The sequence below is a fragment of the Bidens hawaiensis genome, unplaced genomic scaffold (genome assembly GCF_021521415.1).
Source record: "Bidens hawaiensis isolate Kalapana, Puna unplaced genomic scaffold, B.hawaiensis_p1.1 tig00034820_1, whole genome shotgun sequence".
Taxonomy (NCBI): Eukaryota; Viridiplantae; Streptophyta; class Magnoliopsida; order Asterales; family Asteraceae; genus Bidens; species Bidens hawaiensis.
Window position 1 is genome coordinate 29,690 of NW_027496054.1, and position 72,089 is coordinate 101,778.

Sequence of the window (72,089 nt, forward strand, 5' to 3'; positions counted from 1 at the left end):
CTACTTCATGTTAAACTTTTAAAAAAACTATAAATAGTAATCACGTTTTTATATGTTTTCTATTCAACTTATTTTTAAATTAACATTTATTCAAAAATTCACGATAAATTTTGATTGTTGAAATAAAAATTGAATGGCTTTAGCAAAATAACAATGAAACTTAAAGATTCAACAATTTATGAAACATCAGTTTTAACTTTTGTAAGCATTATGAAATTCATTTAATTTCTTGTGTTTTTAATGAGGTTTTAATTTCTTGTGTTTTAGACTTTTAGGTACCAAACTATAATTTCCAAATAAATGAAAATATGTTGCCGTTGAAAAATAAATAAACAATTACAGATACCACAGTCACATAATTATTGATGCCTTTTGTTATTATTGGTTGGACAAGATTTGAGATCTATAATATTCACAGCAAACTCGTGAACAGCAGTAGCTAAATAACTAAGCACGGTTAAAATCTCTTCGTAAAAAAGTAAATAAAAAGAAAAACACAAGTTACTTACCAGAGAAGGCGACGACGCACGTCTGAATAACCGTATTCTCCTGTCTGGTAAACGGCTGCTTCAACAGAGAAACTTAGTCCAAGTTTTGACGAAGAAGAACCCCAGCAGACCGGCGGAGACGTTCAACGACGGAATGATTCCGGTTGTAAGGTTAAGCTTCATGACAATGAACGTGAACAGAATCCCCAGAATAAAGCTCACGACGAATGCACGGAGAGTAAGCTGGTGGAACCTTCTTGCTCTCGAATATTCGCTCCACGGAGTCGTAGTCAGTTGTTTTCCCTCCGCTTCCGTTCTGCAGATCATCTTCTTGTTGTTCAATGGTTCGATCCATGAGTCTGCAAGTGAATGGGATTGGTTTGGGGGTAATTTAAGGGCAGGAAGGAGTGTGTCGTTGTCTTGACCTGGATGTCATAAATTTAATAAAATGGTTGAGGGTTCGGGTGGAATTGGAATTGGAATTGGAATTGGAATTGGAATGGAATCTGGATACAATGATTCAATGGGAGTAGGAACGTGATGGGTCGTAATGTGTGAATCCGTTGAATGTGGAGGAGATATTTGTGTTTTATTGGGGAAAACTACTAATTATTATTATTATTATTATTATTATTTCTAATTTGGATAGGGCCATAGGGGATAGTGGAGGTTTGAGTTATGCTTGGGTAATGTTTTTAAAACTCGACTAGAAAGAGAGATTTAGCCGGTTACCAGTTTATCATTCAGACCGATATGTTGGTAATTAACCGAGCTAGACTTATTAAGTATCGGCCTGATAATTTTATTATGGTGTATAGGGTTAGATATAAATGTATGTCGGTTATAGGGTAGTTAGCAATAAGTTTTGTGGTTGGACATAAATGTCAAGTAATAGGACATAAATAAACGTAATTTGTAAGTTTGCTAACTAGTATGTATGTGCATCTTCCAAGTTATGGTTAGTGGTTAGATATCACCAAAGTTAGTGTACTCAGTTTTAAGTTGTATTTTCTGGTTATAATAAAAGACAGTTATTGTTTGTTAATTATCATTTATCAATCTTGAACTAGTATCAGTGCTTTGTTCAAGAAATACGATAATTAATGAATCACTCAACAAAGAATGAGAGAAACCGAGTTGTTGTTGCTTCAGTTGAACGAGTTAGAGTTGATCTATCTACTATTGTAATCTCTGATAGAATAACTAAAGTAGAGTAAGCCAGCAGACTTTACCTAATGAGTCAGAGATTGTTCCAATGAGCTTGCAGACTTTGCCTAGTGAGCCAGATATTGTTATAGCGAGCTAGCAGAGTGAACCAGCAGGCTTTGCCTAGTGAGCCAGATATTGTTCTAGCGAGCCAACAGAAAATGCCTAGTAAGCCGGCAGAGTGAGTCAGAGATTGTTCAAACAAGTTGGGTTTGATCAGTCATGGTGACTCAACTACACCACTACCGCCAAAGGGAAAAAAGAACGGTCCTTCATTCGTTTAATGTCCCATGTTAACTTCAACGAACTATATTGTGTTGGCCATGAAGATGAAAATATGCATAAGAGATCACAAAGTTTGGGACACCACCAACCCGGGTGTCATCAATCCAGATAAAAACAACGGGGCTACGGCCTTGTTAATTCAATACGCACACGAAACTATGATTATGTAGACTAAAGATTAAGAAAATGCTAAAAGTATGTGGTATTTGATTAAAACCCGACACTTAGGTGCCAAACGGGTTAGGGAAGCACATCTCCAAACCTTGTGAATGGATTTGACAATATAAAGATGAACGAGTTTAGATTACATAGATAAGTTTGCGGGCAAGGTTTCAAGCATTGCCTCGAAATCCCTCGCTCTCGGCATAGTTATAGATGAAGCGACGTTGGTAAAGAAGTTTCTTGAAAGTCACCCGAGATCAAAGTTTATTCAGATAGTTGCTTCGCTTGAGCAAGTGTTGGATCTCAATAACACGAGATTTGAAGATGTTGTAGGCCGACTCCGAGACTATGAGGAGCGAATCCGAGAAGAAGAAATACAAGGGGCTAACCAAGGTAAATTTTATTCGGTAAATATGATTCATCAAGCCATAGAAGTTTTGAATCTAATAGGGGACGAGCATAAGGAGGTTGATGTCGCGATCGAGGCCGATTTAACGGCCAAGACCGAACCCCTAGTACCGATTGACTCGGGGAAAAGAAAGGTGAAAAAAGACTAGTATAAAAATATTCTATGGTACAAATGTGATAAGTTAGGTCACTTTGCATCTGGTTTCTGAGACCGAGTTCATGAGAGTCAAGAAGCAAACAAAACCGAAGTCATTGAAAATATTGATGATGCAACATATATGCATCAGGTTGTGTTCTTAAATGAACAAACCTAATACCGAAGAAATACAAGACCGTGTCGGTTGAGGATGATGTATGGTATTTGGATAAGGGGACGAGTAATCATATGACGGGAAGATGGTCATATTTTTTTGGAACTAAATGAAAATATAACTAGGAGGGTTAAGTTCAGATATGAGTCGTACGTTCAAATTAAGGGAAATGGTCGATTATTTTCCAAGGAAAATCGGGTGAACCAGATTTGCTAACTGAGATTTATTACATTTCGGAGTTAAAAAATAAAATAATAAGTCTCGGTCAAGTAAAGGAGTCCAAATGCGACGTTCGGGTGAAACACGATCTTTTGACCATGCACGATGAAAAAGGAGGTTGGTCATGAAGGTCATGAGATCCACAAATCGGCTCTATAAAATATAAATGAAAATTGGAGTTCATGTATGTTTGCACTCAACAATCGAAGATGATGCATGGCGTTGACATGCAAGACTCGCCCACATGAATTTCAAGTTAATGAAATCAATGTTTAAAAAGGATCTAGTACGAGGTTTACCACATGTTAAACACGAAAATTAATTGTGTGAATCATGTTTGATGGGTAAACAAATGTGGCGTTTGTTTCCAGGCGTTGCCTCGTTTAGAGCAACCCGACCCTTGGATTTGGTTCATGGCGGTTTATGCGGTCCAATATCCCCATACGCTATCTCCGGTAATAAGTATGTCTTTGTTAATATAGATGATAATATATGTGGATGTTTTTATTGAAAGAAAAAAAGTGAAGCTTTTGAAAGTTTTAAGAGGTTTAAAGCCCTAATCGAGATGGAGGCGGGTTTACCAATGAAAACTTTCCGAACCGATAGGGGAGGAGAATTCACTACACATGATTTTAATCGATTCTACGATGAAATTGGAATTATTCGGCATTTAACTACCTCATACACGCCACTACAAAATGGCTTGGTAGAAAGACAAAAACGAACTTTATAAGTATGGTGCGGAGTATGCTAAAGGAAGTGCGGGGTACCAAATTATATGTGGGGAGAAGTGGTCCAACACTCGACATTCTTAATTAAGCGGGTCCCAACTCGGGCGTTGGCTGATCAAATTCTGCATGAATGCTTCAAGAAAAAAAAAACGATTATTGAACATGTTCGAGTATTTGAGTGCATGGCGTATGCTAAGGTTGATAGTGTGCATTTAAAGAAACTTGATGACGGTTCGAGACAACCTGTTTATCTTGAGTCGGGTACATGTTCAAAATAATACCGTCTTTTCAATTCGAACACCCGGTAAATTGTTGTTAGCCGGGATGTGGTGTTTAAAGAGAATAAAGGATTAAATTAGGTAAAGAAAATTAAGACGAATGACTACGAGCCACGTATGTTTACAATAGTTTGAGTGGCCCGATTGGCAAGGAACTTGTCAAATCGAACCCACTATTAAAAACACGTCCAGAAGTGACCCGGGTAGCCCAAACTCCGAACATGCATCATCAGTTCAACCCAAGTCTAGTTGTTCAGTTGAACCGAGTCATAACAGGCCTCATTCTTCAGCCCACTGCAAGTTCAGTCGACGATTGATGGGTCACAGATCCATTCGGGTGAAAACGAGGCCCAGACGTGTCTAAGGCGCTTAACCCGAGACTTGGTTTACCAAGAAGATTGAAAGAAGAATATGTACTACATTTTAACTCCGACTATGAGCAATTACTTCTAATAATAAGTGGCGAACTGAGCAGTTATTATGAGGCTAAGTTAAACCAAGAATGGGATGTGCTATGAATACCAAGATCAATTCGACAAACAAGAATGAAACGTGGAAGTTAGTCGAACTTCCAAAGTGTGCTAAATGTATTGGGTTGAAATTCAAAACTAAACAAAATGCGAATGGAATGATAAAAAAGGACAAAGCTTGGTTGGTTGCAAAGAGTTACGTGCAACATCCTGGGATTGATTTTGATGATGTTTCTTCTCTGGTAGCCCGAATTGAGACCATTCGGCCACTAATCTCATTAGCCACATCTAATGGGTGGGAAATCTACCATCTTGAAGTAAAAAACGGCCTTTCTACATGGTGAACTGAAAGAAGTTGTGTTCATTTCACAACCCGAATGATACGATAAAAGGGGCAATGAGGCAAAAGTGTGCAAGTTGTCAAAGGCCAGCTTGTACTGGTAAGACAAGCTCTAAGACAAGCTCCCCAAGCTTGGAACTCAAAGCTCGATAACATCATATGAGACATGAAGTTTCAAAAATGTTCTAAGGAAAAATCGGTTTACCAAAAGACGAGTGGGAAACATTTTTTTATCGTGGCCTCGTATGTGGATGATTTGTTTGCAACAATACAAGCTCAAGCATAATTCTGATTTCAAGCACAGTATGGCAACCAAGTTTGAGTTGTCGGATATCGGGAAGTTAACCTACTATCTTGGAATCGAAGTATTCCAAAGAGAAGATAGGATCGTACTTACACAAGAAGGATACGCCAAATGAATTTTGAAAGAGACCATATACTGTAATCTGTCTCAAATCCCGATGGATCATGATGTGAAATATTCAAAGCCTGAGAATGAAACCAAACTCGACGCAACCGAGTATCGTAAGGTGGTGGGTTGCTTACACCTTACGGTATCGGTTACACACCCGACCCGATATGGAGTACTTTGTGGGTGTTGCTATCAATACATGCAAAGCCCTTGTGAATCTCATGGTATGGCAAACGAAATCTATTGAGATATTTGAAGCAAACGGCGAGTTACGAGATCAAGTATGGAAAGAACGAGCCCAAACAACTTGTCAGGTACAATGATAATAGTCATAATATATACTAGGATAACGTAGAAGTACCACAAAACACGTGTTTTATTACAAGCAATCTCTAATTACATGGTGCTCACAAAAGAAAGCGACAATTTCACTCTCATTTGCGAAGCCAAGTATGTCAATGGCTTCGAGAGTTGTTGACCGAGTTGACCGGATAAGCGTTGTGGAAAGTTGTATTGAAGGTTGACAACATGTCCGCAATACCCTTGTGAAAAAAAAACCCCGGTTTTTCATAATCGAACAAAGCGCATAAAGTCCTGTTTTCATTTTATCCAAGATTGCTACAACTACGACGAGGTTGATGTTGAGCACATTGACTAGAAAGAGCAGTAGATCGATATTTTCACCAAAGCACTTGCAAGAATCAAGTTCATTGAGACGCGTGAGTTACTTGAAGTTGAAGACCTCCCAAAATCCGACTCAAAAATTAAGGGGTGAATTTTGTAGCTAACCAAGACGGGCCTATTGGCCCCAACCCTAAGTATCTTATTATGGTGTATGGGATTACGGGGCTATAGCCTATAGGGTAGTTGGCCATAAGTTTGGTGGTTGGACATAAATGTCAAGTAACTAGACATAAAGGAATGTAATTGGTATATATGCATCTACCAATTTAAGGTTAGATATCACCAAAGTTTGTGTAATCAGTTTTTACTTATATTTTTAGGTTATAATTAAAGGCGGTTATTCATATATTGTTTGTTAATTATCGTTTATCAATCTTGAAAATAACCAACTAGTTTTGAATCAGGAGCAGACAAATATGTTTAACCGACTAGCTCCATGCCCGGTATCTGATCCAACGCCCTGTCGAGTTAGGAGTGAAAACAATGTGTTTATGTTACGAGTGTAAACGAGCAGCTAGGTTGAGCTCCAGTTCGAAGTTAAGACATCCAACTCAGCTCCGTTCATTTACTTTATCCTTCATATTGGTATTTTTAAATACTGGATGAGATGTAATGATGTTTTTGTTAAATTTTAAAGATAAAGCGAGAGGCATTAGATGGAATGTGAGTGCTTCATTATGTGTGACCCAAGTGGTTTATGTGTTTTAATCCATAATGCATCATTTGTGAAGTCGATTCTTTAAGCCATACTCATTTGGCAATAGGTTGGGGGTGCCTAAATTATGTAAAAAGAAACGCATCTAAGTCAAATTTGGCAACTATGGAATATAATTCATACTCTAGTAATTTTTGTAGTTAACAATTCTATCATACGTCACATATTCGTGCATCAAAAAAAAGGAGGAGGTTATTTGTGTATACATCGTCACATATTGTAAATGCACTCCTTGGTTGATGACAACATAACTACGAGTATGCAATATATATGCTAAATACTATTATTCATATTATCATATCTTATATTCCCCAACCACAAGAAAGGATTTACAAAAGATCAACCAATCGAGCAAGTTAATCAAGAAACTAGACATAGCATCATGCTCGACGCCACAAGTGAACCATGCATCTACGGTCCAATGGGGACACAAATACGTGACCAAGTGCTAAACAAAACAATATACGATCCACAATCAATGGGACAATCGGCTTGTTGGTCAACCGTAGTGTGCTTGGGAATTTAATCATCAACAAAGTCAAGTCCGAGAATGATAAAATATCAAGTTTTGAGATACAAGAGTTATGGAGATTTTTATAATCAACAAAGTCAAGATTTAAGAGTAATACAAAATCAAAAGATGAATTACATTATAACAGTATCAATCAATAAATGTGAAGTGGTAAATCTTACTCCTATAATAAATTAAAATAACGAAAATTATGTGTCAAACCCATATTAAATTCTAATTTAATTTTCTCTCCTGATCTTCCGTAGATGCATGGTTCATTAGTATCAGCGAGCATGATGCTATTGTCAAGTTTCTTAATTAACTTGCTCGATTGGTTGATCTTTTGTACATCCTTTCTTGTTCCATTCCCTCTAAAACATCTAAATTTCATTCCATCCATGCCCCATGTTTTTTTTCATTACATTCCCTCTTTCACCCTACATCACCTCCACCACCCTTCCACCACCTTCAACACCCACCACCAACCACCACCATCGCCGCCACCAACCGCCACCATTGTCGTCCGCCGCCATTACCACCACCACCGCTGTCACTAACCATCGCCATCAGTGCCAGCCACCCACCACCATCAACCGTCGTCTCCACCCCTGACCACCACCACCCGTCGCCCGCTGTCCACCACCGCCACGGCCACCACCGCCTGCCATCTCCACCATTAACGCCACCACCCTCCCCAGCCACCACCACCCACCTCCAACCACCTTATCTCCCGTCGCCCACCACCACCCGCCACCATCACCGCCCACCAATGCCACGAACGTCACCTACCTCCCACCACCACCGCCAATCACTACCATTTTAATTTTATTTTTTCTTTTTTTTCCAACCTACAAAACAACGTAAAGTAATCATTCATTTCATTCCCATATGATAACCAAACATCTCATTGGAATGGTAATAACTCATTATATTCCTTTGTCCATTCCATTACCACGTTTATTCTATTCCGTTGCTCATTCCATTACCTCATACCAAACAGACCTTTAGGGTATGTTTGGTATGGGGTAATGAAATGAATAAGGGAATGAAATTGACGTGGTAATGGAATGGACAAAAGAATGAAATGGATCATTACATTCCATTGTCATGTTTGTTTATCATGTAGGAATGAAATGATTCTTCACTTTATTATTATTATTATTATTATTATTATTAGTAAATATTATTCTCGTTAATAATAATATTATTATTTACTACTAATAATAAACTGATAATATTTATAATTATTATTATTTACTAATAATAATAATATAATACGAATATTCATAATAATTAGTTTTTAAAAGCCGCGCGTTACAACGAGATTATTTAATTGAATAAAAATAATCGTAAAACGTTAAATGACGCATGCACGCTATGAAATTTTAACTAACCGAATTTAAATATAATAATAATTCTAATATAATAGTTACATTATAATATATAAATCAATAATGATAATAGTAATAATAATATACTATAATAATATTGAAAATATGACAATAATTATAATATAATAATAATAACAATTATTTATTTATTTATTATTATTATTATGGGTCATTTCATTCCTTGAATGAATGAAAAAAAAAACACCCTTTTTAAAGGAATGAAAATCCTATAATTGGAAGGAGTTTCATTCCTTAAGGAATAGCTCATTCAATTACCACATGACAACCAAACATGTTATTCACTCCATTAAAATAATTCATTCAATTACATCCTTTATTATTTCATACCAAACACTACCCTAATCTCTAATCTCATTCATCCTAGTTATTCATGGGTCATGAGCCAAAATCATTTTGACCACTGGGTTATAAAATAGTCAATTTTCCCTCGTAATTTCTAATTTTCCATCTCATTCATTTTAGGTATCCATGGGCCATGGGTTAAAACATTTTGGCAATTGGGTTATATTATAAAATAGTCAATTTCCTTCTTAATCTTCTAATCTCTTTTCTCATTCAACCTATCTATCACGGGTCATAGGTTGAAACCATTTTGTCATTTGGGTTATAAAACAATCAGGAAATTAAAAGAAAAATATTGATTAAAGATCAAACAAGTAGAAATATGAAAGTTAAACAAGTTTATAATTGTCAATAACTATATTTTTTTAGAGTTGGTTTGTTCCTTCGATGCCCAGGTTTTCCCAATGAACAATATATGTTGTATTATCCAGAGTAATTAGCAAACATGGCCTAAATTGTTAATATCTGATGATGATGAAAATACTTGTGATAAAATAACAAATGTTATATATATAGAGATTTTCTCAAATTTATAAATTTGAGATTCTAAACTTCTTATTGTTTGTACTATATATTCATTTCTTTTTTACTATTAATTTTATTATCTTATTTCAAATGGCAGATCTTATTTATTTTTATAATTTTACAAATATCGTGTAATACACGAGTTGAAAAGATAGTGATAATAATATAAGAACATAACATTTTTATAAGTTTAAACTAAGATTACAAAATCAAATTGCTAAACAAGGTATGTAGATGAAATCTTATGAAAAAATCACAAAATTTATTTAAAACTTTTAACATGTTTATAAAATTAAAATATTTACAAATCGAAAATAAGGCTTTTGAATATTTTTATAAACCAAGTTAAAGTTTTCATAACGTAGTCGCACCTAAAGACTTCAATTTAATGAGGGTCTTGGGTTCAAGTCTCACTTGCGACAAAAAAGAAAATAAGAGGTTTAAGTTGGGCCAGGGGGTTTCTCACAAAAAAGTGGGCTTTCTCTTGATAGTGAGATAAAAATGATCGGGTGAGTTAATGATCTGCTAATGACGCAAATTGACTTTTCAAAATAAATAAATAAATCTTGGTGGAAGGAATATTTTTAGGGTCTGTTTGTTATGAGGTAATGGAATGGACGAAGTAATGGAATGAACGTGGTAATGGAATGGACAAAGGAATGGAATGGGCTATTACCATTCCAATGAGATGTTTGGTTACCACATGGGAATGAAATTAATGATGACTTTGTGTTGTTTAGGTAGGAGAAAAAAAGAAAAATAAAATTAAAATGGTAATGAGTGGCAGTGGGAGGTACGTGGCAGTCGTGACGTTGGTGGGCGGTGATGCTAGTTGGTGGTGGCGGATGGTGGTGGGTGACGGGAGATAATGGTAGTTGGAGGTGGGTGGTGGTGGTGGTTTGGGGGTGGGTGGTGGCGGTAACGGTGGAGGTGGCAGGTGGTGGTGGGCGACGGTGGTGGGCAGCGGTGACGATGGGTAGTGGGTGGCGGGTGGTGTTGGTGAGGGGCGGGGGCGACAGTTGATGGTGGCGGCGGGCGGGTGGCGATGGTGGACGCTTGGCACTGATGGCGATGGTGGCGGTAACGACGGTGGTGGAAGGCAATGGTGGTGGTTGATGGCGGCGGCGATGGTGGTTGGTAGTGGTGGTGGTGGTGGGTGTTGATGGTGGTGGAAGGGCAGTGAAGGTGATGTAGAGTGAAAGAGGGAATGGAATGAAATAAAAAACAAGGGGTATGGATGGAATGAAATTGTGGTGTTTTAGAGGGAATGGAATGGACTAGGTAATGAGTTATTCCATTCCTTTGGTCAACCAAACACACTTTTCTCCATTCCCTTACAATGGATCATTCCATTCCGCCCTCCATTCCTACGTACCAAACGCTACCTTATAGTAGAAGTGAATCAAATCAAAATTAAGTCTAGAAGAGATGGCCATGTTGTAGGAATTGGTTTTTGTTTGTAGCGTAATGACAATACCATGTATATTATATAACTATTATGATGATATGATATGTTTATTATTAGTATGGTCGAATATAAGGATGGTGGGAGTGGGTTTACCATCATTCCTCTTCAGTCCCAATTCATCTAAAGTGGTGTTAATGATCAGGATGGTTTTAATTCTTTCTTCCATCTTGAGATATTTTCCCGCGTCATTCAATTTCTTCTTTGATCTTTAGGGTGAATGGAGTGTTATCCTGCACGGGATGATTTTACCTCGGGCCCAAGGCGACACCAAGCCTACCTTATGAGGCTACGAGCACTCTGTCCCTGCTAATTGTACAAAGGATAGTCTTACACGTATTGCCATAAATTATTACAATAAATGACACATTTCTGTTTTGCCCAAATTCAAGATTATATTCATTTCTGTTATGGGCTTATTGGTGCTTCTCGTTATCTAATTCAGTGAATTTATTTTGGCTTCTGGAACTGGCCCATGTCTTTGTTTGAGTCCAATAGTATGTCAGTATGTTTGTTTTTCTTAGTTATCTATTTTCAGTTATGAATTTGTACGAGTCTTTATGTTGACCTAGTTTGTAGGAGAACATGGAGATTAGTGGTAGAAGTTGTGAGTTAGTGGAGTATGTTATCTTTTGTATTGCTATTTAATAACTTTGATGTTGAATTAATGAAGCACCAGAAATTATGAGTCTATTGTATGATACCTCTTTACAAGTGGTATCAGAGCGCAAACACTGGGAGAGAGAGATAGAGAGAGAGCATAGTGAAAGACAAGAGAATCCGCCTCCATGGCTGAAGAGAAGACAATTTTTCAAGCCCCAACGGTTCCAAAATTTGATGGTGACTATGACCATTGGAGCATGGTGATGGAAATGTTGCTGAGATCAAAAGAGTACTAGACGGTGATTGAACCGGGTTTGAGGAACCTGAAGAAGGAGAACAAATCAATGCGGCGCAACGCACACAACTAGAGGCGATGAGATTGAAAGATTTGAAGGCTAAGAATTACTTGTTTCAATCAATTGACAAGCAAATTCTAAAGACAATGACTAAAAAGGAGACCGCAAAACAGATTTGGGATGCCATGAAAGGTAAATATCAAGGGAGCGCTAGGGTTAAACGGGCTCAACTGCAGAGACTACGTAAGGTGTTCGAGACACTCGAGATGAGGGAAGGAGAAGGTGTTACCGAATACCTTGGTTGTGTGATGACCACAGCCAACGAAATGAAGAATTTTGGGGAAGATATGACGGATGTGAAGATAGTGGAAAATGTATTGAGGTCCCTCACTGAAAGCTATAACTTTGTTGTTTGTTCAATAGAAGAATCAAGGGACATTGACAATCTTTCCTTAGACAAACTGCAAAGCTCCCTCCTCGTCCATGAATAAAAACTGTCACAAAAAACTCCCGATGATCAAGTGCAAAAAACAGATCTTGATTCATTCGGTGGACGTGGACGTGGACGTGGAAGTGGACGAAGGAGGAACTACTTCAACAGAGGATGGGGACGTGGCCGTGGTAGATCAAGACCGGAGTATGATAAGACATCGGTGGAGTGTTATCGTTGCCATCAGTTAGGACACTTCGCCTACGCATGTACTAAAGATGAGAAAGTAGTCAATTATGCCGAGTTTGACGAAGGAGAAGACTTATTATTAATGACCAATGTTGTTGTACGTGAAGAGCAGAGATCCAGAATTTGGTTTCTCGACTCGGCGTGCTCCAATCATATGACTGGAGCCCGTGAATGGTTTGTGAGGCTGGATGAGAACTTCTCTCACACCATGAAGTTAGGAAATGACCAACGTCTTAATGTGAAGGGAATTGGTGATGTAAAGTTGGAAGTTTATAGAATTACCCAAGTTATCACTAAGGTATACTATGTTCCATAGCTCACTTCAAGTCTTATCAGCCTTGGTCAACTACAAGAGAAGGATGTTACTGTGGTCATAAAACGAGGTGAATGCAAACTCTACCATCCTCAAAAGGGTACGATTATCACTTCAAAAATGACGAAAAATAGAATGTTAAGCAACCTTAAAGCTAGATGTGGAGAGATGTTTCAGAACAGAAAAGGAGAATCTAGAGCAACTTTGGCACAGGAGGTTAGGCCATGTGAATAACAAGAGTTTAAGGATGATGCAATTCAATCATATGGTAGACGGAATGCCCTCGATCTCCGAATCAAGCAAAGTTTGTGAAGTATGTAGCCTGGGAAAACAGAAAAGAGAAGATATACCAAAGAAAAGCTCGTGGAGGGCCTCTCAAAGACTTGAACTTATTCACATTGTTCTGTGTGGACCCATTCATCCAATCTATCCAAGTGGGAAAAGGTATGTTATGGTTCTTATAGATGATTTTTCAAGAAAGGGTTGGGTGTACTTCCTTGAAAAGAAAAATGAAAGTTTGGAACATTTTAATAAATTCAAGCTAATGGTTGAAAATGAAACTGAGCAAAAGATAAAATGTTTGAGGAGTGACCGTGGGGGAGAATTCACCTCGAAACAATTTCATGATTTTTGTGAATCTCATGGGATAAAAAGGCCTCACATCCGCATACACACCCCAACAAAATGGGGTGGCAGAACGTCGTGACCGAACCTTAATGGATATGGTTAGGTGTTTGTTAATTGAGAAGAGTATGGCTAGCTATCTTTGGACTGAGGCCACTTGTTGGGCATGCCACATCTTAAATAGATGTGCTACTACTTCTCTTATTAACATTGTCCCTGAAGAGAGGTGGTCAGGGAGAAAACCCAATGTTAATTACTTGAAAATTTTTGGGTGTATTGGTTATGTGAAAATTCCCTCTCAATTGAGGACCAAGTTGGATAATAAGAGCGTAAAGTGTGTTTTCTTGGGAATTAGTAAAGAATCAAAAGCTTTTCGTATGTATGATCCAAAAGACAAGAAAATCATAGTGAGCAAGGATGTTATTTTCGAAGAAAGTGGAAGCTGGAATTGGGGGGTTGAAGTGACTGGTCAACATGACTTTATTGTCCATGATGGTGATGGGTCAGATGACAAAGAAAGTGTGCATGAAGAGGTACAAAGTAATGGGACTGATCATACTTTACACAATAGTCCCATCTCTCAAAATAATAATATAAATGGCAACACAAATGAAGAAACTGAAGAAGTTGGCTGGGATATAGCCCAACCGAATACTCCACAACCCTCTGATTATCAAAATAACACTATAATCCAAGGTGAAATGGCAGAAACTTCAAGAAGAAATACCAAAGCGCCTGGGTGGATGAATGATTGCGTGAGTGGGGAAGGAATGTTCGAAGATGAAGTGGACCTTGCCATGTTCAGTTCACTCGAAGACCCCTCTGAGTTCGAAGAAGCTGTGAAAGAAAGAAAATGGGTGGCTGCCATGGAAACTGAAATGAAATCTATAATGAAAAATGAAACGTGGGAGCTGGTGGATCCTCCCAAAGGAGTGAAGGCTATCGGGGTAAAGCGGGTATACAAAACCAAGTTAAATGAGAAAGGTGAGGTGGATAAACACAAAGCTAGGTTAGTTGTGAAGGGATATTCTTAAAAGAAAGGTGTTGATTACGACGAAATCTATGCTCCGGTGGCTCGTTGGGATACTGTAAGAAGTATCTTAGCATTGACAGCACAGAAAAGTTAGGTCATCTATCCGTTAGATGTTAAGTGTGCCTTCCTAACTGGTGAATTGAAGGAAACCGTTTACTATCACACCCCAACCTAAGGCGGAAATGCTGGGGTGTGATCCGATTGCTCACAGCTCGAAGATACTATCATAATATAAAAGTGACAATATCTAATTAATTATTTTAATTCAAACACACACACACATTTACAAACATTACAAAACAACTTAAATAAATGTATACAATCATTTAAAATCAAGTTTGTCTTCAATATAACCATAAGGTCTTTCTAAGTCTCCATCCTTCAACTTCAAGCAACCTGCATATGCGTAGAAAATGGAGTTTTGTCAACAAACATGTTGAGTGAGTTTATCACCAAGTTTTGGCCAAAAATAATGTTAATATAATAAATAAGCAAACGTAATAAATGCGGTAATGAAATCAAACCATGAGCAACTAAGTTGTCGATTTAAACCATTGCCAAGCGAATCGGGCGCCGTTAAATCAACTATGAGCTAATAAATAGAGTAAGACCGTTGCCAAGCGAATCGGGCGGTGGTCAATAGAATGAGAACCCAATACATGGGGATATGCGGGACCTCTTCGAGCACAAATGCGCACATAAACAAGTAAGCACATAACAAGTAGATTTGATTAATCACACACAATTACACGTTTGCTATTTTTATATATATATGTATAGAAATGTATATATATAGTATGATATACGCATATGTCCCCAAAACGTTTTAGAAAACTGAGTAAAATAGGGGAATGATAAAACTCACCTTAGATTAAAGGCAAGTGAATATAATTAAGAATAAACGAGTCAACGGATAAGTGAGTCGTCCAATACGCATCAAACGATATGAAACTAGAAATAAAAACGAACTTAATGTCGCTAGAATCAATCCAAACGGATGAGTAGAATTCTAGTTATGTTGAATTAAACGTTTAAGCGAGCTGGTACTGACCAGAATCCGAACAGCGAGTGGAAAGTCGGGTTTTGTTCAGTAGCCTTAAATTTCGTTTTGAGAATAAAAGTCTTCTTGACTGAACGTTGAATATGACCAGAAGTATGAGAAAACGTAAAGTCAAACTTGTTGACTGTTTTACCATTTATTGGGTTTTAAAGCAATTGACCAGTCAACGCCCTTCAATCGCCGAAATTGATTGAAGGTTATTGACTAGGGAATATGTATGAACGATTTTACAGTTTACAACTTACCCGAAAAGTGTCACACCCGGCCCTGAGCGGCGGAAACAGCCGGGCGCGCACGAGTGGGGATTGATAATTAAGCACGGGCCATTGCAAAATATTCAAAGATTTTTATTGCGCATGAGGAGTTTAGTACAAACACATTACATTGTTCAAAGATTACAAAAAGAAACATCCAAGTATAAAACTGAAGATTTCCTCGCTATATCCCCTTGCGCGGCGGGTAACCGTGCGCATCGAGGGGATAAAACCAAAATCTTCCAAAAAGCTTGTTTTAGATGTTCAGCGTGTGGTGCTCTAAGTGTGACTCCATGCGCTACCTAGTTATCTCCTGAAAGACACGTAAAAACATTTGAATCAGTATAAACTGAGTGAGTTCACAAGTTTTAGTAACTTGATAAAATCATTCTGAAACATTTCTGGCAACATCATTAACATCTGCTTGGTAAAATCGTATTAACACATAATTCTGACAATATTCTGATAAAAATCGTTCTGCGGGTTACGCGTGAACAAATTCTGGATACGGTGCTCGTCTATGTAAGTGGCGCAGCCACTACGAGCTAAAATAACGTAAAACCGTCCCGCGAGTTACGCGCAGACGTTTCTGGAAAACTATGCTCGTCTATGCAAAGAGGCATTGCCCCTACGAGCTAAGGATACTGTCCCGCGGGTTACGCGCGAACAATTCTGAGAAACTGTGCTCGTCCATGTAAAGAGGCATTGCCCCTACGAGCTAAGGATACCGTCCCGCGGGTTACGCGCAGACGTTGTGCCGGAAAACAAGGCGCTCGTCCATGCAAAGAGGCGCGACCCCTACGAGCGGGCTCAACCCCATAGTACTGCCCCATGCCAGGCACTCGTCCATGCAAAGAGGTGCGACCCCTACGAGTGGGCGGATCAAACCAGCAGTCCCTACCCTTAGAGTTCCAATGGTAAAGTGATCACTTGCTCGAGTTCTAGCGCACATACATTGAAAACCTTAGATAACCGTTTGCATTGCTCATCATGAAACATAACTTAAACACATAATCGCTTTCATAGCTTGTAAGTATACCATGATAAAACATTATTTAAGTACGTGTCCCTCGCCCCGAAAGCAGTTTAAAACAGTGAAAACAGTGGAAATAGGGGCTGTGAGACTCACCTGTGGTTCTTGTTAAGGGATTAATCGAGATTCGGGTTTTCTTGGTGTTGGCCTCGGAATCGAAGGTCTAGAATACGATTAAATAACAAGTATATATATTAAGATCAAGAAATAGGAGAATATAAGGGTTGGATAGTAGGTCTCAAGGTTATATTCTTGGCTTACCTAGTAACAGGATCGGAGCTGGAAACAACGGATGCTTGGGAAAGGATTAGTGCAAGTTTGTAGTTCTTTGAAGTGTGTTTTGGGTGATAATTTAGGCTACAAATTTATAGGCAAACTCAAGGGAACACAATCCCTTGCTTTAGGGGATTGAAATCTTTTCATATCTAAATGTAATGATGATAAAGTATAGAAGTTATTATTATTTACTTAAGAGTGGAGTGGTGGATAAAAGATTTTGATTTGATTTGGACAGAACATGCAGATCTGGGGTTGGTGAGAATAGGGTGGCTGACAGTTGACTTTTCATGTTACAGTGTGCTTTTTCAGGTACTTTTGTCAGTGTACAGTAAAAAGTGGAAAATCTCTGAAACACGCTACTGTTTCCTTTCGGGCGGGAGTAATCTCCTTAACTGGAGAATAGACCAAGTGTTCTGCGCGTATAACTTGGTGCGCATAGCTTTCTGCGTATAGGACATGTCTTTGCTGCGGGTAGGTGCGTAACCTTCTCGCAGTTAGGGACTTTTGAGTTTCATTTGTAGATTCTCCAGGTGGTCTTGGTATTTCAACATAGTGATCAGTCATGTTGAAGTCAATTCCATCTTGGAGCTTCAGACAAACTAGCTCTCAACGTTCCCGCCATGCGGGTAGGTTAGTTCCCTTCCGCACGCGCATAAACGATGTAGGATGCACCCGCCTTAGCATCATGCGGGATGGTCAACCCATAGACAACATAACGTTGAAGTTACATGAAAACATAACGCCAAATTATTCACGCATGGCGCATATAACATATGCTCACGCTGGTTCTTAACATGGCGCGCTCGCGCAGTTTGCACATAACAACTGCACGCGCTGACTAACATGGCGCGCTCGCGCAGGGCGCACATAACAAATGCACGCGCTTATCATTTACAATCACCTAATTATTAGGTTGATTACTTAGCTTATAGGTTTGGGAAATTTACCGGTTGTCACATTCTCCCCTCGTTAAACGAATTTCGTCCCGAAATTTAGGAGACGTTGCTGGCAGAAGCCATGTTCTGAAAGAGGTGTGGGTATTTTGTGCGCATCTGGTCTTCTCTTTCCCAAGTGAATTCAGGCCCACGCCTCGAGTTCCACTGAACCTTTACTAACTTGATTTTGCTTCTGCGTAACTTTTGTTCTTTCCAATCGGTTACTGCTATGGGTTCTTCTACGAAGTGCAGCTGTTTGTCAATATGAATTTCTTCCAACGGTAAAATCAACGTTTCGTCAGATAAACACTTCTTGAGGTTGGATACGTGAAACGTATCATGAACTCCACTGAGTTCGGCGGGTAGACGGAGTTTATAAGCAACTGGACCGATCCTCTCCAGGATCTCAAATGGTCCAATGTAGCGCGGATTTAGCTTTCCTCGCTTACCGAAACGTGGGACTCCCTTCCATGGAGAGACTTTCAAAAGTACTTTATCCCCTACTTGAAACTCCAACGGTTTCCTTCTCATATCAGCATAACTTTTCTGTCTGTCGCGTGCTGCCTTAAGGCGATCCCGTATCTGAAAAATCTTGTCTGTTGTTTCTTGGATCACTTCTGGACCAGTCATTTGCTTGTCGCCCACTTCAGCCCAACACAGTGGGGATCTACACTTGCGCCCATATAACGCTTCAAACGGCGCTGCCTTGAGGCTTGTGTGATAACTGTTATTGTAAGAAAATTCAACCAACGGAAGGTGGGTATCCCAACTACCTCCAAAATCGATCGCGCATGCGCGCAGCATATCTTCCAATGTCTGGATCGTTCGTTCGCTTTGTCCATCCGTTTGGGGGTGATAAGCCGTACTCATGTCCAGTCGAGTACCTAACCCCTCTTGTAATGATCTCCAAAACCTTGAGGTGAACCGACTATCTCTATCCGAAATGATGGACACTGGGACTCCATGTTTTGAAACTACTTCTCGAATATATAGTCGGGCTAACTTTTTCATTTTATCAGTTTCTTTAATCGGCAGGAAGTGCGCTGACTTAGTTAGCCGATCTACAATAACCCATATCGTGTCGTAACCCCCAGGTGTCCTTGGTAGTTTGGTGATGAAATCCATGGAGATTTGTTCCCACTTCCACATGGGAATTTCTGGCTGTTGAAGTAATCCCGACGGCTTCTGGTATTCAGCCTTTACCTTTGAACACGTCAGGCACTTACTGACATGTGTCGCGATGGCGCCTTTAAGATTGGGCCACCAATACAACATTTTAACATCTTGGTACATCTTGTCTGCGCCAGGATGTACGGAATACCGCGTCTTGTGAGCTTCGTTTAATACCTGCTCGCGCAGTCCTCCCTTGAGAGGGACCCATATGCGGTTGGCAAAATATCGAGTGTTCCCTTTAAGTTCCAAATTCTTAATCATACCCCCAAGGGATTCAGTTTTAACAAACTCTGGTTTCAAGGCTTCTTGCTGAGCGTCTCGGATGCGCGTAGAGAGCTCTGCGTGAATTGTTAGCTTTAGGGCCTTGACCCGTAGTGTTTTTATTCGCTCCTTTCTGCTTAGCGCGTCTGCCACCACATTCGCTTTCCCCGGATGATACTTGATCTCGCAATCATAATCATTCAACAATTCAACCCATCTTCGTTGCCTCATGTTTAAATCCTTCTGATTGAATATATGTTGGAGGCTCTTATGATCCGTAAAGATTACACATTTCGTACCGTAGAGGTAATGGCGCCAAATCTTTAGCGCGAAGACAACCGCTCCAAGTTCTAAATCATGCGTTGTGTAGTTCTTTTCATTGGTCTTGAGTTGGCGCGAGGCATACGCTATAACTTTGTCTCGCTGCATAAGGACACATCCGAGTCCCTGGTGTGAAGCGTCGCAGTAAACGACGATGTCATCCGTCCCCTCTGGTAAAGATAAAATTGGCGCACTACATAACTTCTGTTTCAACATTTGAAATGCCGCTTCCTGATTCTCGCCCCAAATAAACACCTTGTCTTTCTGAGTTAGCGCGGTCAGAGGTAGAGCTATCTTGGAGAAGTTCTCAATGAAGCGTCGATAGTAGCCAGCTAGTCCAAGGAATTGCCTCACCTCAGTTGGGGTTTTTGGCGCTTCCCAGTTTTCGATGGCTTTAACCTTAGAAGGATCGACGTGTATTCCTTTCTCGTTTACAACGTGACCGAGAAAGTGAACCTCTCTAAGCCAAAACTCACATTTAGAAAACTTTGCATACAACCTTTCTTTCCTTAACAATTCCAAAATCATCCTCAAGTGTTGCTCATGCTCGGCCTTGGTTCGAGAGTAAATTAGAATATCATCTATAAACACAATCACAAACTTGTCCAAGTATGGTTTGCACACACGGTTCATCAGATCCATGAATATAGCCGGCGCATTAGTTAGCCCGAAAGGCATCACTAAGAACTCATAATGGCCATATCTGGTTCGGAAGGCTGTCTTTGGCGCGTCTTCCTCATGGACCCTAAGTTGGTGGTATCCTGACCGTAGATCTATCTTCGAATAATAACTGGATCCCTGCAACTGGTCAAATAAGTCGTCAATCCTCGGTAAGGGGTACCGATTTTTGACTGTCAGCTTATTCAGCTCCCTGTAGTCAATACACATCCGGAACGAACCATCCTTCTTCTTAACAAACAGTACTGGAGCTCCCCAAGGTGAAAAGCTTGGGCGTATGAAACCCTTATCCAAAAGTTCCTGTAACTGATTGGATAGCTCTTGCATCTCAGATGGAGCTAATCGATAAGGCGCTCGGGCTACTGGCGCAGCTCCTGGGACCAAATCAATTCGAAACTCGATTTGTCGCGGTGGCGGCAATCCGGGCAGATCTTTAGGAAAAACTTCTGGAAATTCGCGCACTACAGGTAAGTCTTCAATTCTTCGCTCATCTCCCTTCTCTATTACATGCGCCAGGAAGGCGTAGTACCCTTTCCTTAGGCACTTGCGCGCCTTTAGGCACGAAATCAGTTTCGTTGCAACTCCCTTTCTTTCCCCTTGAATCATCAAAGTTTCTCCGTTCAACAGTGGAATCCGAACCTGCTTCTCATGACAAACAATCTCCGCGAGATTCTCGACCAACCAATCCATACCTACCACAATATCGAAACTTCCCAAATCTATTGGCAACAAGTTTATATTGAACTCATGACCTCCCATGACTAATACACATTGCTCAGTCCTTTCATTCGCGCATAACTGCCTACCATTGGCTAGTTCTATAGTATAAGGTTTGTCTAGCCTACTGGTCGCTAAGCCCAGGGAGTTTTTAAACTCATGGGATATAAAACTTAGGTCAGCGCCAGTATCAAATAAGACAGATGCATAATGACCGTTAAGCAAAAACGTACCGGTTACCACATTCGGCTCTTCCTTTGCTTCACCCGCGCCGATCACAAAAGCTCTCCCGCGAGCTTGGTTTCCTTTCTGTGGGCAATCCCGACTGAAGTGTCCAGGCTTCCCGCATGCGTAGCAGCTGTCGCTCGATCCAGCTTCTCTGATGCGACAATTCATCGCCTTGTGTCCTGGTCTGCCACATTTGGCGCATTCGATTTTTGCGCATTCACCCTCGTGGTGATACTTGCATTTGCTGCACCATGGGCGAGGCCCGCTGTATCCTTTCCTTGATGGTTCCGCGGCTTGAATCGCGTAAACCCTTGTGCTTTCCTGCTTCTTGGGCGGTGGCTGCTTGAAGTCTGACCCTCGGTGGGAGTTCCATTTCCTCTTGGAGTCAGAGGTTCGCTGCTCGTTCAAGCGGGTGGTCAACATACCCGCACGAACCGTATCCCTTGTAAGGGTGATGGCTCGCGCAACCGCCTCGTCAAAGGTCGGAGGTGCGGCGGCGTTGAGCGGGACTCTAACGACAGGAGGTAACCCAAAGATGTACCTCTCGATTTTCTTTTCTTCTGTGTTTGCCATGTCTGGCACCAGCTGGCAAAGCTCGTTGAAACGATTGTAGGCATCGATATCCGTTCCTACCATGGTGTGGTTCCAGAATTCTTGTTGCAAGCTCTGAATTTCTGCGCGTGAGCAGAACTTTCTCATCATCATTTCTTTCAATTCTTCCCAGGTCTTGTGAAGAGCAACTTCTCGCCCCAACGTCTTTACTTGGAGCTTCCACCAAGACGAAGCTGCTTCTTGGAACATGCAGGTCGCGTAAAGGACCTTCTGGTTTTCACTACATCCGCTGATGGAGAGAACGGTCTCCATCTTGTCAATCCAATTGTAGAGCCCAATGGCTCCTTCGGTGCCTTTGAACGGCCAAGGCCTACAGGCCATGAATGTTTTATAGGAGCATCCTTTGTTCAAGGCTCCTGATTCGGGTTCTGGGGTCTCGTTCTCTTGGCGACCCTGACTAGATTCGGCCTTGCTGGCCTCATGCGTTGCAATCGCCTGCGCGATTATTTCTGCGAGCTCCTCGGGTGTCATGGTAATTCCCTTGGCTCTGGTTGGAGGCATTCTTTTCATAAAAAGAAAATATAACAAACTTAGCGCATGTACTCAGAGCACATAATGTTCTTATCTCTACACTGTGACCCGTGTTCCTAAGTGCGTGTGTGATTTTTCTTTTGAAAATATTCTTTTGAAAATATTCTTTGAAAAATATTTCATGCGATTCCCCAAAGGTTATAGTCTAGGTTAAAAACTTCTTTTCCTAGTTCGCTATAACCAGTGCTCTGATACCAATCTGTCACACCCGGCCCTGAGCGGCGGAAACAGCCGGGCGCGCACGAGTGGGGATTGATAATTAAGCACGGGCCATTGCAAAATATTCAAAGATTTTTATTGCGCATGAGGAGTTTAGTACAAACACATTACATTGTTCAAAGATTACAAAAAGAAACATCCAAGTATAAAACTGAAGATTTCCTCGCTATATCCCCTTGCGCGGCGGGTAACCGTGCGCATCGAGGGGATAAAACCAAAATCTTCCAAAAAGCTTGTTTTAGATGTTCAGCGTGTGGTGCTCTAAGTGTGACTCCATGCGCTACCTAGTTATCTCCTGAAAGACACGTAAAAACATTTGAATCAGTATAAACTGAGTGAGTTCACAAGTTTTAGTAACTTGATAAAATCATTCTGAAACATTTCTGGCAACATCATTAACATCTGCTTGGTAAAATCGTATTAACACATAATTCTGACTATTCTGATAAAAATCGTTCTGCGGGTTACGCGTGAACAAATTCTGGATACGGTGCTCGTCTATGTAAGTGGCGCAGCCACTACGAGCTAAAATAACGTAAAACCGTCCCGCGAGTTACGCGCAGACGTTTCTGGAAAACTATGCTCGTCTATGCAAAGAGGCATTGCCCCTACGAGCTAAGGATACTGTCCCGCGGGTTACGCGCGAACAATTCTGAGAAACTGTGCTCGTCCATGTAAAGAGGCATTGCCCCTACGAGCTAAGGATACCGTCCCGCGGGTTACGCGCAGACGTTGTGCCGGAAAACAAGGCGCTCGTCCATGCAAAGAGGCGCGACCCCTACGAGCGGGCTCAACCCCATAGTACTGCCCCATGCCAGGCACTCGTCCATGCAAAGAGGTGCGACCCCTACGAGTGGGCGGATCAAACCAGCAGTCCCTACCCTTAGAGTTCCAATGGTAAAGTGATCACTTGCTCGAGTTCTAGCGCACATACATTGAAAACCTTAGATAACCGTTTGCATTGCTCATCATGAAACATAACTTAAACACATAATCGCTTTCATAGCTTGTAAGTATACCATGATAAAACATTATTTAAGTACGTGTCCCTCGCCCCGAAAGCAGTTTAAAACAGTGAAAACAGTGGAAATAGGGGCTGTGAGACTCACCTGTGGTTCTTGTTAAGGGATTAATCGAGATTCGGGTTTTCTTGGTGTTGGCCTCGGAATCGAAGGTCTAGAATACGATTAAATAACAAGTATATATATTAAGATCAAGAAATAGGAGAATATAAGGGTTGGATAGTAGGTCTCAAGGTTATATTCTTGGCTTACCTAGTAACAGGATCGGAGCTGGAAACAACGGATGCTTGGGAAAGGATTAGTGCAAGTTTGTAGTTCTTTGAAGTGTGTTTTGGGTGATAATTTAGGCTACAAATTTATAGGCAAACTCAAGGGAACACAATCCCTTGCTTTAGGGGATTGAAATCTTTTCATATCTAAATGTAATGATGATAAAGTATAGAAGTTATTATTATTTACTTAAGAGTGGAGTGGTGGATAAAAGATTTTGATTTGATTTGGACAGAACATGCAGATCTGGGGTTGGTGAGAATAGGGTGGCTGACAGTTGACTTTTCATGTTACAGTGTGCTTTTTCAGGTACTTTTGTCAGTGTACAGTAAAAAGTGGAAAATCTCTGAAACACGCTACTGTTTCCTTTCGGGCGGGAGTAATCTCCTTAACTGGAGAATAGACCAAGTGTTCTGCGCGTATAACTTGGTGCGCATAGCTTTCTGCGTATAGGACATGTCTTTGCTGCGGGTAGGTGCGTAACCTTCTCGCAGTTAGGGACTTTTGAGTTTCATTTGTAGATTCTCCAGGTGGTCTTGGTATTTCAACATAGTGATCAGTCATGTTGAAGTCAATTCCATCTTGGAGCTTCAGACAAACTAGCTCTCAACGTTCCCGCCATGCGGGTAGGTTAGTTCCCTTCCGCACGCGCATAAACGATGTAGGATGCACCCGCCTTAGCATCATGCGGGATGGTCAACCCATAGACAACATAACGTTGAAGTTACATGAAAACATAACGCCAAATTATTCACGCATGGCGCATATAACATATGCTCACGCTGGTTCTTAACATGGCGCGCTCGCGCAGTTTGCACATAACAACTGCACGCGCTGACTAACATGGCGCGCTCGCGCAGGGCGCACATAACAAATGCACGCGCTTATCATTTACAATCACCTAATTATTAGGTTGATTACTTAGCTTATAGGTTTGGGAAATTTACCGGTTGTCACAAAAAGTGATCGAACAAAGAGATATATCAAGTCAACGGTCCTTAGACTTGCAAAGTCAACCGTTTTAAGAACGGTTCTTCAACAAAACACCAAAAACCGAGAGGATTCGAGCTGGGCAGAAGGTAGGATGGCTGGAGGAGGTGGATTAGGGTTAGATTAAAGTTTACAGCAGGGAATTAAGATGTGTTTATATAGGAATAGCAAGAACGAACTATATTTGGACATATAACTCGTTTAGGCAAGTAAATATGGTTTTAATGAGAGAATCAACGAAATAATCAGGAAGATTTGATCTTGGACAAGGGAAAACGAATTAGGAATGATATTATGCTTACTTGATCCTTACTCCTCTCAAACGTGCCTAAAATAAACGATTTCATGCCATAAACGAACTAGGAAACGAAATCAAGTTAACGAACTGTGCAGGTTATCCAAGGCGGCGCGCGGCAGTTAGGGGGAGGCCCACAGTGCGGTGCTCCGGTGAAACAAGGTCAAATTTCAATTTTGGCAATAATGGTCCCTAAACTATAATAAGATGCCATTTCTTGATTATTTTTAAGGTTAATTCAAATCATAAACAACTTAGAAAAGGTAAGGGTATAAAATGAAAATACTAAATTTTAAATACTTTTAAATACCTAATATAATTAATATTAAAAATCCAAATAAGTTCTCGGGTTGGGTTATGCGTTAACAATTACGGTTTGAAAAATCCGAAATGTTACATTTACATACAACAGCCATAGGGTTTTGTGAAGAAAGGGGAAGAACAAAAGGTGTACAAACTGAAAAGAGCTCTATATGGTTTGAAACAAGCGCCTCGGGCTTGGTTCAATCGCATCGAAAGTTATTTTTTGAAGACTGGATTCGTTAAAAGTCCTTATGACCACACACTTTTCATCAAGAAGATGGAAAAAGGGGTAGTGATCGTTAGTCTATACGTTGATGACTTGATTTATACGGGAAATAATGAAGTGTTGTGTGAAGAATTCAAGAATTCCATGATGAATGAGTTTGAAATGACATACTTGGGAAAAATGAAATACTTTCTCGGCGTTGAAGTACATCAAAAGAAGAATGGGATTAGTGTATGTTAACAGAAGTATGCAAAAGACATACTAAACATGTTTAATATGTGGAACATTAACGGAGTGAAAAATTCAATTGTTCCTGGAACAAATGTGACCAAAGAAGGAGTAGGGAGGAAAGTAAATGGGTCTGAGTACAAGAGTTTGGTAGGGAGTTTAATGTATCTCACCGTCACAAGGCCTGATTTAATGTCCTCGGTGAGCTTTATGTCTCGGTTTATGTGTGAAACCTATGAAAAGCATCTCCTGCTGGCAAAAAGGATACTAAGGTATGTGAAGGAGACTTTCAATTTTGGTTTTTTTTATAAAGGTTCAAAGGGAGGAGGATTGCAAGTATTCAATAGTAGTGACTATGCTAGAGATATTGAAGATAGAAAGAGTACATCAGGGTATGCATGTATGTTAAGTAATGCGGCAATATGTTGGAGTTCCAAGAAGCAAGACATTGTCACTCTTTCATCAACAGAAGCCGAGTATGTGGCTACAACAATCTGTGCTTGTCACTATTTATGGTTGAAAGGTTTACTAGAAGAAATCAGTGGAGAACCAATGGGAACTATCGACATTCTGTGTGACAACAGCTCAACCATTAAACTTTCAAAGAATCCTGTGATGCTTAGGAGAACTAAACACATTGATGTTCGTTATCATTATTTGAGAAATCTGGTGAATGAAGGTAAAGTTCAATTGAAATTTTGTTCCACTATGAATCAAGTGGCAGACTTGATGACCAAACCTGTTAAGCTGGAAGTGTTCGAAAAGATGCGTAGGCTGCTGGGAGTTCAAGAAATTGAAGATTAAACTGAAGTGGGAGCCCAACTTCAATTTAGGGAAGGATATGTTATGGGCTTGTTGGTGCTTCTCGTTATCCAATTCAGTGAATTTATTTTGGGTTTTGGACAGTCTTTGTTTGAGTCCATTAGTATGTCAGTCTGTTTGTTTTTCTTAGTTATCTATTTTCAGTTATGAATTTGTACGAGTCTTTGTGTTGACCTAGTTTGTAGGAGAACATAGAGATTAGTGATAGAAGTAGTGGAGTCAGTTATCTTTTGTATTGCTATTTAATAGCTTTGATGTTGAATTAATGAAGCACAAGAAATTATGAGTCTATTGTATGATAACTCTTTACAATTTCTATATTGGACTTATGTAATCGTTAGCTTTTCTCATAGGATTGAACGTACAATCTGTGGCGTCTCATGAGTCATGACATCATTGACATAGAAAATTTTGATATTCAAATGGAAAAAATAAGTTGATACTTGGCCAACTCAAAAACCACATAATCTAAATAGCCGTTCGGCTTAAAGGACGAATGATAGAAGTATATGATGTTATTATAAGTTATTGACGCATGGCCTATTTAGCGTATCTATGTGCTAATCTCTAAGTAAAAAGAGTGTTTGGCAATATTTTAATGATTCCATTAAGAGGCTACCTTTGAATTAGTCAGATATAGCATAATGTAGGGCTGAGCAAGGTTCGGTTCGGTTTTTAGGTGAAACCGAAACCGAAAAGTCGGTTTTTCAAATACACAAACCGTTCGGGTTTTGGTTTTTCAGTTTTTCAGTTTTCGGTTTTTCGGTTTCGGTTCGGTTATAATCGGGGTTTTTATGTGTGTAGACATTGCAAAAAAAAAAATCCAAAAAAATGAAAATGCATATTAGATCGAAAAAACAAAAATATGTATTTGTTACGTGGAACCAAACAAATACAAACTTTCAAGGTGCTAGAGTTTAAAATTCAACAAAATGCTTAATCAAAAAACACTAAAAGTTTAGTTCCAATCTTCATTCTTCATATTCAAAGTTTACTCCCAATCTTCATCATCTTCATAATCCTCATCACCATCAACGATAGATCATGTTGGTGTTTTATTTCCGGTCCTACCATCTAAGAAAACACATATAATTGTTTTAATATTTAAATAAAAACACATATCGGTTCAGTTCGGTTTTTTTTTTGTTTTTTAAAAATGGAAAACCGAACTGAATCGAAAATTCGATTTTTAAAAAAAATAAAAAATAAACCGTCGGTTAATGCTTCGGTTCGGTATTTTCGGTTAATTCGGTTTCAGTTCGATTAATTCGGTTTCTTGCTCACCCCTACCATAATGTCACCTCTAAATTGATTAGCAAACCTCTTACCTATTAAGTTTTAAAATGATAGTGAAAATTTTACCTATTTATCCCTTCATTTTTCGTATGTGTTCATAATCCTAAGTCTGCCAGTCATGTACCACCTCCTCGACCCATCTCCGCCAATCACCACCACATCAGCGTACTCAGCACTTACTGGCTTAGCATCTTTTAAAAATTTTAGCCTCTTACAAATTTAGCATTTAATGGTGCAAAGACTGTCAAACATACCTAAAATAGCAGTTTTATACTTGTATATGGCATCTGAAAATGTTAGAAACTACCCTTCCCTGGATCCCACGTCACCTTTTGAACCACCTCTCAAAATAACTTCCCCTACTAAAGAAAAGGCCTATTGTTCTAGAACTTTTCTTGACAATTGTGTTTTGGCCCATAAGTTGAAAGGCCAAACAATGGCAAGTGACCCAAGTAAAAAAGTTTTAGCCCAAACCTAAGTTACCGGATCAACATTAGGGATTTAGGGTCGTTTGGTATGCTGAAATAAGAGGCGAAATGAAATAGGCCAATGCGGTAGTATAAAGAAAAAGAGCGTTTGATTGGTTAATAGAATGGAATCACCCATTACCAAGTTCATTCAATGTCCCTAGAACACCCCGAATTCATTCCATCCATCCCCTTGTTTTTTTTTCACCTTCACCATCCTCCCACCACCACCCTACATCACCTTCCCTCCCACCACGACCCACCGCCACGACACACCTCCACCTCCACCACCACCACCACCGCCGATCACTACCACCTCCGCCACCACCTAACACCACTGCCGTCACCTACAATCGCTACCCACCACTACCAACCACCATCGCCGCCCTCGCACCCCATCCCTACCACCAACCACCACCACCACCACCACCGCCCATTGCACCACCCACACGCCACTTGTCACTGCCAACCGCCATCACCCAACCGCCCACCACCGTCACCCCACCATCGCATTCACCACCACCACCACCCACCATCGCCATCACTCGCCTATTAATTCCTTCGTCTTTTTCATGCATACCAAACAACCCAAGTAATGTTTCATTCCATTTTAACATGGTAATCAAACAAGAGAATTGTCCATTCCATTATCTCATCCATTTCATTACCTCATATCAAACGGACCCTAGATTATTTTCATATAAAAAAAACTAAAACCTAAAACGATTGTTTTTTTGTTTTTAATTAATATCCATAACAGAAAGTTTATGCTTTTGGCTCGGAGGCAATCTAAAACCGACCCATCTACAACAAATACACACCTCTGCAATCAGTGACGAAATTTGGACGAAAACGTTGGAAGGGGAGTGGGTGTGGACAAAAATACATATAAACAAATTAATAAACGATGGATGCCAGACTCAAATTTTCAATCAAAATCACTAACATACACTGTTGCGCAAAAAAACAGAGGTGGTCACTAATCGTGGCCGCCCTGACCCTAACTATCATTCGCACATGTCTACAATAAGTTTTGGTAATATGAGTCGGCATGCACATCCCAAAAATTTAGATTTAAAAACACAAATTAGCAACAAAGTTATTAAAAACAAATATAATTTGAAAGGTATTTATCTTGTATAGCAACCGTTACATGTATACCAAATTTTAAATGACCCAAAAGGAAAAAAAATTCAAAGCCGAACACACAGTTCAACATCAACATGTATTCCAACCTCAACCTCAACACCAAACCACCTTATATTTTACTCCTTTCTTTAGGCGGAGACAATTTCTTTGCCATATCCCGTAACCAAAACTTCTTAATCTTTCCGGTGGCTGTCTTCGGCAGCTCCTCCATGAACACCACCGTCTTCGGCACCATGTAATGTGGCAACCTCTCCCGACAAAACCTTATTATATCTTCCGAGTTCGCCTTTCCAATCAAACTCACAAACGCACATGGCGTTTCTCCCCAAAACTTATCCTCTCGAGCCACTACCGCAGCCTCGTGAACCACTGGATGCGAGTACAACACAGATTCCACCTCTACACTACTCACATTTTCGCCCCCCGTTATGATCACGTCTTTTGACCTGTCTTTGATTTCCAAATAACCATCCGGGTGTATCACCCCAACGTCGCCCGTGTATAACCACCCATTGTCTTTCATGCACATCGCGGTGGCCCGTGGGTCCTTTAAGTAGCCCAACATTAAACACGGCCCCTTTAGCACTATTTCACCATAAGTCAGCCCGTCATGTTTCACTCCAAGTCCTGAGTTAGGATCCAACACGTTGACTTCAGTCAACGCTAGGGTCCTAACTCCTTGTCTTGCTTTTAAACTCGCCCGGTCCATGACTGGCAACCGGTTCCATTTCTCTTTCCATGCACACGACACCACCACCCCTGCCACTTCCGTCATGCCATACCCGTGGCTGACGGTAAAACCCAACGCCTCCGTACGGAGGACCACGGCGGCAGGAGGCGGAGCGCCACCGGTCAAGAAATGAACCGGGTTTTTTAACGGCCTGGCGGTTGGTGAGTTTGCTATCATGTTGAGGACGACCGGAGCGCCGCACATATGGGTGACTTTGTGTCGGTGCAAGGCGGAGAAGATGTGATCGGCGTTGAACTTGTGGAGGCAAATGTTGGTGCCGCCAACGGCTGCCATGCCCCAAGTGAAGCTCCAGCCGTTAGAGTGGAACATGGGTAGGGTCCATAAATAAACGGGGCTTTTGGGTACCGACCAATCCAGCAATGAATCAATGGTTACGATGAAGATTGCACGGTGAGAGTGTACCACTCCTTTAGGTGACGATGTGGTCCCGGAGGTGTAGTTTAAGGTAATTGGATCCCACTCGTTGATTGGCCTCATCCACTCAAAATTCGAGTTTCCTTTCTTAACCATATCCTCGTACGACAAAAGATATTCAACTTCATTCATTCCAGATTCAACGGTCAGAGGAAGAGATTCAGATTCTGGAAACAATTAAAACCAAATTTATAAATATAGTATCACCAAATAATGAGTACTAAATCATTTTCTTCACATCATATATATTAATGTGTTCGTAACCGATTCAATTTTTTCCGTTTCTTTTAATTATATTACAATAACATCGAATCTAACAGGAGCTCTGTGATCTAAAACCTACAACAAGGTACTAGTTGAAGTAATTGATTATGGAGAGTATGTTAACAACCTACTATACACTTAAGTTAGAGCACCCACAGTAAATCGTCACATTAACTTCATCTAAAATTTCAAACTTTTCTAAAAAGATCCTTTTTTTTCTTCCACCACAACGTACAAACCTCACATATATCATTAAAAATTATTAAAATTATACACACACCAATGGGAGCCTAAGTTTCACGGAAGGTTCTTAAGAGTTAAATCTATCCCGACTTACCTCAAACACAGATTATATTTGGGTATCATCATTTAAATTATTATTAGTATTTTTATTAAATCTGCGGTTTTATATGTGCTAAACATAGTGAATTAAATACGCATTAATAAACAATACACACTAATTATTCGTAGTTATTAAAGACTATTTACCACTTAAAAATGTGTTATTACTTGAATGCATCAAATGTTGTATCATATTTATTAAAAGCTGCAAAACTCTTTAAAATCTAAAAGTTCTTAGCATACATCTCTCAAATATTATACACACACATTAGGTGGGCCACGCTTTGCGACGGATTCATAAGAGCTCAAACTAGCTTAACCTGCCTTAAACGCCAATTATATTTGGGGTATTGTTATTATTTAAATAATAAACATTGTTAATAAATTCGTATTATTATATATCCTTAATGTAGTGAATTAAATATACATTAGTTAATAAATAATGTATACTAATTATTAGTTGCTAAAAAAAGGCTTTTACCTTTTCAAAAAGTATTTTCTACTTAAGTTAATGCAAGACCTTCATCCGCGGACTTTTCTCTACACAGTGGTGGAGTCCAACCCACCCCTTGTTCACCTCCAAGCCACCTCACCTGAACCTCAGGTTTTGATGCACGTTGTGGCTGCTCTTATAGTTCTTAACTAAAGGAACAAATTATCTACTCCATATGTGAGCTTTGATATATAATAAAAGAGAACTTTGCACTATGGAGGGTAGTGGTAATTAAGGATTACTGAAGCTATAAGAAAAGCCTAAGTGAAAAGGTTTTGGATTGTAATTCATTGGATATGTCAATCACTTGAAGGATGCTAGTTTTTATGTGATCAACATAATTATCTTATTTTGAAGGCCGGCCATTTGTTGGTTAATTAGCTTAGGCAATAGTTAACGTGAACAATTTTTGAAAACCGATTTTTACCTGGTCTTGCGAAGACTGATATTAGATGATGATGATGATCGATCAAATTCTTATCATCACACCCTAAGTGTTAAAACCTGATAACCGATCCTCATGACTGTTACGACATGTCTCAATCAAATGTTTTTTGGAATGACAAATGGTACCAGTTTTGTTCAATAAGTATCAACTTTAAAATGTTAAACCTTTAATGGACCACTATAAAGTTTCATGAAAACATAAATTAGTTAGTATATACACACACATACTAAATTAATTTATAGGATCAATAATGAGTTTCCAAATCATTTATAAGCAATCATATTTTGTATATCTGTTAGAAGAAATTATGTTTAAATAAACTTATACACTACTCAAAAAAATCATATACATCATTTTAATTAAAAAAAATTGGTTATCAATAAGTCTTCCCCCATATTAACCGGTAGAAATTGATTATTATGATTTCATATCACAAAAATCATATAGTCACATTAAAAATACCATTAAATAAAAACTTAATTGTCTTCACATTAAAGAAAACAAAACATATACCTTCAAAATCCTTAATGATCACCAACACCGGCCGCGGTGTCCCGGACGGCAACCTCGACACCGCCTCCTGTCCAAGAGCCCAAAGATGAACATCAACAAACAGCATTTTAGACTCCGAGTGTCGGAGCATGACCGAGACGGTCCGAGCATCAAGGCGAGTGTTGAGATTGTTGAGCACCGCACCGGACATTGGCACCGCAAACTGTAGCTCATACATTGCAGGGACGTTATAAGCCAAAACCGACACAACATCACCGCGGCGGATGCCTGCTCCGGCGAGGGAGGAGGCCACCTGGAGGCATCGGCGGTGGGTGTGAGCCCATGTACAGGTGGTGTTATTGTAGACAATGGAAGTACAATCGCCATAAACGGTGGCAGCTCGTTCTAAGAAGGTGAGAGGTGTAAGTGGGCATGAGTTTGCGGATGTGGGCTTTAGATGATTCATTATGCATACGTACAGATGGGTGTATGTATGTCTATGCCAAAGCTATTATAAATGTTGTCCAACTAATAAACCGTGGAGGGCTTGTGAGCATTTATATGGGTTGATACTATGGTGTAGTTGTAGTGCTAGGGTTACAATCATACCCTTTATTTATTTATTTATTTATTTATTTATTTATTATTAGCTCAACCAATAGAGGTGGGGAAATATATAACATGTGAGGGGGGTAACAAAGGTAGGGTAGGAGTCAACAATTAGTCATTTTTAATGCTTATCTGACCTGTGGGCTGAGTTAGTTGGGTAAGTGGTTGCACAAATCCTTTTTAATTTTTTTAATTAATTAAGCGGCATGTTACGTACACACTAAAGTTTAATCTCATACCATCTCTAACAATTGTCTTATAAGTTGCTTTAACTTTATTATTTTTAAATTATAGCTTACCTATCTTTAACTAACACGGTCCATGCTTTCAAATGGCCGCCTGAGTATTTGTTAAACGCCCGTTTAAAATTTTTGGAAGGTGAAATTCGAAAATGGGATGATGTGAGAATAGCATGATGCTTAATTACTTTTTTATATTATTTGGTGTACACATTAAAAAGAATGATTTGGGAAATACAAAAATGAGTTCATGACTTCAAAAATGTAATAATCAGTGTTTTTATTATTTTTTAGCAATAATAGTTTATTTATTTCATATTTAACGTTTTTTTTAATAATACTTTTGTATATTTTAAATTATTATTTTCATGGCTTAAACGTCAATATATTATTGAAAGGTTAAAAATACTTGTATACATAACATTAAATAGCAAAATAACACACATAAACTCTTAACAACTTGGGAGACGCACATTAATAATGGAGTAAAGATATCGGTCGTCATGTTGATTATTAAATATAAGTAATAATGGTAGCAAGTTATAATAATGATTTTTTTGTCTTAGGTATGCTTTGCTAAGAAATATCCTGTGCATTAAAATAGTAATGCATTTTAGATTTGTATTTTACTATAAACTAGGATATAATACGTGTAATACACGGGTAGTTAAAAAAATATAATAAAAAAGTTAAACTGAATAATATGTATAATAACATATCTTATGAATTCATAACATATAAATAATTTCTAAAATACATAGATTAGTAAGAATAATTTGTATTTTTATTAGAAAATGAAAATGGAAGGCTGTGAATCTTTACCAATTAAGAAAACTAAAATGTTACAATCGATTCATTTTAGTTGAGTTAGTAAGACACAAACATTTTAAACGCAAGGTAACGAGTTTGATTTTCACCAACAACATATTTTTTATTTTATCATTCATAAGGTGAAAATTATAAAAATAGAAACTTGTATACTTGGCAGTGTATATGCAGGGTCTAGTTGAATGACATCTGAAAGAATTGTGTTGTTTTAATAATATAGTAGATTTTTTTGTTCATTTTATTTTATGTATATCTTTATAAAATTTATTACTAAAATGAATGTGCTAACTGAATTTATGTTCAATATTAAATACGAATGACGAAGATAAAGAATACCAATACCACATATATTAATTTTGAATATATTGTTAAATGTGCATAATTTTTTTATAATAAAATCCACATTTAAACTCATAACGACTTGGGAGACGCACATTAATTCATTAATAATAAAAACAAGAAAATAACTGACAAGTAAAACTAATGATATTGTATTTTACGTATTTTTTTCTAAATTTAAGTTTATATGCGTACAACAAAAATATATTTTAAATTATATCATGTTTAAAATTTAATAAAATATATTTGAAGTAGTTGTATTTGTGTAACCAATGGGCATTTGGCACATGGTATCTGAGTGTGAAATGGTGTTTCATTTATTTGAAAGTCAAGTTTTTAAATCTTAAGACAAACATGTTAGATAGATTCAAAAGAAGCTTAGCAATTAAATTAAAATGTTGTCGTTGTGCAAACATTAAAATTTTCTAATAATCATAACATTAGAATATTTCAAGTTAAATTTTAGTCGTGTCTCATTTATGAGACCTAGAGCCGGTCTTCTTCTTCTATAATTAATTAATTGTAACTTCTCTTCCATATGCATGTTCAAATTTTGATGTTCATTTTTAATCCCCAATCTAATAAACAAAAAGTTATTTATGCCCCGTGTCCCTTGATTAATCTGTTTCTTTTGAAAAAGTTATTATGTGCCACGTGTCGGTGATTAGCCGACTCCTTTTGAAATTAAGCTGCCTCTTTTTCTGTATATTATCCCTAATTCTTTGTAGTTGTTGCATCTTTTTGTCAGAGAGGAAACCAATTGCCAGCACCACTTGAGCATCACAATGGACTTCGACGGTGTTTTTAAGGTTCCAGTAACCTTAGCAACTGAGTCTTTTACGAAAAAAATGTTCATAAAGGTCTGATCTAAGGTTACAAAGAGGTTTCGATGAAAAGATTAAGTTTTCTAACGAAAAATGTGATTTTTCCGGCTAAAAACATTTTTTCGACGACTTGCAACTAACGGCGTTAAGGTTCTGTTAGTCGTGGACCGTTATAAATAAATACACCTTTCATTGGGACCGCCACCACCTAACTGTTAAATGCGGACTGTTATTTGTTAATAGGGTATAGGTTGGGATTATTTAAAACCAATTTTCCATTAAATTATATATGTTATATGTAAGACATTGGAAGTTAGGATGGCAAATCTGTCTAACTTCCGTTGGGCGTAAATATGGTATGTGTTAACATAGATAAGGAGTGTGGACCTTATACATGTTGTGGATGTAATGTGTTAGCGTACATAAGGATTGTGGACCTTATATGTGTTGTAGTTGTTAGATGTCAGCATAGGAAGAGATCGTGGACCTTATATATACTGTAAATGTAATGTGGTAGCATAGGGGAGGATTGTGGACCTCGTACGTGCTATGATGTAGGTGTCATCATAGGGAAGGACGATGAACCTTGTATATGACGTTAATGTATGTTGGTAAAAGACAACAAACCTTGTAAGTACCATGAATGATGAACACTGTTAAGGACTGCGGACCTTGTACGTGTTCACGACCTTGAGTATAGGTATAGACGGTGGACTATGAACCTACTCTTGGTTGGTTAAGGAAAGTGTTGAATGTGAATGTGCTAAGAATGTTTAATAGGCTTGTAGGAATATATGTATGTGGAACAAGTGAAGAATGGTATGTGCATATTTGGATACGTATAAGGATGAATGTGTAAGTATGACATGTGCCTGTTAAACTATAACTCACTCAGCATAGCTGACTTTTAGTATGCATACAAGTGGTTGATAAAAGAAAGTTAAGGATCTTGGAGTGCATGCAAGGCTATCCACATGGTGTTTGCATCTAAAGATTTGTTTTAGAAAGTTCTATATAAATACATTTTTATTCGGCGAAAGTTCTTGTAAACTCTGACATTTAAGCTGTGTTCAAGTATAAATCCAACAGTAAGTAAGGTGTCGCACCCCAACCTAAGGCGGAAATGATGGGGTGCGAACCGTTGATTCACACTTCATAAGGTACTATCATACAATTTAATATGACAATATCTAATTATTTATTAATTCCAAAATTTCAATCAACTACACAAAGTTTTAACAAATTACCAAATCAAAAATATAACAAAGATATCTTTTATTTCATTAACTAAGGTCTCTTTAAGTGTTTCTTTACCTTAGCTTCAAACCAAATGATAACCTACAAATGCGCACAAAATAATATAGATTTGTTAACACGAGGTTGAGTGAGAAAAGTCACCAGTTTTGATATAATAATATATAATTAAAATGAGCAAAACTGATGTTGTGAGTATAAATCAAACCATGAGCAAATAAAAGGTGCCAGTTGACCATGCCTCTCGAACACGTGCTATGGCTACTATGTCAAAACATATACAAATATGGGTGTCTGTTGACCATTGCCTAGCGAATCGGTCTTTGCCTACTAAGACGGCGCATAATTATACTGACTTGCTAGACTTCCAATGGACCTCTCCGAAAAACAATAAAATAAAACAACTAAACCAATAACAATTAATCATTCAATTGATAACACATAACACTCATAGTTTGCTAGTTCGAATAATATATAATATGTAAATACTGATAAGTATACAAGTGTCCCCAAACGTTTAAAAGCTGTAAAAAGTGGGGAATGACTTCTCACCTTATTGCTTAGGAGAGTTTGCAAGATAATAAGAATAAAATAAGAAAATGAACTTTTAATGCGCTGACCGAGTTAATACGACCAGGCCTGAAACATTGAGACAATAAACTACAATTAAAACTGAGAACATAGCCACTGGAATCATCCCAAACGGATATCTAGAACCCCGATTATGAGATTTCAGTAAATAAGCGAGCTGGTACTGACCAGAATCCGAAGAGTGAGTCGGGAGTCGGGTTTTGGTCTGTACACTCAAAATCTTGTGATAAAATTAAAAGTATTTTGGACCGAGTCGTTTCCGACCAAAAGTGATCGAAATCGATTAGTCAACGTTGTTGACCAATATGCCCTTAAACGGGTCAGAGTCCAATTGAACCGTCAATTCCCCTCAATTACAGAAATTGATTGAGGTTTATTGATCATTGAACAATAAAGAATAACTTTATAGAAGAAAACTTACCCAGAAAGTGATTAGATTAGTGAGAAAACAGAGTCAAACACCGGGAAAATAACAAAGTCAACTCGAACACGAACAGTCTTGAATAAAATAGCAAAGAACACAGAGGGAAACGTGTGTTTCTTGAGGGTGATGACGGCTATATTAGATATTAGGGTTTAGGGAAAAGGTTTGCAGATTATAATGGTCTTGTTTATATAGAATTAGTAAAAAAAGGCTAATTTTAGTCAAATAACTCGTTTAAGCAACAAGATCTCGTTTAATGAGCAAATCAACTGAAAATAAACCAAAATTCATTCTTGAAGAAGGGGCTAATGTATATGGGCATGCACCAAGTCTAGGAGGGTTTTCTTGGAGCTTAAAGCACGCAACTTGGTTCAAAAATAAGCGATATTGCATTAAACACGAGTTAGGAACTAACAAAGGAAAGATTTTGCTGATCTGATGCTTTGGCCGCACCCCGCAACCACTATGGGGTTCCTGGTCGCGCTACGCGGTGAGGGGATATTCCTGACCACTTTTGTTTTGTCAATTTTGGTCCTGAAGTTCCGAAAATGCATTTTTAGCCATTTTAAGCAAATTTTAAGAGATTTTAAGGGCTATTTGGCATTACTTAAAGTTATGAAATTATAAAATAAGTTAAACGAAGTTAAACACCAGTAAATACAAGTTTTAAATAGTTTGAAAGATCTGAATTACCTTCCTAAATCGGTTTAAACATAAACAAATACATATACGAAAAATATGAGATGCTACATAAGGTGCCCGAGTTCGGGGCCTTACAATTTAATTACCAACTAACACATATAACCTACACAAAAAATACATATAAACTGCATTAAATGTAGCTTTTACACATAAATTTCACTATGTGCAGGTGATAACATGATTAACAACATAATACATCATACATGAAAAAAAGATCATACAACACTAGTCATAAACACCTACACATTATACTATAAAATCATAAACGTGAAAAATGTAATAAATTGTTGGAAAAACAATACAAAATGCATACATATCTCTATGTATTAAACTTAAAGTTGACTAAACATTATAAAAAAATATGGTTTATAATAATAAGAATAAAAATCTTATACATTTCGCCTTCTGCAAGTCCAACCATCATCCTCCCATGAAAGACCCATCCCTTCACTACTATACACCTTCATATGTTCAACGTTGAAGTAACATACATTACGGTCAAGCTGATGTCGACTAAGTTATTAAAGTATTCCATTCCATTATTTATCTTTACTAATATAATTTAATTGAAATAAACTTTAATAATATTTTTTTTTTCATTTTAAAAATCCTCCACATCCCATTTTTTATATTTATCTTTTTTATTCTTGAATGGCCTTTGTATCACTGACAGGCCACTGCCTACTAGATCATCTCCATTATGCTGATTATGGAACTTTGGATTTCTTGTTGAGTCGGATATTTGCAAGGAAGATTGGAATCTTCTCAACATCCTCAAGAAATTGGCTAAGTATAGACTACGAGCAAGCTTGGACCATCGAGTATGGTTTTACTACCTCAAGCATGGTGTTTCTGACCAACTTCAGTGAAATATTCTAAGTGTTGAAGGCTTCGAGAAAGCTACACTTCGTCGAGCAAGAGTGTTCTTCATCGAGTATGGATTTCCAATTGAGCAAACAACTTGATCATCTAGCTTAAACCAAGTGATCCGAACACATTGGTGGGTCGAGTATGGATGCCAATAAAGAAGATGCCAAATGTTGTATGTATAGACTTCGAGCATAGTTCAGTCCCAAGCAAGCTTTGCGTCCGAGCTTGCTGAAGATTGTTCAAATAAGTCTCCAAGGCAGGATTGAAGACATCAAGAAGAATATGCTTGCTCAATGTACCTATTCGAGCAAAGAAAGGATTGGTTGAGAAGATTGAAGCGTGCTAGAGGAGAATATTTTCTATCAGAAAATATTCTAATAAAGTGTGCTCGAAGAATTTCATCGAGTATGCTGTGCATATCAAGTCTGCTCGAACAAGATATACCTTACTCGAAGACTTGTCTACATTTGTATTTCATTTGTCACTCATTATGTAATGATTAGGGTATTCTAGAAGGAATGTTAGGGGCCTATAAATAGTGTCATAGGTTTCCATTTATTGTATGCATGGATTGGCACAGAATACAAGAGCACAAATATTCCAGCGAATATTCCTTTTGTGTTTTCTCGTACAGGCGCTGCCTTCACAAAACCCTAGACATTCCTTTCACTGTTACATTAATGATATATTCAATATGGTGAATCTTTGTCTTTGATTATTGTTCCTACCGAATATATATTATTATTCATTCCTTCACTCCCATCTGTTGAATATCTTGATTCCGCCGGGATATTCAATAGGCCTTTGGGTTTATTAGATCTGTGTATTCTTGACAACCTATTAAGGTTTGCACCATGTCCGGTCCTGACAAGTGGTATCAGAGATTTGGAAGCTCACTGAAGGCCACAGGACTAAAGGTTTTAAAGTAAAGTTTGACTCTTTAAAGGGTTTTCGTTTGTAAAAGTCCAGATATGAAGAAATGGATGACCAAGAAATCTCTACAAACAAGATTCCAAGGTTACTCGGTCAGGAAAATCACGTAAAATGGAAAGTGGTGTTTGAGGCTGTTGTGAACTATAATGACACAGAATTTTGGGTTTCTATCCAAAATGGACCTTATGTTCCTTCTGAAGCAACTGGAAACAATCTAGCTGTTGAGAGACAAATGAAGAAAAGAGATGACAAGCACTGTCAATGCTGAAATTAGGTCTCTCATGGGAAATATTGACAAGTGTGAATCATCACACCAACGCAAGAGATATATATAATGTTGTGGTAGACATGTTTGAAGGAAATGTTGAGCTAAGAGATATAAAAAAGGACAGATTGAAGCAACAGCTTGACAGATTCAAGTTTAAAGAAGGTGAAAGGCTTAAATCTGTGTTGCAGAGGTTTATGGCTATTGCGAATGAGATTAGAACCACTGATATGCAGATTTCTGATTTTGAACTAAATAAGAAATTACTGTCTTCTTTGTTTGGTGAATGGTATACAGCCAACAAGTTCATCAAAGAGAAAGTCAATTTTCCAAATTTCAAGTTGGATGATGTCACATCATTTCTACAGGTCGCTGAGCATGGAATGATTGAGAACAATATGATTAAGGAAGAGAGGCCAAGCTTCCTAGTGACAAATGCATTAGTTGCACCAATGGGCAATCTCTCTATCAAGTCTCAGCAGCAGCCAATAGTGGAAGAGCCAGCTGAAACAAGATCAATGTGTGGAGGAAGCCAATCAAGGTTTAATGTCCAAATGATTGAAGATGACAATGCCTTAACTGACAGTAGACATCCTCCATTTGTTCAGAGTTCAAGTCAAGGGACTGATTACCAAGCATTATACTCAATGTTTACTGATTCCTATAATGCCTTTGTTGCAAAGAATCTGATACACACAAGTGTGGTGCAAGAGGATTTAGAGCAAATTAATGCAGATGACCTTGAAGATATGGATCTAAAGCAGCAGGCTGCAATGTTGGATGTAAGAAGTAAAAGACTATACAATAGACTGGGAGGTCAACCATTTATGGACCCAATGACAGAATAGGTTTTGACAAGTCAAAAGCCATCTGCTACAACTGCCAGAATACAGGTCATTTTGCAAAGGAATGCAGTTTACCAAAACAGTTTGGAAATCAAGTGAATCAAGCACAATTCTACCAAAACCAACATCAAAACTATCAAGGCTACCAACAGAGAAACCAACCCACAAATCATAATCCCTATCAGCATCAAAACAGGCCTTAACAGCAACAGCCTCAACAAAGACACAACCAGTTGCAGATACAGGGCAACCAGAACAGGGGAAATGCTGCTGTAAACCAGAATAGGGATCAAGGGAATGTGGCAATGACAATGGTGCCTCAAGATGGTCAATTTGATTGGAGAAATCATGCTGCAGATATTGAGAAGGCCAATGTTGCATACATGGCTGTAGTGCATGAAAAAGGAGAATCCTCCAACTCACAGGTACACTCTGAACATTCTATTTCTGAACTTTTTTAATTATTGATGATCTCAACAAGGAAGTTGGAAACTGGAAATCTGAGTGTGGAAGAAACAAAGTTATGATGAATGTGTATATGGCTAGTGAAGCAACATATGAAAATCAAATCAAGAGCCTTGAAGAAGACTGCATGCAAGCTTACATGACTCAATCAAGGATGCATGCTGAAATTGAGGGGCTGAAGAAGATGTATACTGAAGAGAAGCTCAAGAACTTAGAGTTGTTGATACAAATGGAATTCTTGAAGAATCTTGTCTCAACAGGAAACATAGTGGGATATATGGAAAAGATGAGTCCAGAATTGAAGTATAAGAAGGTTCCACCACCATTTTTTGACAAGTATCCATTGAAGGTTGATAAAGAAAACAGAGAAGAATACTTGAAGTAATTTAAAAGCATGTTTGAAGACAAGAAAGAATTTATGGAGAAGTATGTAAATGTGACAGTTAACAAAGAGGGTGAATTTGTGATGAAGGAAACAACTACATCACCTGAAAAGGAAGTGAAACAAGATGCAGCTAAGAAGAAATGGAGTGAATATTCTAGTGAAGAGAGCACTTGCAGCTGCAGAAGTGAAGGATCATCTGATCACAAGAGGAAGAAGACGACCTCAGAGAAGAAAAGTGGTGATCAACTACCAAAGATGCCAAAAGTGACTCCCAAGCTGAAGAAACACTATGAACAGATGAGAAGGGAACACAAGGTGCTTGATATTAGTGAGAGGCCTCAATCCAAGAACAATAATAATCAATAAAGAAGCCACTCAAATGAAGAGTTCTATGCTCCTATCTACCCTGTGTTCTCAAATCATGAACTCTTTGACATTGGCGATGTTGATTATGAGCCAAGAAGAAGATATGTGGAAGAAAAGGATGTGAGCTCATCTGGTACACCTGCAAAACTGAAGTTCATAAAATTTGTGAAAGAAAAGTATCCACAGATTCCTGAAGTAAATAGACCTATCAAAATGGAGTTCAGCAAGTCTTTGTATCCAAAAACCTCCTTGGGTTTTGACTTTCCTAAACCTAGTGACAGAATCAAAGACAAACAATTACTAGAATCTATGGGAAGTTTTGCCAAGGTGTGGTGCAGAAAATGTGATGCCTATGGACATCACACTGATTCTTGTTGGGTGGAACAAGAAGAGGAATGCTTCAGTCCTGACATGTTCTGTGGATTGGACATGAAAGTATACAAGCAAATGTATGAAAGGTATCTGAATGAAGAGAATGATCCATCAGATGATGAAGCTAAGAGACTGAAGTTGGAAGATAGGTTGAAGACAGTTTTGAAACTAAATGAAAAATCAAGCTAATCAGAAAAGACTGTCAAAAGTAAGAAACCTTGCATGAAAGAAAAAGGCAAAATGAGACTGGGGGTTCTGAATGGAGATGAGAAGTTTCTCCTGAAACAAGGTTTTGAACCTAAAGGCTTTCAGTGGAAAACAAAGGAAGAGGTATTGAAGAAGAAGGAGACTGTGATTGAACAAGTTGAAGTGAAGAATGTTGAAGCTATTGTTGAAAATGAATATGATTCTGATGAATCATGTGAAATAATACATGAAGATCCAGTTCCAACCCCTGTTGAAGTTCCAGCTGACTCTGACTTACAAACTGATGAAGTTTGTAACTCAGACTGTAACTGATCTTCTTGTGTCTGTATGTGCAGGAACATTCCTCAAATGGAAATGATATATGGTACATGGACAGTGGATGTTCCAAGCACATGACCTGCAACAGAGAAGCACTTGTGAATTATGAACAAAAATATGAAGGACCAGTAGCCTTTGGTGGTGATGAAAATGGAGGGAAGATTGTAGGAAGAGGCACACGGACCAATGGCAAAATATCCTTTGAGAATGTGCTGTATGTTGAAAGACTACAATACAATCTGCTTAGTGTTTCTCAAGTATGTGATAAAGGATACAAGGTTGCTTTTAATGATGCACATTGTCTCATCCTGAAGCCTGAATTCATCATCCCACCAGAAATGATAATGATGATGGCTCTAAGGAATGGAAGCCTCTATGAACTGAGAATGAAGAATGCTGTCTCTAGAGGTGGTGCATGTTTTGTTTCCAAGGCAACTGAAAATCAAACAAAGATGTGGCATAGAAAGATGTGCCATATAAATCTCAAGAACATAAACAGATTGGTGAAAGGAGAGCATGCTATAGGACTTCCTACAAAAGAATTCAAGCTGGAAGAAAAGTGCTCTTCATGCATCAAAGGGAAGCAACACAAGTCCTCTCACAAAAGCAAAATGATTAACTTAATTGATGAGGTACTTGAACTGTTGCACATGGATCTGTTTGGACCTGTTAGTGTCCCAAGCATTGGCAAGAAGAGATTCTGCCTTGTTATAACATATGACTATTCAAGATTCGCATGGGTATTTCTCTTGGGAACAAAAGATGAAACACCTGAGTTGATCAAGGGATGTGTAATCATAATGGAAAATATTCTTGATTAAAGGGTGAAAGTAATAAGAAGTGACAATGGAACAGAATTCAAGAATTGAACAATGGAAGAATTATGCACTTCTAAAGGCATATTCCAGCAATACAGTGCACCCAGAACACCTGAACAGAATGGAATTGCAGAAAGAAGAAATAAAACACTAATTGAAGCTGTAAGAACCATGATAGCTGATGCAAATCTACTAGTGACCTTTTGGGAAGAAGCCATTAGTACTACATGCTATGTTCAGAATAGGGTGCTATTGAACAAGACTCACAACAAGACTCCTTATGAGATCATGTTCAAAAGAAAACCTTATGTCAAGTTCCTGAAGCCATTTGGATATAAATGCTCACTTTTGAACACAAAAGACTATCTCAACAAGTTTCAATCCAAATCTTTGGAATGTTTCTTTGTGGGATATTCATCTCAATCCAAGGTTTACAGAGTGTATGTTAAGGAACATATGTGTGTCATTGAGTCCTTAGGCATTATTTTCAATGAAAACTACTTTAAAAATGTTGATGGGCCATAGTGGCTGTTTGATCTGGAGAAGTTAATCAAGATCTACACTGAAGACATGGAAAAAAGCCTGTTCAGAACAAGTTTGGAAGAAAAAGGGAAACAAAAACAGATTGATCTAAACAGACTATGGTCTAAGGTAGCTTCTGATGACAAAGAATTCAACTTTGAAAAGAGCACTCATGAGTTAGATGAAAGTGAATGTGCTGGACCTGATCCTGAGGTTGAAATTTCAAATGATGGTCCAAGTGCAGCAGAAAGTGATTAGATGCAAAGTCATTCAGAAGAGACAAATACATTTGAAGACAAATTTCAATCACTTTTTGATTCACTGCATATTGGAAATGTTGAAGCATCTACATCAGGTAATATCAACAACCAATTTGATGAGATTGAAGTAGAGACTCAGGTTGTTGTTCCTGATGAAAACATCTCTAATGTAACGTCCGTATTTTGAGAATTAATAAATAAAAGAAAATTTATTATTTCATGTGTGTCGTTAATTTAATTGTATGATAGTATTGGGTTTAGGCTTGGGAATGGTTAGGAGAAAAGGTTATGGGCCCTAAGCCCCATGGTCCCCTATATAAACCCCAAACTCTACTCCATTTCATTTTCTTCTCACAACACACACACACACACACACACACACACTCAAGAACACACACTTTTTCCCTCAAGCACCCGGATCCAATTCGAGCAAAAGAGAGGCTGAATCTTGTCTTCAACTTCATTAAACAACAAGAAACATTTCTTTGATCCATGGGTGGTCCAGAATCCGAACCCAAACCCAAGACCAAAAAGGTGAGTTTCGGCAAAAAGGTTAAGTTTTATGGTCGGATTTGACATGCAACTTGACATATTAGTAGATCGGGTTGTAAGAAGTTAGAAAAATGTAAGCTTGATGGGCCGAGCGTTAACGGTTTCGTTATAGGACAAAAAGGTGATATCCTAACCTTGTAAAACACGGGTATACAAAGTTGGTACAACCCAAAAACCATAAAAAGGGGTAAAATCGGGTCCTAAGGAGGAGTCACGAAGGAAAATGGCTTTAAAATGGTAAAAACGAAGAAAGAAAAGAATTCGCATCGCACAACCATGGGAAGCGAATGGTCCATGCGAAGCGAAGGGTTTCCATGCGAAAACCTTTCATGCGAATTGTTGTAAAAAAAAACCCGATTCTTTTTTCTGATGCATTTTTGATAAAGGCCTATTAGCTCGACCTCAGCCAGGGGCTCTGCCCCTTGGACCCTGCTAGGGGCCTCCGCCCCTAAACCCCGCTACCAGGGGCGCTGCCCCCGGACCCTAGTTAGTTGAAGGGTTCATTATCATAGATATACGAAATAGTAGTAATAGATAATTGATACCCGTAACTTGGTACACAGTTAGCCGTGCACAGCTAAGGAAGGGCATTACCATTAACTCGGAGAGAAACCGACTCCAGGTGAGTTTCTAGCCCCTTAATCTGTTATGTTTTCGGGGTTGTGTGTATACTACTATGTGTTTAATGAATACACTTACTTTAAGTGGTAAATGTATGCTACGTAAATGCCTATGAATGATGTACGAATGATATAGAAAGAGTTAGGTATATGTATGTGGAAGTGTATGATTATATATAAATGTGTAAAAGGTTAGCGAAGTGCGTATGAATGTATGGTTTAATGATGGTACGGAATGAAGGGACCAGACCCTTATAATATATGTGATGTTAGGGACCACACCGTTACAATATCTGTGATGTTAGGGACCAGACCTTTACAATATCTACAATGTTAGGGACCAGACCCTTATAATATCTGCGATGTTGGGTATCTGTGATGTTAGGGACCAGACTCTAATAATATCTGTGATGATTGAGTAAGAATAGCTTATGGTATACCATAGGGTTTTAGGAAAGAAAGTATGTAAGTACGTATGCATGTATGAAGGAAGTAATAATAAGTAATGTATGAATACGTATCTTCGGACGCGTATGAGTAAGGATATGAATGTAATGTATGTTAATTGATTATAGAACTCACTCAGCGTAGCTGCCTTTTAGTATGCACGCAAGTAAATAGGTTGAGGCAGTTGGCTTGAGGAGGGACACATGGCATGAGCTGAAGAGGCTGACATTTATGAAGAAGTGTCATGACTATTTTATATTAATGTTTATGAAAAGACCATTTATATGCTAAAGACAAGATTCGATGTTTTGTAATGTAATGCTTGAAGTTTTAATTATTCCGCAAAAGTTTTAATTAAATATGATTTTAGAACTGTGTTTATGAGTAAATACAACGTCAAAGTAGGGTTATCGAGAACGGGACCTTACATCTAACTTGGATGCTGAAATTGTGGCACCTCAAATCATACAAACCTCCTTAGCTAAAAGAATTCATCCTGCACAAAATATAATTGGTGACTTGCATGAGAGAGTGACAAGAAGTTCATCTGAAAGAGCAAACACTTGTCTTTATGCTTTCTTTTTTTCCCAAGTTGAACCCAAGAACATCAATCAGGCTTTGAAAGACAACAGCTGGGTGGAAGCAATGCAGGAGAAGTTAGCTCAATTCAGGGACTTACATGCTTGGGATTTGGTTGAGAAACCCTGAGGAAAATATGTAATTGGCACGAAGTGGGTTTTCAGAAATAAGAAGGATGAAAGAGGGACAGTAATCAAGAATAAAGCAAGACTAGTGGCTCTAGGATGCTTACAAGATGAAGGAGTAGACTTCTAAGAAGTCTTTGCTCCAGTTGCCAGACTAGAAGCCATTAGAATATTCTTAGTATATGCAGCATCCATGAACATCAAAGTCTATCAATTGGATGTCAAGTCTGCATTCTTGAATGGGAAGATTGATGAAGAAGTTTATGTGACTCAACCTCCAGGATCTGAAGACCCAATTCATCCCGACAAGGTGTACAAGTTGAGCAAAACATTGTATGGACCACATCAAGCTCTTAGAGCTTGGTATGGTGAGCTCTCAAATCACCTTCTAGATAATGGATTCAGTAAAGGATCAATTGACAATACCTTATTCTACAAATGGAACAGAAGAGATCTACTGTTGGTTGAAGTATATGTTGATGACATCATATTTGGATCCTGAAATGAACAAATGTGCAAAGATTTTGAGCAAGTTATGAAATCTAAGTACAAAATGAGCCCAGTGGGAGAAATGAATTTCTTTCCTGGATTGCAAGTGCAACAGAAGACTGATGGAATATTCATCAATCAATCCAAGTATGTGCAAGAAATTCTAACCAAATTCAAATGCCAAGACTATAAGACAGTGTCCACTCCAATGGACACACATGAGAAGATGGTGGCAGATGAAAAGGGGGAGCCTGTTGATCAACATGAATATAGGGCCAAGATAGGTTCACTGATGTATTTGACAGCTTCAAGGCCAGATATCATGTATGCAGTCTGTGTATGTGCAAGATTTCAAGCAAACTCCAAGGTTTCTCACATGTTAGCTGTGAAGAGGATATTCAGATACATGAAATGAAAACCAGACTTGGGAATCTAGTAACCAAAGAACAACTCCTTTGACCTGACTGCCTTCACTAACAGTGACTATGATGGTTGCAACATGATGCCAATTCTTAGGGAATAGGCTGGTGTCATGGCAATGCAAGAAGCAAACCATAGGGTCCATCTCAACATTGCTACATCTGCCTGCTGTGCACATGTTCTTTAGATCCAAACCAACTACTGGATTATGGTCTGAATTTCTTACTCATTCCTATTTACATTGATAACACTGCTGGAATGTTTATTGTGAAAAATCCTGTCCAACATTCAAAAACTAAGCATATAGAAATTAGGCATCACTTCATTAGGGACTGTAATGAAAAAGGGCTAATAGAAATGAAAAGGGTAGACACCACTGACAATTTGACTGACTTGTTCACCAAACCATTAGACAAAACCATGTTTCATTTTCTATTAAAATGCCTAGGAATGATAAATGCTTATGAAGTCTAATTGCTGATATGTGCTTAGGTGAGATACTAAAATGTCTAACTGTTGATTACTCACTGCATGAATGTATGATTGTGTGACACATGCTTACTGATTATACTTTGTGTGTCTTATGTGTTGTCTGCTTGCAAAAAGTCTGCCTGTGTGAAATGATAAATCTGAAATATGCGAGTATGACTATGAAAAATTGTTTGAATCAACTGTTTTGAAATGATCTTTGCTAATTCTGATTGATTCAAGTTTTTCTGATGACTGTGTGCTTGAATGTAAAATCATTCATCTTGGATGAATGTAACTGTTTGAAATTGTTTTTGAAAATATACACCAAGTTTCTAAGTCAAAACAGATCATGTTTAATGGACAAAATTGTTTTCAAAATCAAAACTTGAAATGCATTTTCTAAAAGAGATGATGTTTGAAACAATTAAATGATTTTTGACTAAGTAAACTGTTTTTGGTGACATCATTATGAGAAATGATAAGATTATTCAGTTGCAAGCTTTATAGAAGCTTGAAAAGGTTTTGTGATAGAAATAGTATCCAACATTTGGAAAATGATAGAAAACTGTTTGATTGACCTAACACATTGATTATAGGCTTAAAAGTCCAAAATTCAGTCATTGACACTGCTTGATAATTTTCTATGGTAAGTAGTTGTCCAAGTGATATAAACATAATGATACTGCTAAGTTTGATGTGGGGATACATTTGAAAATCAAAGTCTTTCTCTTTCACATCTCTCCAAATGAAGGGAAGAAAGGTAATTATCCAGTCATACACAAGCCTGTTGATGTATTGGTCACCAAAAACTTTTATCTAAATGATTGAGGAGCTATATATATGCTACTATATAATATATTAAGCTATTATTAAAAGGGGGGGGGTTATATAAAAATATGCTAAATATTAAAATTATATATTTATAAAACTATTCAGACTTAAAGGGGCACCAAGGGAACTATAAGGGTGGGGCATTCAAATAAGTCCTAAACACCCTGAATGTAAGGATGTAAGTCCGGATTGCATGTAAGTCCAACGTTCAACCTTAAAGTCTGCTTTTCAATAAAACTGCTCAAACACACAAAAATAGTTTGACCAATGCATCAGAGGGTTGAAGCCAAATTGAGGTGACTTGGAGAAAGCTAAATAAGCCTTGAGAAGAGATTAGGGACAAACTAGCTCTAAAGTGTTGACCATACAAACTTTGGCACTTAATTGAACCCTAAAAAAATCACTAAAGACAATGACAACCATGAAAAGTTCATCTCCACTGTCAACCTGAACTAGGCCACAATAATGCCAACCATGAAGTGTTGTGAAAGTAATTAAACAGTATGATCCTTTGTTGAGATCTTTCTATAAAATGCTTTGCTTGAAATATTAGCTGAAATCTGATCTCTTAGTTCACCTTAAACTAATGCTTAGGTCAACTCAGTGTCTAAAAGATTATTCTTGATGAGTTTTGAAGGTTTAAGCAAAATGTTTTTGGTGTGTGACAATGTCTTCACTAAACAAACCTGAATTACTTGACAAAATATGGTCTATTATGACAAAATTGTTTTTGAGCATGTTCTACCAGTTAGATTTTCTCTTTAAGTGTTTCGAGCATGCTTCTGTGCCTGATTTTGACAAACTGTTGCTCTTCGAGCACAATGATATGTAGTGAAATGTTTTCTAAGTCATTCGAGCACATATCATGATCCTTGAGCACAGATCATGTGCTGTAGGTTACTCTAAGTAATTCGAGTACAGATTCTTGCTTATTTCACATGAATATGCTTTTCGAGCACAAACTTTGTCTTGATATATTTTTCTAATTTTTTTCGAGCATGTGTACATATCGAGCACAAGTTTAGTCTTGATAAATTTTTACAAAGTGTTCTCGAGCATGTGTACATATCGAGTACAAGTTGTCTTTTTCGAGCATGTTTGTATTTCGAGCACAAGCTAAGTCATGATAGATTTCTTTAAGTGTTGGTTAGCATGAGAGTATGCTAGATGCTGAGGATTGGATTTACGAACAAAAGAAATGGAATGATAGATTTTGTTAAGTATTTCGAGCATACGACTGTGCTAGATACTTAGGTTTGGCTCTACGAGCACAGGTTAGGAAATGAAAATTTTGCTAAGTGTCTCGAGCATGAGGATACTCTACGAGCATACGTGACCATAGAACAATTCTCTAAGTATGTTCGAGTAGGGTAGATGATTTGGATGTGTTTCGAGTACGATTGAATGACTGAATATTTTTCTAAGTACTTCGAGCACATGAGATGTTTGTTATGTTTTCGAGCATAAAGGTTAACTCGAGTAGGTTAAGCTGACTGAATATGTTAAAGTATTTTCGAGTATGATCTTTTGCAAACGAGCATGAATGAATGTATGTGCGTGAAACTGGATTGAAAATTGGTTAAGGCAAGACCTCGAGCACAGTTCTATCTCGAGCAAACATGGAACTAACTGATAAATATTCTTAAGTTTTCTCTCGAGCATACATGGTCTCTAGCACACAATTAAATGAACATTTCAAATAACCATTTTCAATTCAAACTATAATCGATCATACTTGGAATAGTACTTTCTAGTATACTGGGAACCAACTGGTTTTGGCTGTATGCTCGAGCATGGGAGGTGCATTATATTTCAAATTCAAATTAAATGACATCTGGCGTGCACTAGACGACAAATCTATGTTGTACAGTCCAAACGTTAGGTATAAAAGAGGGACTTAGAAAGTTTTCCAAACATTTTCCTTTCCCTATCTCAACCTAAACTCATACTACCTCCTTGGTCGTGCTTCCCTAGCTGCTCAAAATCACTCGATTCTGCTCGATTATTGTTCGACGATAGCCATTAGTTCTATTTCGACCTTGGTAAGATATCGATTATCATCTATCGTATCTCCAAGTATCGAAATTAGGGTTTCTATTGAACGACTTACTGATTGTTTATTTGCTTTGTGTAGGCTCGCAAACTGTTACGGAACAGGTTACTGAAGATGAATCTCTTCTTTAACTACAAACCGCTATTGATTCTGCGATTATGCGTACTGATTATTTTTCTTTCTTTTGCAGAATTGATGGCCATGAGGTTCGAACCCAAGTATAATATGTGTGCCTGGTTGGAAGTGGATGATGAAAATAGGGAGTTGGAGTTCATAGTAAACTTCCTCAACAACTCCAACATCCGGTGGCACTTACAGAAAACCCAATCATTTATAGAAATCATATAATAAATTTCTGGGGTTCTGCTACTTATGTGAATGATATCAATGGAAGGACAATAGAAGCATCTGTTTTGAATCAGGATATTGAAATTACTGAAGCATCCATTAGAGTAGCTTTGCAACTAAATGAAAATCATCAAGAGCAGCTCATGTACTCCACACAGAGACTGTTGATAATATTCCAAGAGGTGCTAGGTTATCAGGTAGTCGTCCATGAAGGTCAATTCCAAAAGGGGAGCTTTCCATTGTTGTACATATTTTTAATACATCATGTGATTCAATCCTTATCTCCTCGAAAGGGAACTTGGACCTTGATGAGCAAGGAGTTAGCAACAATGATTGTTGCAATATTGCTCAACCAACCATTCAATTTTTCAAGATTTATATTCAATGGTTTGGTTAGCAATGTTGAGAAGGAAGCACATCCAAGATTTCTAATGTATCAAAGATTCCTTCAAATCCTTATCAATAGATCCTTGCAAGGCTTGAACTTGGCAGAAGAAACATTGAGGCTGTAAGATCCGAACATTTACAAAATAATCAAGGTTGCAAGAAGTCAATTCAATGAGAATGCTGAATGGGATATCCTTCCTTGGTTACTTGATCCAAACATTGAAGTGATGGAAGTACCTGCCTCTCCTGAACAGAGTGAAGATGAAGAGGAGGAGGATGAGAGTGATGAAGATAATGATGATGATGATGATGATCAGAATGTTGGTGATGATGGTGTGGGAGCTGAGCGTATAGTAGTTGAGCCATAGGCAGAGCAAGTGATAGATGAGCCTGATGTCCAACAGATTGCCTATGAGGCTCACAATGATGATGATGTGGGTGATAATGTTGAGGTTGAAGAACAAGTTGAGGAGCTGGAAGTGGATTCAAGGGAACTGGAAACTGAAGAAACTGATAATGATGTCTTTAGTGCCAATGTGGTGTCCAATGTGATTGACTCTATTCAAAAGAATACACCACCTGACTCTCCAGGCCTAGTTGAAGACAGTGATGATACATCCTCACTCGGATCAGCCCAAGCCTATGATTCTGTGCATTCATCTCCTGCTGCCACTGAACCTCTTATGTTGTGACAATTGAGACAAACCAGGTACATCTCAGTAAATAATTACCGATTAAACGAATAAACGATTATTACGTAACGGACGAACGATTAACTGAATGGGTCTGGTTATGACCAAGATATTTTTGAGGGCCATCTATAAGTGATATATGTTTAATATAAGCTAGTATATTAGTATTATGGCCTTAGTTCGATAGCAAACAAGTTAAACGAAAACATGCTCGTTTAACTACCCGCTATATATTTAAACGCGAAAGATAGTTACAAACAAAGCATTGTATCATCCGTTAAGCTGAAAAAGATTTACCAAACATTTATTTGAAATGCTTTAAGCGATCTGTGAAAATATTTTCTATTTTTACAAACGTATAATATGTTTTTATAAATTTACACAAAATTAGTTGAAAAACACTCGTTTTCACGCTGTTTGTTGTACTCGACATATTTTTCGCTCCAAAAACCGAACCAAAAATAAATTTGAACTTGGGCTTTAACGTGTGGGTTTGCAAGTTAATATTTTTTGACAAAATGGGAAAGGGGGGGCAAGCCAAATCCCGGCCGCAATGGGGAACCCCCCCCCCCCCCATGGGTTTCTTTCTTTTTATTTAAATATGTAAGATATTTTTTAAGCCTCAAACTTGAAAATTTCTGGAAAACACACTCTGTTCTTCAACGACACACCAAAAGACTCTAGGTAAATTCATATTTTTCATCATTTTTTACATGTTTTAATAAGGTTTAATACCATATAAACATAGTTTAATTGCTAAAAATCATTCCTAACCATGTAAAAATCCTAAAAATGGTCCAAAAACATGTTTTAATCATACACATGGTTAGGAACCTGGATCGATAGTTTTGTTTTTTTTTTTTTGCCATAAACACGGATTAGAGGGTTTAAACGGCGTTTTTACAGTTCAAAAGTTCGGTTTAGTACCCTAGCCGAAACCCTAAGTTAAGGGGCTGTTATGTTGATGAAACTTGCTTGATTTGTGATTTAGGACTTGTATCTAGCCTACATAGAAGCACAAGAACCAAAAACTTGATTTGAAGGACGAAAACGAACCAAAACCGTTAAGGTAATATCAGATCACTCGTTTATGGGCTGTTCAGGATTAAATTGTGATGTGCATATTTTTTGGTCATAAAATTTTGCAGGGAAATCACGGACCATATTATTGAGTCCCTGTTCAAATTTGATAATTTTTCGACCATCCGATAATATTTGGCAAATTTATTACCGAATTTGGACATTTATTTGGGAAAAATAGTTAACATGATTAAAAAATTATGAAATTTCGTGGGGAACTCATATTTGGTATATTTGATTACATATGAAATTTGGGAGCATTTTGAAAAGCCTAAGTAGGTTTCGTGCATGTGCGTTTAATTGAATTTTCATAGTCGTTTTTGGCTTGTAAATGATATTTGGCAAGATTGTTGGTGTTTGGAATTTTTCCAGATTGTTTTGGAACATATTCTGATCACTCAAAATATTTTTTTTGAATTTTTGGAGAGTGTTTGATATAAACGGACGATTTTTGGGCTAAATATAGTAGTTAAAATGAATTTATAATCAGTAAATAATTTCAGAAATATTTTTATAAAAATCTACATATTTTAATTGATAAGTGGCTAAATTTTTATAATTTAAGGATTAACGGATAATTAATTGTGCTAATTTAAAGATTAAACAAGTTCAATTCTGATATAAACCGATGAGTTCGTGATTAGTGAACCTGTTGAAATATCAGAACATCAAGAGTGATCAAAAATCATATTTTTGGATTAATTAAGTAAAAACTTGAACTTTTTATGAGAAATCTGGACAACTTGGATAAATTTTGCGTAATTTCTGTAAATCAAACTGAATAAACGGAAACGAGCCCGTAGCGAATCCGGAACCCCAATATGTGATATTTCTTTATATCTTAATCATTTTATCAACCAACACATTTACCCAAGCTTACTTCCCCATAACTGTTTTCTAAACGCATAAACGAACAACTTGGCCCAGCTGGGAAAACGGGGAAACTGAGCAAAGTTCGGTTTTAAGTATTAGACATTGAACAACATCACAATCTAAGCCTATTGACGCTTTCTGGGTGTTACAGCTACACCCAGACTAGCTATACAGCCTAGCTTAGTATAAAGATTATAATAATATTTAAATATTAATATTATTATAATATTGATTATAGGGACTAGTGATAGCAAATCAAGTGAACTACGAGCTGATGCACTATTGTAGACCGACTAAATCTTGAAGTTCATGACCCCACTTTAAACTGTTTTTACGAACTTTTGGGGTGAAAAACATGTTGATATATATTTATATACTCTGAATTGTTTGATGATGGGAATTATCTAAGTGATAACACACAAAAGTCCCCATGAACACAGTGATTAACTTCGAGCCGGTGGCTTGTGAATAGTACTATTGGTTTGACAAACCCAAACGGAATTGGCCTGGTTGCTGTGTCACATACCGCCGTTTGCACATGACCATACTTATACAAACAGGCTATGTAGTGTTAGACATAGCTACCAGGGCATGTTATGGGCGGAAGGGGAGCCACAGTGGTTGATTGGGCGTGGGAGATGGATGCACGCAGCACAGACAGTCAAGGCTTCACTGTAGCTTAGCATAATTACATCATAAACATACAAACAAACGTACTTGTGAATGTACATACATACATACATACATACTTGCGTATTTACAAGCTATGATTGTTGTACGCACAACTGATTTTTTTGAAACTCGTGAAACTCACCAACTATTTGTAGTTGATCCATTTTAACATGTTTTTCAGGTATACCAGACTTGGACTAGAAAGTCAATGTGCTACGTGTTTGACTTGCGATCAATGCTGATGCAAGTGTGCTAGGAAGAAGTAAAGTCGCTTAACGCATTGGATTTAGTTTGTATCACCTATTTGTAAACAAAGTTAGACCGATGTAAAATATTGTAAACTAGTTTATATTGTTCTTTATAAACAATGTGATTGATACCAGAGGTGTCTGTTACATTTATGTTTTTACGCTTCCGCAAATCGCTCAACGGGGTGTGACAGAAGTTAGTATCAGAGCCATTGGTTATAAAAATTATGTTATCCCTTAGGATACCTAAAATATAATCGTAGGCTCGATTAACACTGGGAAAATAAATAATATTTAATATTATATACTGATGGATGCCAGGATGAACTTGTAGGGCTAGTGGGTTATTGTGGTCCGGAACATAATAATAGACTTGCTTGTACGAGGGAATTCGGGGAGAAGTCACCGAACGTATGGGTAGGTAAAAATGACAACATATGTGAACAAAACGTAATGCTGAGTATGTGTAATATATATATATATATATATATATATATATATATATATATATATATATATATATAACACGCATACGTTCTTATCTGGAACAAGGTGTACGAATACGTGTACGTACTGTACTGTTGATAATACGAAGTCTCCATGTAACGAATATTATATTCGATTATAATCAATATTAATTTAAAATTGTATTTTATTAAAAATAATAATATTATTATATTTTATCGTAATTAATATCGGACCTGACCATAACAAATAATATATTTCATTTGGCTTTAAGTAGTAATATCCCTTACTTTGATTCATACTTTCGAAAAATGTTATTTTTATGACAAATTGTGAAAACGAAAGATGCTGAAATCGGTAGTCTCATATCGGATAAAGAACTGATGTTGCCTGTAAACGGGAATGCAAGGACGTTCTAGAGAGTCCAAACTAAACCTTGTTGTATGATTGAATCGCAAACCAGCATAAATTCAAGGCCTAGAAAGGGACTGTGGAAGTTATGATATACGTACGTCCATCTCAAGGGAACACGACACTTCTCGATTCGGGCCTAATCTTTATCTCACATACCAGTTTCTAACAGCAAATTGAGTTGTTTTCTAGTCATCTTTCCACTTCTCTCATTCAAGGATAAACACTATTCGTAGGAAAATATCTATTGATGAGTCCAATTTATGAAATTACAAAATATAATAAGTACTTTACGAAATCCTTGATATACAATAGACAGTAATCACTCATATATACTACTTATATGCTATAGTTCAAATGTTTTCTATATCATCAGTACAACCATCTCTGCCAAATCCACCTAATCAACAAATTCATCAAATCATATGTATACGAGTATCTTCAACCTCTCCCATATTGTTGCCACTCCGATAGATTTATCATAGAAGAGAAATCTCACGCCGCGGACCAATGACGAGTCTTGGCTTATAGAGAACATACTTACTCCCAACTAATAAATCCCCACTTTTGGTAGACCCAATATGCTTGCGGGTACTGAATAATCCGATGAAAGAATATTCTGTAGTTATATTTAATAACATCCGAAGGTCGAGGGGAATATACAAATGCCTCTGACTACAACATACTGTTTAAACACATAACGAACAAATGCATAATCACGGAAGAGGCAGGATAAAATAGCTGCCCAATGATAGGCTTATATCGGAATAATTATTGTGCATGTTGTGAACTATTCGTGATTATTATAATGTGTGCTCTAATAGACAAGGATAGTATGACAATGTTGTGTATAATTTCGATACTTCATGCAAGCATTTGGTATTGTGCTATGCTGATGTAACACCCCGTAACCGCAGCGGAAACGTAAACGGGATGCAACAGACGCATCTGATATCAACAGCATTGTTTATAAAGAAAACACCACTACATTAATTTACATCGCAATTCATTGTTCCGAGTTTCGTTATCTTCTAGGCGTTAACACATAAGTTTTACCGATAATACGTTAACATATTCAATATAAAATAAAGATCCTTAAGCTTCCACAAAATAGCACACATCATCAAGCACGTATCACTCATTCCAATTTGGGTGTACCTAGAAAGCATGTAAAGAAAACGGGTCAACTACGAATAGTTGGTGAGTTTCACTAATTTAAATAAACCATGACAAATCATTATAGTAATCATATATTAGCGATGAAATTATGCTGAGCCCACAAGTGAAACCGCTGTTAACCCAGAGACACATCCAATAACCTCTGGGGACACTGTTAACCCAGAAACACATTTAATAACCTCTGGGGACACTGTTAACCCAGAAACACATTTAATACCCTCTGGGGACACTGTTAACCCAGAAACCCATTTAATAACCTCTGGGGACACTGTTAACCCAGAACACTGTTTCGGGCCTTACACTGTTAGCAACTTAGACAATTACCATCTTAATACATTACCGTACGATTCCCGTACAATAAACATTATATAAATACATTCATTTCCATGCGATCAGCATGTACTTAAACATTTTGATAGAAACATGCTTTCCGCCCCGGGAAAATATTTAAAACAGTTCAGTAAAAAGGGGCTCGTGAAACTCACCTTCTCGTGAGTCAGTATGTAGTACAGTGAACAGCTATGAGCCTGAATCTGTAATATGATACCTAAGTCGTTACTATACAATTTCCATAAATTAAATCCGTGTCAACCGGTACATCTGGGGACACTGTTAACCCAGTACTGTACTCGATCCGGGGACAATGTTAACCCAGGGACACTTCTCAGGACTCAGATTGTGATATCTCTTAGAGTTTATCCGTCAAAATTTATTATTATTATGTTTTCCCCGTTTTGCGTGCCTAGCACGGTTATCCGTTTTTATGTTTCAAAAATGAGTTTGGTCACACACGACCCGAAAATAGTGTTTGACTGATATTTTAGTTAAAACCGTGAATTTAGAGCTCGGTTTAGACGCCCCGTTTGGCCGCGGGACCCGTTTCCGTCTTTTGGGTGCCGGAAACTGTTATTTCGGATAAAAATACCCAAATCATCCGAATTATTTTCGGATGATTTATTTTTACTTGATTAACTTAGTTTCATGAAAATGGTTCATTTTTAAGGTTTTTATACACCATTCAGCTCGCTTAGGCGAACTTTGCCGGTTTACGCGTTTTAAGCTTTAAAAGTTTGTTTTTATGTTCTTTTTAGCACAAATAATTATCCGTTTAGTCTCGGATCATGAAATTTTGCACAAATCACTTTTTAAAAGTAAGGAATTTTATAAAAATATTTCTAGAATTAATTTTTATATTTAACATTTATTTATCTATTTTTAAACGTCATTTAAACACCAAATATATCGAAAATACCAAACGACCTTAGAAAAATCCCAAATTTTTCTGGGATGACCCCTGACATCCACATAGTTCCATGTAATTTTTCCAGAACCAAAATCTCATTTTTCATGCCATTTTCACCAAAACCGAGCTAGAAAACCCTAGAACTCGTTTTACCGAAAAGCCTACTTAGACTTCTCCAACGGATCTGAAATTTTGTGTGTGACTTTTATATGTTATAAAAAGCTTATCTGGAATTTTCCAGAATTTTTCATGATGTTTAGCTATTTTTCATCATTTTTAGCCAAAACCGAGCATTAAATTCACCAAATATTCATCCTTTATCCAAAAATTACCAAATTTTCACAGATCTCATATTTTCATGTGTAGATCATCTCTGTGAAATTTCATGACCCAACTCTAAGTTTATCACAATCTGTCTAAATCATAAAAATCATATGAAAAACCGAACTACCTTGTGTTTCTAGCTTTAGATCGCAAAGATCTTGCTTTCTAGCCTTTGCTAGCAACTAGATATAATACCTACAAGCACAATAACACCACACAAAGCAAGTTACACCCACAATCAAGCCATTTCTTTCATGGTTTCGGTTAAGACATCAAAACCAAGATTTTAACCAAAATTCGTTTTTGACTCTTTTAACTCCTTTCTTGGACCAAGATCCCTTGTATAACTTGTATACATCACTTGATCATGCTAGAATCGGTTTCATCTCGGGTTTTCACCCATTTCTTACTTGAAACCTCATTTTCTCAAGATTATGGAATTAAAAACCAAGATTCAACCCTTATGTCATGTTTTTACCTTGTGACTTCGGGTTAAAGATCAAGGTCTTGGCTGAGATTTGAAGAGAGGGAAAGGTTTGGAGCTTGAATGTATGAAGAAAAAAAGAAAATAAAAGGCTAAGGGGGAAAACCCCTAGCTGATCGGAACTATTAAGGAGTGGGGTGGGGCCCACTCCTTCATTCTTGGCCACACATTCGGATTACGCAATCTGGATAATGTTGTGGATAATCTGGTTCAGTTCGTTTTTCGGTTAAATGCTTAATTCGGCTTAAAACGAGGCTAAAACGGTCGTATTTCGGCTTAAAAATGAAATTTATATAAAACCGATTTAAAAACTTTAAAAACTTAAACCATGACATTTATTGACTTAAAACATCATATTATTAATAACTGCACATCTTTTTCGGCTTGATTGATCATCTCTTGCTTGGTTTGGTATTAAAGGTTTCGTTTAACGTACCGACGTACCATTAAATCGAAATTCTTTTTCCGTGCTATAATTCACTTATCCCGAAGCTTTAATGCTTCGTAAACATTACTAAACATCATATATTTCGTCTATAACGTAATCCCCGATTCGTTCGGGTTTCAATAACCGTTCATCGGTTAATCGTAATTCCAATACGATTAGCCGTATGATCGAGTATAATTCGTACTGTGAATCATTCATACTCGTATAAATTCATTATAATTCATATATTCCATATTAAATAACACATAAATAGTATATACCGGCTAGGGTATACCTGAATTTGCCGGAATCATTACAGCTGATATGGGAGACGACTTGGATCTAATACAACAAACATTGACCATTATCGGGTTAAAATTACTTGTCACGGGATGACAATTTTCGAGGTATATATGCAAACAATGGCCTTGCTAGGCTAAATATATGTACTATCCTGAGTATATGGATACATGATTTGGTATGTGTAATATGTGTCTGCTATTGGAATTACCTGACTTTTAGCTAATGTGATTCCCTGCGCAATGAGTTATAGGGAAAATTACTATTATGTGAAGTTTAGTTGTTTATCATTATAAAATGGCCCCCGAAGAAAACAAATATGTGAATTGAGGCAGTTGTGGCCGAAACGATTGTTCGGAAACTATGGATAGTAACTCTGACAATCACAGCGCGATTCGCTATCAGCATTAATACAACAATGAATACAAATTAAAGGCCAAGCACTATCGTGGCCGCGAATATTATTTCGCTGTTTAATACTAATATAGTTACAAATGTTTTTTCATGATAAATACAACATTGTCACGAATAATACTCCCCCATTGGGCACTAATGCTACTACTGATAATAATAATTCCTTCCACTAAATGCCTTTAGCAACAAAACTCTTTTACCGAACATGAATACTAGTCATAACAACCGTGATCCTTCATGACGGGAATACTTGTTTAAACGATTTAAGTCGTGCAAACATGTAAATTCTAGTGGTACTAGGGAATCAAATGAATTAGTAAAATGGATCGAGAGGATAAAATCTGTTATCCGTACCAGTAGCTCCCATCAAATTGTATCGTTAATTATGTTACTAATACACTAGTTAACCACGCCCTTGTGTGGGAGAAAGCAATTGTACGAATTCGGGAACAAAAGGCAATTATTCGCATGACCTGGGAAAGACTTAAAACCCTTATAATTAAATATTTTGTCCAAGGAATGAAATCTAAAATGAAAGGACGGGTCAATTGGAATGCACAAACCGTTCTAACGATTTGGTTCGACTAATACTATGGTTAGTAATTCAGAAGTAGAGACCGTAGTTAATCCAGTTATCCATTTAACTTTTGAGAATACCGGGACGCAAGCCGGGGTGGTAACTTTGAATTCAGTCAGTAAAGGTGTGTTGAGAGTACCGGGAAATCATCTAGTACAAAACGAGCAATCACGAAACAGGAGTACAAGAGCTACAACAATTTAAACGTGCGTACCCTAAAACTCAAAATAATACGACAATTAACTTTAGTTCATAATTAAACATATATAATGAACCTTCGTTAAAGGGTATGTTGAATAAAGGCATGTCATAAAAGCGGGAAGATTGGATACTATGCCTGTAGCTGTGAAACCATTATGAACACTGCAAACTGCAAACTGACCATTCTATCCTCATCACTCACAGTTATCCCAATCATAACCAATTCGATCACAAACTATGACAAACCCTCATGTTTACTATGAGTATGGAAGTATGAAACGCTTCAAAAAGAACTGTCCTTGGTTAAACCAAGAACAAAAAATCAAAGTCTAACTCGGCTGGAGGCTACGTTTAGTGATTGAATCAGACAGTACACGACAAGATTTAATTGTGGTGAAAGAATACTTTTGTAAATTCTGACTAATATGCTTCAGTTTCATTTAATATAGATACCGATAGAAGACTTAGTCTCTATTGACTTCGTATCCCTGAAAAAATATACCGATTAGTGAACTAATAGATCCCTATACTGTAGAACTCACTACCGATAAACCTATAATTGTTAACCAAATGTTCCAAAATTGTCTCATTATCTTAAACGAACAACTAATTCTTATTGATCTACTCCTAGTAAAGTTAGGAACCTTCAATGTAAATGCCAGCATTGGCGAGTTAATTGAGTATTATCATTTGTAAGGAAGAAGTAGTTAAAACTCCTCTTTCGAATAATGAATCGATTATGGTACAAGGAGAGAAAATGGCACAATATCACCTTCCGTGTCTCATGTTAAAGTGTTTACGCCAAGGGTGTATGGTATTCTGGCAAACGTAACTGCAAATGTTGGTACATGTTTTGTCCGTCTCGGTCTTTATTATCGGTTAATGTAATAGTCTAATAGTATAGGGGTTATTAATGTAAATATGCCTAAATGTAAGGCACATTCGTTACCCTGTAACGAATGTGTCACATTCGTCTAATGTACGTCCCATTCGTTAACCCAGATTAATGAATGGAACATAACGAATGTTGGCCATTCGCTGTCTTTAATGTAATAACGAATAAGGATGTTTATTTGTTAAGTAAGTGTAACGAATGACTCATTCGTTTAGTATATCTTAACAAATGAGGTCTTCTTCCTATTTAAACCCCTGTATCTATTCATTATAAACAGTTCTGATATTTACGATTTCCCTCTCGTCACTTTGCCGAATTGTCCTCTCAATACACACATCATACATATTAACGTATACAACACTAATCGTATCCTAATCAGCAAATGCATCGTTGTTATCTACAGATCTAGATCGTTTTAAGCTCTTACAAGTGGTATCAGAGCGCAGGGATCTGATCTACGATGCTATTAGTTGATTTAAGTAGTATAATTGAGTTCAATTGATTCGTTACATGAGTAATTGATTGAGTTTGAAGTTCAATTGACGATTTGTGAAACAGAGACTGATTTGAATGAAGAATTGAACCAGTCTGACATTTGTTTGTTAGTTCGGACTAGGTAAATGAGGTTTGGATTTGGATTAGGCACCGTTTTATAAAGGTTTAAGGGGATTTAAGTTTGATTCGGACGGATTTGAAGTTTGAAATTGGTGTTCTGACCTGATGAAGATTCATTCGTTATTATGAATACTCATTCGTTAAGATGAATACTGATTCGTTAAGGATCTAACTGCCCATTCGTTCAATTCTAAACGGCTCATCCGTTAAATTTTCAACATCATTCGCTAAACCCCATTCGCTAAACCTCATTCGCTAAAACTCATTCGTTGAGCCTTTAACGAATATCACACATTCGTTAAAATAATCTCATTTAACGAATATCACTCATTCGTTAAGTAATTTTCTCATTCGTTACTGTGTCCATTCGTGTGAACAGTAAACAATTAACTTTGAAGATTTGACAAAATTGCCCCTTGAAGTTTAAAAAGTTGTTTAATCATGGCTTCGCAAAACGCGTCTTACTATGTGTTAGCTTCTCAGAATGTATTATTGCAACAGATGCTAACCATGGATAATGAAATCGGAAGTTATAACAAATGTCTCAAATTGTTAAATTGTCAGACTTTGCTTATTGGGAAGAAAGGTTCCGTGCTCATTTAGGATCTGTGCATCCTAGTAGTGTACGGTTTCTCGACGATGTGTATGCAGCACCATTGATTGGAAGTGACAATATGGGGTGGACTCTGAAAGCATTCAAAGATTATGAGACTCAGGAGTTAAAATATTTTGAGAGTGAAACTAAAGCGTACTTGATGACCGTCGTTTGAGTCATGCAAAAACCTAATTAACCTAAGCAGTTAGGGTAAGTCAAGTATCGTATCCACCAGGAGTATGTGGTCAGTGTGAAGTGAAATCAATTCCTAAACTTATGAAGTAATTCAATTATAGTGCTAATCACACTAGCAAACGGTTTATATGTTATAACAAGCAACCAAGTAATCACGTATTCAATCAATTAACAAAGACAAATCACACCCAGGAATCCAAGTAATTATCCTAACAGCAAACTCATGCAACTTAACAGATTAACAATCACTGATCAATACCGATTGACTAACTAGATAAACCTTAGGCATCAACGCTTACTAACACACGGCACTGGTTATCAAACAGTCCCTGCCAGTGTGACTTAACTAAGGGAAAGCGTAAGCTTCATCACACTCAACTAGTCAAAACAATCCTATAAGCAATTATCGTAGCAATTGGCACAATAATCGTTCTTATCGAAATAAACCTAAACCGACTGAGTGCACAATAATACTAGACATCAATACTCATAGATTAATCAAAGATCATTACAATAAATTCGTTCTAAATGCATGAGAAAAACTGAAGATACAATACTCTACATCCCGGGTATGACTCGAAGAAACTAGCCGTGCATCGGCATCTCTCGGGCCTTGGTTATGATCTGGTAGGCCATGTAGGACACTTAGAGATGATTGGGGATGATCGGGACTTGCTCTTCTGCTTCGGAAATCGCCTGGAAGGTGAATAATGGTTGGAAGGTGAATAATGGCGTCTAGGGTCGTCCAATGTGTTATATAATAAAACCCTAACTTTCACGATTCTGGGGACCATCGCGTAGCGCGATGGCCTCCTATCCTGGTCCATCGTGCTACGCGATGAACCAAAATTCAATGCAGTCTAAATTACAGGGCATCGCGTAGTGCGATGCCCCACCTTCAACACCCATCGCGCTACGTGATGGGCCTCTTTTCTCAGCAACTTCGTTTAACTGCCTCGGTAAGCGTGCTGGACATCCTGGGTCTTCATTCCATGCTCATACAGGTCCAAATTAAGCGCATTAAGTACCTGTGACCTGAAACACAATAAACATGTATGAAGTACCAAAGTTCCTAAATTAAACGAGTAAAACAATTACGTTAACCCAAATAAATATGTACAAATAAACCGAACATCACATCCCCACACTTATCTTTTGCTTGCCCTCAAGCAAAACTCTAAAGTAAACATTAACCGCCATCATAGGTCAACCAATTATCACCATTAATACCAGCAAGGTTTAAGGTCATACCCAGTTTCCCAGACTGACACTCTCTAGATTGACAACCCACAAATAAAGTTAACGCTACCATAAAACTATAGAATCACCCATACAAGTGTACTTTGTTTCCGGTTAGGGCATACATGTTCATACCCCTCACACTATCAAAACTCCACTCGGTTCAATATCTGAACTAGCAAAAGATGTGCCAGTATATGTCTCTGCCCTCAGTATACCTAATATGAGTTACAACTTAATATGCTTGCAAGTCAGTCTTATCTCCACCCATTAATCACCGGTTGCGGATTAGGCTTAGGTATGGGTGCGGATTAGGCTTATTTAGTGACTCAGGTGGATGAAACCCAGTTAAACAAACCAATATACAGACTCACGAATATAAACGAACTAATTACATAATCAACTGCTATTTACAACTGAAATACTAACTAAAACTTCTTTTTGTCTTTTTCCTGATTTTTCAATTTTTTTTTACATCAATACTAACTGAAATGACTGATAATTAAAACTCAGAACTTAACAATTTTACAACTCGTCTGACTAAGTACAACTCGATAAATATACAACTCGATAACGAACTGGATTTCATCACACAGGTAAAAATAAAATAAAGGCCAAGGCTGAAATGGTATGTAATGTTCAGTTTAACAAACGAAAAAGGAATATGGTCCAAACGGGCTCCTAGGGGATAATGTCGGGTAAGGAATTTATTTAGTGAGGAAAATATGTACGGAATGGGTTTTCTAAAGTCCTAATCTCCATACAGGTGGTGGTATTAAGATCTCGAAAAGCATGTGATAAGCAAGTTCTAATTCTGTAAAACATACTGGTTTCCCTCAATAAATGCCATGACATATTTTATATATATTATATAATATGTGTATTAAGTATAGGGGCTAATCTCACAATATGTCTGGAAATATGGGTTGCCGATATGAAACATGTATACCCGTCCCCTTGACTCGTTATCCCGGCCTAAATGATTCCATTTTCAATTTCTCATTTTAAAAACATTTGTCGAGAAAACTATCGAGAAGCTGGAAAACCAACCATGACCAAAAACCTCTAACTTGGCATTAATAGCAATAAGTGGCAGTTAACAACTTAAGTTTCTGAATACTCTTCGAGGTACTATTGGGCTAAAAATTTTCAATTTTCTCCCATCCTTACACTTGAGGTTGACATTGTCCTCAATGTTAAAATAATAATAAAACAATTAATAATCATTTATGGGACGGGGCTGAACTGACAGTTTTACTACTTAAAAACCCGGGGAACAAATGTGATGAACTAATGCAAATATACAATTACAATTCTAAAAACTAAAATAAAAATAACAAAATAGTTTATGAAACCAAAATCACCTGATAATAAAGACAATGCAATGCGAAACTCGGCCCACAACTCTCAACACACTCGTGACACATGTCTCCATCACTGACCAATTCCGTCTAACCAAATCTGCACAGCTCTCGAGACATGTATAAGCAACCACTCACAAGTATAGGACTTAGGTCTTTCGAGAGTTAAAATTATTATTACATTATAAAATCATTACCGAGCCAAGTTAGTCAATTTCATAAAAGATTTGTTAATTATTTAAAAATAATAAAAGACCTAACTCACTTTCGTAGGAATCACGGTTGCATTTAGCGTATGCAACAAGCCCTTTAAACCCCCCGGTAGCCCGGGTGGACGAGTGAGGTCTCGTGAGGGTTTACAGTGAACACACCCACAAAGTTCCAAAGTAACACAAACAAAAATACAAATATATACAAATATACATATCAAATACAACAGACAAAGTGGGAGGGCTGTTATATATATATTATATATATATATATATATATATATATATATATATATATATATATCTATATATATATATTAGAGATCCGAGGACCCATCGCGTAGCGTGATGGGTCAGGTAAGCACACGTCGCGCTACGCGACACAATTAATTCAAATTAGGGTTTGGACCCCATCGCGTAGCGCGATTGGGTTGGTCATGGCGTCATCACGGTACGCGATGACGTCAGATGTCTAGGAAGTCCCAGCCACCATCGCGTAGCGCGATGGTGAGCTGTCCAGGGCCATAGCGTAACGCGATGGTCCCCAGTGAACAGAAAGTTTTTTTTTTTGCCGAATTCGGGTCGGGCATTTTCCGACCCAGTCACTTTTCGACATCCCGACAACACCCTGAACATGCTTCCGAAGTTGGAATTTGCAATACTTACCTGGAAAGTCATGAAATTAACCAATTACTTACGGAACCTCCAAGACGCACATTGCATCAAAAGCCTCCCCACACTTGAGATATGCTGCACAGAACTCGAGACCAAAGTCAAACAACGACACAACAAAAAGAAAATAAAATGGAATACACTTACAAACCCCGGATTGCCTCCCGGTCAATGCTGAATTACATGTCTACAGCTCGACAATGCCTCGAATGCTTCAAGTAGCTTCATAAACCGGTGAGGTCACCATGGAACTCACCGATTTCTTTCCTCTCCTTCCTTTCCTCTCACTGCTACCCTTCAGGTCGTTCCTGTCAATTACAAAACATCCCTCTCTTGTATGATTTGTGCACGATGGTACACACTTGTCAACAAAAGGGTTAGTAGCATTTTCATACAATAATAACCGCTTAACACGGTTCCCACACTTAATGCCCAAAAATCCCTTAGCACAATCAATTACTGCATGTGCTGTGGCAAGGAACGGCCTGCCCAGTATGACTTCAGATTGTTTAATATTACCCTTAGCATAATCAAGTACTAGGAAGTAAACTGGGTAGCTAAAATCGTCCACTTGAACCATTACATTAGTGACCATGCCCCGGGGGTGTGTATGAGTTTGATTCGCCAACACCACGGTGGTGTTTACACTCTCTAACGGGCCAAACTCATACTGATCATATAAACTGCCGGGCATGAAACTAACACATGCTCCAAGATCTATAAGTGCCCGATCAGTTTTGAAATCTCCAATTTGAATTGATAAAAGTGGCACTCCTGGGTCTTGGAGTTTACTTGAGGTGGTATTATCCTCCACCTCCTCATCATCCGTGTTGGTCAATTTGGCATTTAAACATTTTTCACAAATGCAATTTTCACAAAAAGTTGATTCATTAGAGTTCGATTTCAATTCATTTTAAGAAATTGTTTCCTTTTGACCAACACATTCATTCTCATCATTAACATCATTCACCACCGCCTCAACAAACTGCGGTGGTGACTTAACTTCAACACAAGTAATTTCAAAATGAGGTACAAGACTTACCGCGTTGATGTGCACACTGTTACTCTTCTTTGAGCTTGAGCTGGCATGTTGCGGGTTTACTATCGTATCGCTTGGTAGCTGACCCGCGTTCTTCTGAAATCTCGCCACATCTGCTGCGAGCTGACCAATCTGCTTTGACATCGCTTCTGTTGACTTATCTCTCAACTCGAACTGTCTCTGCGTTTCCTTCTGATTATCAGTCACGACCTTCAACAACGCATCTAACTTTGAATGTATCGACTCGTCTGAATTTCCCGAACTACCCTTCTGCTGGTCCTGATTCTGATTACCCGATGAACTGTTACCCTGGTAACCATCTCTGTTATATCCTCGACTGTTATATTGACTGTTCGAACCATACTGACGGTAGCAGCTCTGCTGTCGGTTTTGACTAGACCCCTGAAAGTTCGGGTTCGACTGGTTCGACGCGTTCCCGTATTTTAAATTCGGGTGATTCCTTAGGCCCGGGTGATAAGTGTTTAAATTGAACCCTTGGCCCTTGGACTCCCCATACACGTAACTGACTTCCTCCTCATCGGTATACTCGTCATCATCGAACCCGGGGCAATCTTCAACCTTATGCCCTAATCTACCACAATCTAAACAAACCGGGAATTTCACCCCGACTTTACCAACCTCCTTCTTTTTCTCTTTCCGATAACCCGCGAGTTCCCGTTCCAACTCTGCAATTCTGTCTGACTCGCTCGAGGCTGATTTAACTGTTCGGGTGACCCGAACTTTTTGTCTTCGTTCAGCTGCTGCTTCTGACTTGGAATCCTCACTCATAAACTCAAGGAAATCCTAATCATCTTCCTCGGGTTGGTTTAACAGTTGACCATTACATGATGCCTTCAAATACTTCCTATCCTCGTAAGTCAACCCATCAACGAAACATTTCACTAACTCCCACAACTCAATCTGGTGGTGCGGGCATTTCCTGATCATCTCCTTATAACGAATAAATGCCTCATGAAATAACTCACCCGGTGACTATGCAAAATGTCGAATCTCCATTCGGGCTTCGTTAGTCTTCGACTGCGAATAATACTCGTTAAGGAAAACCTGTTGCATCTCGGCCCAGCTCTCAATACTGTGCATCGGTAGCGAGTTGAACCAATGTTTTGCCTTGTCTTTTAATGAAAACTGGAACAACCGCAACTGAACCTCATCCTGATCATAAGTACCATCACCAATAGACCCGCAAATAGCTGAAAAATCTGACAAGTATGAATACGGATCTTCTGATCCCAGTCCGTGAAAATAAGGAACTATGTTGATGTAGGGCGGACGAGATTTAAATGTCGGTTGTCCCTGAACACGCACCTGTGGGACAATCGGTGATGCACCATCTGAAATAGCCGGTTTGAACCGACTGTTAACACCCTGAACCGGAGGCCTGTAATTCCTTTGTCTAGCCCTCGATTCCTCAAAACCTCCCCGATTAACCTGAATCGGTTGTCTCTGTTCCTCCCGATACCTGCCTATACCACCTCGATCAAGATTTCTGTTCCTCCACCTGTTACCTCTCACCCTAACCGATTCCTCAACCTCTTCAACACGCAAACCCGCATTTTCATTTCTCGGGCCAAATTCTTCCTCATTTTCCTCTTCTTCATCATCAGTGTGAATACTGACATGGTCAAACTCTTGAATAATCTTTTGCCGGTGACAAGGGGTATTGTTCGGGGCTGATGGCCCGGGTCTGTCATGGTTTCGGTTTCTAGAGTGTCGGGCTGAATTTTGGGGTTGTTGATTGGTGTTTATTGGTGGTGGTGGATCATTGTTTGGTGGATTCAGTTCGGGTTGGAAAACGTTAATTTCGGGTGGTGGGTCTTGATTTTGGTTTTGGTTCTGACCTTCCATATCTGGCTGTCTGATTTGAGCTTGGTTTTGCCGAGCTAACCGTTCGATTTCTGGCTCGTAAATCAGTGGAGAATTTCTTCCTGAATGGCGGGTGTGCATAAACCTGTTACCTACACAAATAACACACCCCGCGTAAAATGGGAAAATAAAACTAAACTAAAAATAAAAATAAAAATAAAAATAACAACTAAATTAAACTAAGAAATCAATTAACACAAAAAACACTAAGCGCACTAACTCCCCGGCAACATCGCCATTTTGATGACCGTCGTTTGAGTCATGCAAAAACCTAATTAACCTAAGCAGCTTGGGTAAGTCAGGTATCGTATCCACCAGGAGTATGTGGTCAGTGTGAACTGAAATCAATTCCTAAACTTAAGAAGTAATTCAATTAAAGTGCTGATCACACTAGCAAACGGTTTATATGTTATAACAAGCAACCAAGTAATCACGTATTCAATCAATTAACAAAGACAAATCACACCCAGGAATCCAAGTAATTAACCTAACAGCAAACTCATGCAACTTAACAGATTAACAATCACTGATCAATACCGATTGACTAACTAGATAAACCTTAGGCATCAACGCTTACTAACACACGGCACTGGTTATCAAACAGTCCCTGCCAGTGTGACTCAACTAAGGGAAAGCGTATGCTTCATCACATTCAACTAGTCAAAACAATCCTATAAGAAATTATCATAGCAACTGGCACAATAATTGTTCTGATCGAAATAAACCTAAACCGACTGAGTGCACAATAATACTAGACATCAATACTCATAGATTAATCAAAGATCATTACAATCAATTCGTTCTAAATGCATGAGAAAAACTGAAAGATACAATACTCTACATCCCGGGTATGACTCAAAGAAACTAGCCGCGCATCGGCATCTCTCGGGCCTCGGTTATGATCTAGTAGGCCATGTAGGACACTTAGAGATGATTGGGGATGATCGGGACT

General features: G+C 38.0%; 2 protein-coding genes and 1 pseudogene across 2 annotated transcripts; 2 read left to right on the top strand and 1 right to left on the bottom strand.

Moving 5' to 3' along the window:
- Positions 1-12,009: 12,009 nt before the first annotated feature.
- Positions 12,010-14,513, top strand: LOC143586733 (uncharacterized). The gene is made up of 5 exons (XM_077068211.1): positions 12,010-12,277; positions 12,398-12,798; positions 12,859-13,071; positions 13,128-13,299; positions 13,510-14,513. The coding sequence occupies exons 1-5, from the start codon at positions 12,010-12,012 to the stop codon at positions 14,511-14,513; spliced, it is 2,058 nt and encodes a 685-aa protein (XP_076924326.1).
- Positions 14,514-26,186: 11,673 nt separating this feature from the next.
- On the top strand, positions 26,187-26,951 carry LOC143586735 (secreted RxLR effector protein 161 pseudogene; annotated as a pseudogene).
- A 3,039-nt stretch (positions 26,952-29,990) lies between these two features.
- Positions 29,991-33,551, bottom strand: LOC143586737 (putative CoA ligase CCL11). Its single transcript, XM_077068212.1, has 2 exons — positions 33,107-33,551; positions 29,991-31,213 (listed from the first exon to the last, which is right to left on the bottom strand). The coding sequence occupies exons 1-2, from the start codon at positions 33,549-33,551 to the stop codon at positions 29,991-29,993; spliced, it is 1,668 nt and encodes a 555-aa protein (XP_076924327.1).
- Positions 33,552-72,089: the final 38,538 nt, after the last annotated feature.

Excerpts from the sequence above, each read along its gene's own strand:
- LOC143586737 (XM_077068212.1), bottom strand. The coding sequence starts at position 33,551 with ATGAATCATCTAAAGCCCACATCCGCAAACTCATGCCCACTTACACCT. Across the intron at positions 31,214-33,106 it reads GATCATTAAGGATTTTGAAG|AATCTGAATCTCTTCCTCTG; the intron begins GTATATGTTTTG and ends AATTGTTTCCAG.
- LOC143586733 (XM_077068211.1), top strand. The coding sequence starts at position 12,010 with ATGACTAAAAAGGAGACCGCAAAACAGATTTGGGATGCCATGAAAGGT. Across the intron at positions 12,799-12,858 it reads ATGTGAAGGGAATTGGTGAT|CTCACTTCAAGTCTTATCAG; the intron begins GTAAAGTTGGAA and ends TATGTTCCATAG. Across the intron at positions 13,072-13,127 it reads GAGCAACTTTGGCACAGGAG|ACGGAATGCCCTCGATCTCC; the intron begins GTTAGGCCATGT and ends ATCATATGGTAG.